This window comes from Hyla sarda, chromosome 7 (assembly GCF_029499605.1).
Source record: "Hyla sarda isolate aHylSar1 chromosome 7, aHylSar1.hap1, whole genome shotgun sequence".
NCBI lineage: Eukaryota > Metazoa > Chordata > Amphibia > Anura > Hylidae > Hyla > Hyla sarda.
In genome coordinates this window covers 62,435,685-62,507,773 of record NC_079195.1, presented here as the reverse complement: position 1 = coordinate 62,507,773, position 72,089 = coordinate 62,435,685, and the positions used below count along the sequence as shown (strand labels likewise).

Here is a 72,089-nt window from a genome sequence, read left to right as displayed (position 1 = left end):
AAGAATGATATACTATCATCGGTTTATGTTAAGTAAAACCATGGAACAGGATGAGTTCATAATAATAGTTAATGGCTTTGACATTAAAGGGGTACTCCGCCCCTAGACATCTTATCCCCAATCCAAAGGATAGGGGATAAGATGTCAGATCACCGGCGTCCCGCTGCTGGGGACCCCTGAGATCTCCGCTGTGGCACCGTGCTATCATTACTGCACAGAGCGAGTTCACTCTGTGCATAATGACGGGCAATACAGGGGCCGGAGCATTATGATGTCACGGCTCCGCCCCTCGTGACATCACGGCCCGCCCCCTTAATGCAAGTCTATGACAGGGGGTGTGACGACCGTCATGCCTCCTCCCATAGACTTGTATTGAGGGGGCGGGCCGTGATGTCACGAGGGGCGGAGCCGTGATGTCACAATGCTCCGGCCCCTGTATTGCCCGTCATTATGCACAGAGCGAACTCACTCTATGCAGTAATGATAACGAGGTACCGCAGCGGAGATCCCGGGGGTCCCCAGCAGCGTGACCCCAGCGATCTGACATCTTATCCCCTATCCTTTGGACAGGGGATAAGATGTCTAGCGGCGGAGTACCGCTTTAAATATTGGAATACGCACATAAAAGAAACTAGAATGAATCCTACATAACAATCCAGCGCTCGGAGATCAGGAGTCACATGACTTAGTCAGATGAACGACCAAGGGAACCATGTGAATGAATCACATGATCGGAGTGATCAGATGACCGATCACATGAACGCCCGAAACCCGGAAGTATTCAGTCCAGGGGAAGAATTAAAATGCACAGGATTGGAAGTTTAGAAGAGTGTTTAGCCAACTATTGGCTAGCATGTAGCGTTACGGATACCTGATTAACCACTCAATGATCGGATTTGAGATGGAAATAATTACCATTATGATGTGGCGAAGTATGATTGGTATAAGAGAGAAATGGGAGTTTCCCCCGCCTACAAACAAAAATATATTTAACCCCAGGGATATAGATAACAGTGTCATTAACACCTCGGCCCTTGATAAAGCTGGTTACGGCCAGCGAAATGTCGGGGGGGGTGTCAGTGTATGGTGTTTTAATTAGCAGTTCATGGATCAGAACAAATCATATAAATGTATAAGTTGGAACAACGAGTACAACTCCTGAGTGGAGGATAATAGTAGCATCCCGGTTGGGGGCTCTAAAACCATCTATACCATTGATAGGAATAGGAGCTTATACTCCATTAGAAACTGATCCATTGACTGTGTTTTTAATGCACATCATATTTTTTTTTTAATAATCATAGGGTTCCCTAGTTTGGGAAATTAGTCCCATGTGGGCACAAGCCTGAATGGGAAATTGTAATTTGAAAAGAAGGTTTAGTCATATAATGCACTGTGCTATATGAGTCCATGCAGAGGACAGGATGAGTTTTATCTTGGACTTGGAGTCTACTCTATACAGGAACCCTGTGGAGAAGGGATCAAAGTATCTGAGGGCTCCGGAGACGTCACACCCCATTGACTGTAAACAGCCCTCTATACAAAAACCACAGTGTACTGAGGAGGAAGACTTGTCATGCATCAGATAGATGAGCAACACAAAAGGTTACAGGTAGCTGTAAATATAAGGGAAAACCACAATATACAGCAGTACTTTGCAAACAGGGTGCCTCCAGCTGTTGCAAAACTACAGCTCCTAGCATGCCCAGACAGCCTTCGGCTGTCTGGGCATGCTAGGAGTTGTAGTTTTGCAAATAGGATGCATATAGGATTCTTCCTCCCCTTTGGAGGGGGGGGGGGGGGGTATTTACTTATAATGTGGGAGATATTCAAAAACTAGTGTAATTTCTGTCCAGCGATATTAATTACACTTTTTTTTCTCCTCAAAATTTCAAAGAAAAAAATTTTTTTTTTAAATAACATTTTACAATAATAATTATTTATTTTCAATAATTGATTAAATAACACCTTTTCCCCCCAAAAAAGAAAGAAAAAAAACAAAAACAAAAAAAAACTACAACCATGATTCCTACACTAGCAAAAAGCAGGTGTGAAATTTTTGATGTAAAATGAACTCACCCCTTTGAAAATATCATAAATTTACATAGCCACGCCCACTTTGCTAAACTGCTGTGACTGGTGTAAACCTTGGATAATTCTCATGTAAAACACTTTGAATATCTGATGTAATCTTTTTTATGCCAAAATTTTGGGGCGAAACGCAACATTTTTAATGTGAAGCGTTTTGAATATGACCCACAATGGCTGTGGTATGTGTTTTTTTTTTTTTTACACCTTTTTTTCATGGGTGGCTTTTTAACTCACTGCACCAAATTTACCAAAAGGCGCAAGTCGGGCTATAAATTTGGGGCAATTTCAGAAATGACTTTTAAACATGGCCATTTCCATATTGAAAAATGTTTAAAAATTTTTAAAAAATTACAAATTAAATAAGTTATATTTATTTAAGCAAATGAATATATTTTATATATCTATTTCAAATAACAAGATGATCTGCTTAGTCATTTCAACAAATTTTTGTAATGTGTGTTTTTTTATGCCACTTTTTTTTATGGTGGTGGTTTGCGCCATTGTAAAGGAGTTGTACCAAATTTTGCGGCTTTTTAAAAAAGTAGCATTTTCATAAATTCCTGTACACTGCAAAAATCTGACGTAAAACACGCCTACCACAGCAAAACACAGGAATGTGCGTATATGACAAGTCGCAAAAAACACGCTGCGCAAAAATACTGAGACAATTTTACCCAAGAAAACAAGGGTAAAATGCTTCATAAATACTCCCCATTGGCTTTGTCTATTATATTGTATAAGCTTTTTGTCTATTGTATAAGTGCTAATATTTACGTGTCTTGTTCACAGTACAGATTTTTGTAATATCTACAAATATGTAGAACATTTTTTGTTATATTTATAAACATGAAATATTGGCCCTTATTTACTAAGAGTGTTGTGTAGGTTTCTTTGTGGGTCTTAACCCCTTAACGACGCAGGACGTATATTTACGTCCTGCGCCGGCTCCCGCGATATGAAGCGGGATCGCGCCGCGATCCTGCATCATATCGCGTCGGTCCCGGTGCTCATCAACGGCCGGGACCCGCGGCTAATACCACACATCGCCGATCGCGGCGGTGTGCAGTATTAACCCTTTAGAAGCGGCGGTCAAAGCTGACTGCCGCTTCTAAAGTGAAACTGAAAGTGACCCGGCTGCTCAGTCGGGCTGTTCGGGACCGCCGCGGTGAAATCGTGGCGTCCCGAACAGCTGACCGGACACCGGGAGGGCCCTTACCTGCCTCCTCGGTGTCCGATCGACGAATGACTGCTCCGTGCCTGAGATCCAGGCAGGAGCAGTCAAGCGCCGATAATGTGTTAATACACGCCAGTGATCAGCATAGGAGATCAGTGTGTGCAGTGTTATAGGTCCCTATGGGAGCTATAACACTGCAAAAAAAAAAGTTAAAAAAAAGTGTTAATAAAGGTCATTTAACCCCTTCCCTAATAAAAGTTTGAATTACCCCCCCTTTTCCCATAAAAAAAATAAAACAGTGTAAAAAAAAAAAAATAAACATATATGGTATCGCCGCGTGCGTAAATGTCCGAACTATAAAAATATATCATTAATTAAACCGCACGGTCAATAGCGTACACGCAAAAAAATTCCAAAGTCCAAAAAAGCGTATTTTGGTCACTTTTTATGCCATTAAAAAAATGAATAAAAAGTGATCAAAAAGTCCGATCAAAACAAAAATCATACCGATAAAAACTTCAGATCACGGCGCAAAAAATTAGTCCTCATACCGCCCCGTACGTGGAAAAATAAAAAAGTTATAGGGGTCAGAAGATGACATTTTTAAACGTATACATTTTCCTGCATGTAGTTATGATTTTTTCCAGAAGTGCGACAAAATCAAACCTATATAAGCAGAGTATCATTTTAACCGTATGGACCTACAGAATAATGATAAGGTGTAATTTTTACCGAAATATGCACTGTGTAGAAACGGAAGCCCCCAAAATTTACAAAATGGCGTTTTTTCCGATTTTGTTGCGCAATGATTTTTTTTCCCGTTTCTCCGTGCATTTTTGGGTAAAATGACTAATGTCACTGCAAAGTAGAATTGGCGACGCAAAAAATAAGCCATAATATGGATTTTTAGGTGGAAAATTGAAAGGGTTATGATTTTTAAAAGGTAAGGAGGAAAAAACGAAAGTGCAACAACGGAAAAACTCTGAGTCCTTAAGGGGTTAATTCCCTACAATTTATTTTCCACGGTATTTACTAAGGTTTCCCTACATTTTCCACTTTCCCTACATTTTTCTTTTTTTTTTTTTACACCTGCTCTGATCTGTCTGGTTTCCCTCAGCTCAAATCCACCACATTTTATGTGGAAACCTTAGTAAATATGTCGTTTTTTTTGTGACAATGTCGGGAACAAGCCCCTTTTCAGAGACCACGCCCCTTTTCCAGACGGTCACACCTTTTTCGGGTTTTCTTAGCAAAATGAATTAAATTTTGCTTACCTGAAAATTTCAATTCCTGGAGTCCGTAGGCAGCACAGAATGGGTTAAGTTCGTCCTCCCGAACTTGTCAGAAGAGGTAATTAGCATAAAAAAATTAACAAATTAGCGTAATTAGCCCAATTAACAGACCCCTCCCTCTAGGTATAAATGGACAAACCCACAAACAGACCATAGAGTAGTTATAAAGCAATATTTAATTAGGGTGGGATCCCTGTGCTGCCTACGGACTCCAGGAATTGAAATTTTCAGGTAAGCTAAATTTAATTCATTCCTGGACGTCCTACGGCAGCACAGAATGGGATTTAAGTAGCAGAAAATAATAAAGGGAGGGCATTACTTCTTAAACGCTTCTTCCAACACTGCCTTGCCTAGGGCTGAGCTACTGGAGACGTCCAGACGGTAGTGTTGAATGAATGTGGTTGGCGTTGCCCACGTAGCCGCTCTACAGATCTCCTGAAGTGATACCTGAGAAGCTTCAGCCCAAGATGCCGAGGTTGCCCTGGTAGAATGGGCTTTTAGATCCCTTGGAGGCTCCAGGCCTTGCTTTTGGAAGGAAAAACTGATAGTCTTCTTAATCCAGTTGGAAATAGTGGATTTGGCTGCCTTGGAGCCTTTAGATTTGGCTCCGAACTGCACAAACAAATGTTCCGAGCACCTGAATGATGCTGTTCTAGCAATATATTCTAACACTGTACGTCTGACATCTAACTTGGAGATTTCTTGATGTTCAGCTAGAGCCGGTAGAATAATTTCCTGTTGAAGGTTATGCACAGAATGGACTTTCGGGATAAACCCGGGAAGAGTACGAAGTACTAAGGCATCCCCAAGATCTCTTAGATATGGCTCACGGCAAGAGAGTGCCTGAATCTCACTGACCCTGCGTGCTGAAGCGATAGCCACTAAAAAACAAGTTTTCCACGTGAGAAACTTTATATCAATGGATTGAATGGGTTCAAAGGGGTCTGATGTGAGGCACTTCAAGACTCTGGAAAGATCCCAAGACGGTATAGGCTTGCTGACTTTCGGGCAAATATTATTTACCCCTTTGAAGAATCTTTTGACCAACGGGTTTCCAGTAAATCTTCCTGCTAGAAAAAAATTTATAGCGGCAAATTGGACTTTCAGAGTGGACTGCTTGAGACCCTTACTGAGTCCGAGCTGAAGAAAGTTCAGAATATCAATAATTGACGGATTATCTCCAGGAAACTTGGACTTGAAGAGACTCCATACTCTGGAGTAACACTTTCTTGTACCTGTTTTGCTTGATTTGTCCAAAGTAGATAAGACCTCACTAGATAGCCCTTTGGACCTAAGCAGGTTCAATTCACCTCCCAAGCAGTCAGATGCAGGGAGTTGAGCTCCTGATGGCAAATCCCCTGCTGGGATAGAAGATCCCTTGTCTTGGGCAGATGCCAGAAACGATTGTGAGATACTTCCATGGCTAGGGAGAACCAAGCCCTCCTGGGCCAATAAGGGAGGATCAGGATCGCTTGAGGGTTCTCCTTTTTGACCTTCAGTAGGGTCCTCTGGATTAGAGCAGGAGGAGGAAACAGATACAGGAACCTCCCCTCCCAGGATAATGACAGACCGTCCAGATGATATGGGTGGTCCAGACAAGAGAGAGAGCAGAACTTCTGCAGCTTGGCATTCCTCCTTGTCGCGAATACATCTATCTCCGGGTACCGAACCGCTCTTCTAATTGGTTGAAGATCTCCATGCTCAATTCCCATTCGCCTGGATGAAGGGATCTCCGACTGAGAAGATCCGCTTTGACATTCAGGATACCTTGTAAGTGTACTGCCACAAGACTGTTGACGCTGCATTCCGCCCATCTGAAGATCCTGGCACACTCGGACATCAGGGATTGAGACCTGGTTCCCCCCTGTTTGTTCAGATAAAAAACTGTAGGCAGATTGTCTGACCTGACTAGGACATCCTGGTGAAGCAAAACAGGGGTGAAGTGAAGCAGTGCTAAACGCACTGCTCGCAGCTCCTTCATGTTTGAGGACAGCGAATCTTCTTCCTGGGACCAAAGGCCTTGGGTCCAGCGATTGCCAATGCAGGCTCCCCATCCACGAGCTGAAGCATCGGTCGTGATGACAATTTGTTGCGATGGTAGTAACGATTTTCCTTGAGAGAACCTGTTCCGCATGAGCCACCAACGAAGTTCCCTGCGGAGAATTGAAGGAATCGAGACACAGCTTTCCAAATCTGTCTTTGATCTGTTCCAGCATGAGAGAACCCTTGTCTGCAGACTGCGCATATGGGCCTTTGCCCAGGGGACCGCATCTATCGTTGATGTAAGGCTGCCCAGGACTCTCATTGCTTGACGAATAGATACCTTCTTGGATCTTATCAGGAATTTTATCTGATTCCTCAACTTCGTTTCCCTCTCCCGGGAAATGGAGATTTTCATCGCTAGGGAATCTACTATGAACCCTAAAAAAAGAATCTGCTGTGATGGAATCAACTGAGACTTTTCCAGGTTGACTAGGAAGCCATGATTTTGGAGAAAATTAATTATTTCCTTCATGTGATGGGACAAATCTAGGCTGGACCCAGCTCTCACCCACCAGTCGTCCAGGTACGGCACCACCGTGATTCCTTGGAGGCGTAATGCCGCCGAAAGAACCACCACTAGCTTCGTAAACACCCTCGGTGCTGAGCTCAGCCCGAAGGGAAGACACTTGAATTGTAGATGCCATGTTGTGTTGTCTACCATTAATGTGAATCTGAGAAATTTTCTGTATGCCGGATGGATGGGAACATGTAGATAGGCGTCTGACAAATCCAGAGTCGCCATGAAGTCTCCCTGGTTCACCAAAGGAAGTACTGATCTTATAGTTTCCATTTTGAAGTGTTTCTTGATCATGAACTTGTTAAGGTACGTGAGATCCACAACTAATCTCCACTTCCCGCTGGACTTCGGTACTGCGAAAATCCTTGAATAAATCCCGGTGAACCGCTCCTGATGTGGTACCCATTCCACTGCGTTCTTCTCCAGAAAACTCTTGACCAGAGAAATCACATTCTGGTCCTGCTTTGTGTTGAGAAGAAATCTCCCCGGAGGGGAGTAAAGAAGCTCCAGTTTGTAGCCTTTCTGAATCACTGAAAGAACCCACTTGTCCTGTGTCGTATGAGCCCACACTTGAAAAAAATTTTCTAACCTTCCTCCAACCTTGGGGGATGTTAAGGTGGCGTCATAAGGGCTTCCTTTTTTCTGGAGGTTTGCTCTTAGAGGCAGAGCTAGAGTTTGCGCCTCTCCTCTGCCTACCAAACCTAGGCCTATTATACTGGCCTGGCTGAAAATTCCTCCTTTGGAATTTGGGAGACCTCCGCCATTTTGGACGGCCTTTAGATGCATCCCTTTTGGATGTTCCTGGGAAGGCATCGTTGTCATCATTCATGTCTTTGAGGATACTCTTTAGGCTTGGCCCAAAGAGAGATTCTGGGGAAAAAGGTAAGGAGCAGAGGTTATTCTTGGCTGCTACGTCCCCCTTTCCCCATTGCTTGATCCAAAGGGCTCTCCTTATAGAGTTTGATTCAGCCATATTTTGGGCTGATAGACGCAGTGTGTCCAGTGGAGCATCGCACAGAAACTCTGCCGCAGACTTCATGACAGGAATTTTTCCTGATGATGTCGTCCCTAGGGACTCCATCCATAAGATCTCTGGATAATTGACTTATCCATATTCGGAGCGCTCTGGCCACCGGAACAGAGGACATCGCTACCTTGGATACTGCTGCAGCAGTAGAAAAAGCTTTTTTAGACAGAGACTCTGCTTTTCTATCCATAGGATTAGCTAGAACAGAAGATTCCTCGGAAGGAAAGTATGACTTCTTGACTAGCTTGGCTACAGGCAAATCCACCTTAGGAGGATTAAACCATGAGGAGGTAGCCTCGGATGACAGCTTGTATACCGCCCTAAAACGGGATCCAACATCTACTCTTTTCTCCGGCTTATCCCAGTTGGCCGTGAACCACTTGGTGATGGCAGGATGAGAGGGTAACACCCTGTCCTTGGAGACAGGAAAGTAATAAAGACTTTCCCTGGGAATTCTCCCCTCTGTGGAACGATCAGTCTCTAATACGTGTTTCACCGATTTTATTAGGGAATGCATGTCATCCTTGTGAAAGATATAGTAATCCTCCGGAGAGTCTTGTGACTCTACAGAGGACCTTGATTCAGATGCCTCAGAGTCTGCAGGAGAGACAGCTCTGTGTTGTATCTTACGCCTTTTTGCTGAGGGACTCTCTCCCGGTAGTATAGTGGATATCCGTTTTTTAAACCACTCAAAGAAGGAGGAAGCCTCATCTCCAAACCTATCATCTTCCACTGGTTGCTGTAGTGAACATCTGCCGCACACATCCCCTTCTGCATCATCTGCTAGAGGCTGGGAACATGATTCACATAGCCTGTGTTTTGCCTTGCTGGACCTTTTACCCCTAGGTGCCTCGTCCGACATCTGTAGACAAAAAGGGGGGTCAATAGTAAAGCAATTCTGAACTGTATGACCAGACCACAGCATAAACAACCAAGATAGTAGTGACAGTAATTAAACGGGAAGATACTTCACAGTAACCTAATAGATGCATATCCACAGTATGCTAACCAATCAACTACTATATATACATATTGGCAGTGTGGGAAACTTCACAGTAAACCATGCATACCCAGAAGCAAACAAAAAAACTTACTTTTAATCTCCAGAGCCCTGCTGCCCCAAGCACAGTGTCTACGGCAGCAGGGATGACAAGGAGCAAGTTTATAAGCCTCACATGGCGGGAAACGCAGGCGTCCCGCCCACTCCCCGTGACGCGCAGCTCATTTCCGGACTCCCGCGAATCGCGACTCACTGCACGCGGGAACGCCCCTTGGATCGCGGACCTCTAAGCGCTCCGGAGACCGGAGCTGCGTTGACTCGGAAGCAAACACGCCGAGCCCAGAGCACACCAGACCGGGCAGGCACCGCATGGTAAGCTAAGTACTTCACAGTACCTGCTAGGCTCAAAGTACACATCTTCATGCGAACGGGACTTCACAGTCACCTTAACATAGCGAGAAAAGCGGAGTGCTTCACAGCTTACCCGCATAATCCAGGCCAAAAACCTGTAAAAAAAGAAACAATAGTATATATAAATACAGGAGGGAAAAAAAAACCCTAATACCCCTTCTGAGATCAGAAGAAAAAAACTCTATGGTCTGTTTGTGGGTTTGTCCATTTATACCTAGAGGGAGGGGTCTGTTAATTGGGCTAATTACGCTAATTTGTTAATTTTTTTATGCTAATTACCTCTTCTGACAAGTTCGGGAGGACGAACTTAACCCATTCTGTGCTGCCGTAGGACGTCCAGGAATGGAGTGTTAGTCGGGGCTTTTTCTATTCTAGCTCAAATTCTGGCGCAAAATCTGTCGCAGACAGAATTTCTGGCACAATGCAACAGAATCTGGTGTAATGCGACAGAATCTGGCGCACAACCCCACAAAATATGTCGGGTTTGCAATAGTAAATGAGGGCCATTTTGTGGAATGTTTAAGATGAAACAATAATGGGGCCTTATTACCATGACACAGAAGGATTATAGCGGTAAATATAATGTAAAATAACAACAAGAAACAGACCATGCTTGTATATCTCACTTTTAATATACAGTGAAACCTCTTTGAGACGACCACCAAACATTGCATACATAAGTGCACAATAAGTGGTCTTTTATGGGGGTGGTTTTCTCAAACAATGTATGTGCAAAATGTATGCTTGACTGAAAATCTGTCAAACACAGAATTTGATCTGGATAATGGGGTGCTGGGGCGTAGCTATAGAGGTATCAGTCGCAGCGGGACCCTGGTGCCTAAGGGGGCCCAAAAGCACATCTTCCCCATAAGAGACCATTATTACGATTGGCATATGGGGCCCTGTTGCATATTTTGCATCAGGGCCCAGAAGCTACAAGCTACGCTTCTAATGCAGTGGTCTTCTCATAGAGGTGGCCTTTTCTGATGAGTTTCACTGTAAAGCTAAAAAAAAAGATAATAAGCACAAAGACAACTGAGGATCTGGAATCTGGTGTACAGAACTTCTTACTGCCATATACTTCTGGTTGTTACCCCTTGGAAAATATAAAAATCATGGTTCTGTGGAGTAGCACTTGGGAATTACTGCAAGAGGTTCAACTGCAAGGTTACAGTGTAAATGTGGAAGTGAACAATAAAAAACCCTTAGGCTATGTTCACATGATGGTTATTCCATACGGAATTCCGCTGTATGTTCACATTGAGTAATGTCACGATGCCGGCTGGCAGGTAGTGGACCCTCTGTGCCAGAGAGGGATTGGCGTGGACCGTGCTAGTGGACCGGTTCTAAGCCACTACTGGTTTTCACCAGAGCCCGCCGCAAAGCGGGATGGTCTTGCTGCGGCGGTAGTGACCAGGTCGTATCCACTAGCAACGGCTCACCTCTCTGGCTGCTGAAGATAGGCGCGGTACAAGGGAGTAGGCAGAAGCAAGGTCGGACGTAGCAGAAGGTCGGGGCAGGCAGCAAGGATCGTAGTCAGGGGCAACGGCAGAAGGTCTGGAAACACTGGCAAGGGACACACAAGGAACGCTTTCACTGGCACTAAGGCAACAAGATCCGGCAAGGGAGTGCAAGGGAAGTGAGGTAATATAGGGAGTGCACAGGTGATAACTCTAATTGGAACCACTGCGCCAATCAGCGGCGCAGTGGCCCTTTAAATCGCAGAGACCCGGCGCGCGCGCGCCCTAGGGAGCGGGGCCGCGCGCGCCGGGACAGAACAGACGGGGAGCGAGTCAGGTAGGAGAGCCGGGGTGCGCATCGCGAGCGGGCGCTACCCGCATCGCGAATCGCATCCCGGCTAGCAGCAGGATCGCAGCGCCCCGGGTCAGAGGACGTGACCGGGGCGCTGCAGCGGAGGAGGTGAAGCGAGCGCTCCGGGGAGGAGCGGGAACCCGGAGCGCTCGGCGTAACAGTACCCCCCCCCTTGGGTCTCCCCCTCTTCTTGGAGCCTGAGAACCTGAGGAGCAGACTTTTGTCAAGGATGTTGTCCTCAGGTTCCCAGGATCTCTCTTCAGGACCACAACCCTCCCAGTCTACTAAAAAAAAATTTTTTCCTCTGACCTTTTTGGCAGCCAAAATCTCCTTGACCGAGAAGACGTCCGAGGAGCCGGAAACAGGAGTGGGAGGAACAGATTTGGGAGAAAAACGGTTGAGGATGAGTGGTTTGAGAAGAGAGACGTGAAAGGCATTAGGGATACGAAGAGAAGGAGGAAGAAGAAGTTTATAAGAGACAGGATTAATTTGACACAGAATTTTGAAAGGACCAAGATAGCGTGGTCCCAACTTGTAGCTAGGGACACGGAAGCGGACATATTTAGCGGAGAGCCATACCTTGTCTCCAGGGGAAAAAACGGGGGGAGCTCTTCTTTTCTTATCCGCGAACCTCTTCATGCGTGAAGAAGCCTGTAAGAGAGAATTTTGGGTCTCTCTCCATATAATGGAAAGGTCACGAGAAATTTCATCCACAGCGGGCAGACCAGAGGGCAAGGGGGTAGGGAGGGGGGGAAGAGGGTGACGGCCGTACACCACGAAAAATGGGGATTTGGAGGAAGATTCAGAGACCCTGAAGTTATACGAGAATTCGGCCCATGGAAGGAGATCTGCCCAGTCATCCTGGCGGGAGGAAACAAAATGTCGCAAATAATCACCCAGGATCTGGTTAATTCTTTCTACTTGTCCATTGGACTGGGGATGATATGCAGAGGAAAAATTTAATTTAATCTTGAGTTGTTTACAGAGAGCTCTCCAGAATTTAGACACGAATTGGACCCCTCTATCCGAGACAATCTGCGTAGGCAACCCGTGAAGACGAAAAATGTGTACAAAAAATTGTTTAGCCAACTGAGGCGCAGAAGGAAGACCAGGAAGAGGAATGAAATGTGCCATTTTGGAGAATCGATCAACGACCACCCAAATAACGGTGTTGCCACGGGAAGGGGGTAAATCAGTAATAAAATCCATACCAATCAGAGACCAAGGCTGTTCGGGGACAGGCAGAGGATGAAGAAAACCAGCGGGCTTCTGGCGAGGAGTCTTATCCCGGGCACAGATAGTGCAGGCTCGCACAAAGTCCCCAACATCCGTCTCCAGAGTTGGCCACCAATAGAAGCGGGAGATGAGTTGCACAGATTTCTTGATGCCCGCATGACCTGCGAGATGGGAGGAGTGACCCCATTTGAGGATTCCGAGGCGTTGGCGTGGAGAAACAAAGGTCTTTCCTGGAGGAGTCTGTCTGATGGAGGCAGGAGAAGTGGAGATCAGGCAGTCAGGTGGAATGATGTGTTGCGGAGGGAGATCAACTTCTGAGGCATCCGAGGAACGAGAGAGAGCATCGGCTCTAATGTTCTTATCGGCAGGACGAAAGTGGATCTCAAAATTAAATCGGGCAAAGAACAGAGACCACCGGGCCTGGCGAGGATTCAGCCGTTGGGCCGACTGGAGGTAGGAGAGGTTCTTGTGGTCGGTGTAGATAATAACAGGAAATCTTGATCCCTCCAGCAGATGCCTCCATTCCTCAAGTGCTAATTTAATGGCTAGAAGTTCTCGATCCCCGATGGAGTAGTTCCTCTCCGCTGGAGAGAAGGTCCTAGAGAAAAAACCACAAGTGACAGCATGCCCGGAAGGATTTTTTTGTAGAAGAACAGCTCCAGCTCCTACTGAGGAGGCATCAACCTCCAATAGGAAGGGTTTGGAAGGGTCAGGTCTGGAGAGCACGGGAGCCGAAGAAAAGGCAGACTTGAGTTGTTTAAAGGAGTCTTCTGCTTGAGGAGGCCAGGACTTGGGATCAGCATTTTTCTTGGTTAAAGCCACGATAGGAGCCACAATGGTAGAAAAATGTGGAATAAATTGCCTGTAATAATTGGCGAACCCCAAAAAGCGTTGGATAGCACGGAGTCCGGAGGGGCGTGGCCAATTTAAGACGGCAGAGAGTTTGTCTGGATCCATCTGTAGTCCCTGGCCAGAGACCAAATATCCTAGAAAAGGAAGAGATTGGCATTCAAACAGACATTTCTCAATTTTGGCATAGAGTTGGTTGTCACGAAGTCTCTGAAGAACCATACGGACATGCCGGCGGTGTTCCTCTAGATTGGCAGAAAAAATTAGGATATCGTCCAGATATACCACAACACAGGAGTATAATAGATCACGAAAAATTTCATTGACAAAGTCTTGGAAGACGGCAGGGGCATTGCACAGTCCAAAGGGCATGACCAGATACTCAAAGTGTCCATCTCTGGTGTTAAATGCCGTTTTCCACTCGTCCCCCTCTCTGATGCGGATGAGGTTATAGGCGCCTCTTAAGTCCAATTTAGTGAAGATGTGGGCACCTTGGAGGCGATCAAAGAGTTCAGAGATGAGGGGTAAGGGGTAGCGGTTCTTAACCGTGATTTTATTAAGACCGCGGTAGTCAATGCAAGGACGTAGGGAGCCATCTTTTTTGGAGACAAAGAAAAATCCGGCTCCGGCAGGAGAGGAGGATTTACGGATAAAGCCCCTTTTTAGATTCTCCTGGACGTATTCGGACATGGCAAGAGTCTCTGGGGCAGAGAGAGGATAAATTCTGCCCCGGGGTGGAGTAGTACCCGGGAGGAGGTCGATAGGGCAATCATAAGGCCTGTGAGGAGGTAGAGTCTCAGCTTGTTTTTTGCAGAAAACATCCGCGAAGTCCATATAGGCCTTGGGGAGACCGGTTACTGGAGGAACCACAGAGTTACGGCAAGGGTTACTGGGAACCGGTTTTAGACAGTTCTTGGAACAAGAGGACCCCCAACTCTTGATCTCCCCAGTGGACCAATCCAGGGTTGGGGAATGAAGTTGAAGCCAGGGAAGTCCAAGGAGAATCTCCGAGGTGCAATTGGGGAGGACCAAAAGTTCAATCCTCTCATGATGAGATCCGATGCTCATAAGAAGGGGCTCCGTGCGGAAACGTATGGTACAGTCCAATCTTTCATTATTTACACAATTGATGTAGAGGGGTCTGGCGAGACTGGTCACTGGGATGTTGAACCTGTTGACGAGAGAGGCCAAAATAAAATTTCCTGCAGAACCAGAGTCCAAGAAGGCCACTGTAGAGAAGGAGAAGGCAGAAGCAGACATCCGCACAGGCACAGTAAGACGTGGAGAAGCAGAGTAGACATCAAGGACTGTCTCACCTTTGTGCGGAGTCAGCGTACGTCTTTCCAGGCGGGGAGGACGGATAGGACAATCCCTCAGGAAGTGTTCGGTACTAGCACAGTACAGGCAGAGGTTCTCCATACGGCGTCGTGTCCTCTCTTGAGGTGTCAGGCGAGACCGGTCGACCTGCATAGCCTCCACGGCGGGAGGCACAGGAACAGATTGCAGGGGACCAGAGGAGAGAGGAGCCGAGGAGACGAAACGCCTCGTGCGAACAGAGTCCATATCTTGGCGGAGTTCCTGACGCCTTTCAGAAAAACGCATGTCAATGCGAGTGGCTAGGTGAATAAGTTCATGTAGATTAGCAGGAATTTCTCGTGCGGCCAGAACATCTTTAATGTTGCTGGATAGGCCTTTTTTGAAGGTCGCGCAGAGGGCCTCATTATTCCAGGACAATTCTGAAGCAAGTGTACGGAATTGTACGGCATACTCGCCAACGGAAGAATTACCCTGGACCAGGTTCAACAGGGCAGTCTCAGCAGAAGAGGCTCGGGCAGGTTCCTCAAAGACACTTCGGATTTCCGAGAAGAAGGAGTGTACTGAGGCAGTGACGGGGTCATTGCGGTCCCAGAGCGGTGTGGCCCATGACAGGGCTTTTCCGGACAGAAGACTGACTACGAACGCCACCTTAGACCTTTCAGTGGGAAACAGGTCCGACATCATCTCCAGATGCAGGGAACATTGGGAAAGGAAGCCACGGCAAAACTTAGAGTCCCCATCAAACTTATCCGGCAAGGATAAGCGTATCCCAGGAGCGGCCACTCGCTGCGGAGGAGGTGCAGGAGCTGGCGGAGGAGATGACTGCTGAAGCTGTGGTAGCAACTGTTGTAGCATAACGGTCAGTTGAGACAGCTGTTGGCCTTGTTGCGCAATCTGTTGTGACTGCTGGGCGACCACCGTGGTGAGGTCAGCGACAACTGGCAGAGGAACTTCAGCGGGATCCATGGCCGGATCTACTGTCACGATGCCGGCTGGCAGGTAGTGGACCCTCTGTGCCAGAGAGGGATTGGCGTGGACCGTGCTAGTGGACCGGTTCTAAGCCACTACTGGTTTTCACCAGAGCCCGCCGCAAAGCGGGATGGTCTTGCTGCGGCGGTAGTGACCAGGTCGTATCCACTAGCAACGGCTCACCTCTCTGGCTGCTGAAGATAGGCGCGGTACAAGGGAGTAGGCAGAAGCAAGGTCGGACGTAGCAGAAGGTCGGGGCAGGCAGCAAGGATCGTAGTCAGGGGCAACGGCAGAAGGTCTGGAAACACTGGCAAGGGACACACAAGGAACGCTTTCACTGGCACTAAGGCAACAAGATCCGGCAAGGGAGTGCAAGGGAAGTGAGGTAATATAGGGAGTGCACAGGTGATAACTCTAATTGGAACCACTGCGCCAATCAGCGGCGCAGTGGCCCTTTAAATCGCAGAGACCCGGCGCGCGCGCGCCCTAGGGAGCGGGGCCGCGCGCGCCGGGACAGAACAGACGGGGAGCGAGTCAGGTAGGAGAGCCGGGGTGCGCATCGCGAGCGGGCGCTACCCGCATCGCGAATCGCATCCCGGCTAGCAGCAGGATCGCAGCGCCCCGGGTCAGAGGACGTGACCGGGGCGCTGCAGCGGAGGAGGTGAAGCGAGCGCTCCGGGGAGGAGCGGGAACCCGGAGCGCTCGGCGTAACAAGTAATTTGAACGGAATCTCTGCTCGCAGAATTCCGCGAACGGAGATTCCATCTTCCATCTGGTAGCTGCCGCCAAACTGTTTTGGCGGTAGGACCATGTGGCTCTGCACCATCACCCTTGACGGCTATGCAGTGCTCGCAGACTTCTGCGCAAAGATTGTACATGTTATTTCCCTGCGTGGATCAATTTCAACGGCGGAATTGTCCGCCGCTGAAATTCCACAGTATGAACGGGTCAGCGGAAGACCCATTCACACTAATGTTAAAGGGCTCACACCGCGAATTCTGATGAACAATTCAGCACACAGAATTCTGCGCTAATTACTCAGTGTGAATATACCCTTAGGATTCCCCATGCACATTCCACAGCAGCAGAGTACCATTGTTTTCAATGGGATTCTGCTACACAATGCACACAACAGAATCATCTGCCATGGGAATACCCATTTCGGAGTCCGCAGAAAGAATAGACAGAATTCTTTCTGCGGAGTCTGCACGGAAGTGTATTGTCGTCTATGAGATGGCGCATTTCCGAGCAGTCCTAGTGCTGGCATGTGCGGACAGTCCATCATCTGAACATAGCCTTGTGTTTTAAAAAGGCCTTGCTGTTTAGTTCCACCACAGATTAACCTGCAATACCAAAAAAGATTTATTCCTATAATGTTATGTCTATAATGTAAGAATTACATGAATTAAAAGTGATGGCCACCTCACCAGAGGTACACTTATTATCAGCATTTATACTACAATTGGTCACATTAGCATTATTGCCTTGCTGTACTGGAGCCCTGGGTTCAAATCTGATCAAGGGAAATATCTGCATAGAGTTTGTATGTTCTCCCCATGTTTGTATGGGTTTTCTCTGGATACTCCAGTTTCCTCCAACACTCCTAAACAAACGGATAGGTTAAAGCAGGGCTCAAGTCCTGCAGGAATGCATGGGAACTGAGTTCCTGCACTTTTTCCACAGCAGGAACACTGTTCCCATTAGCAGGACCCACACTTTGTTTTCCAGGACTTGACCCCTGGGTTAAAGGGTTAGTCCAGAGAACTGAACATGTCCCCTATCCACAAGATAAGTGTCTGATCGCAGAGAGTCCAACTGCTGGGACCCCCCACAATCTCTTGTAGGGGGCCCTGTCTGCTTACCAGTCATCAGTGTGCTCCAGCCCCACCATCCATGACGGCCTGCTCAGCCAATCATTTGCCGCAACAAATTCCTGCCCCAACTGGTGATTGGCTGAATGGGCTGTCAGTTGCGCTCATTCAGAAAGGTGGGAACTGGAGTGTGCTAAAGATAGGTAAGTAGACAGGGCCCCGTACAGGAGATTGCAGGGGATCCCAGTGCTCAACCCCCCCTCGATCAGACACTTAACCTATCCTGTGGTAGTGATGGGTTAAGATACCGGCTGTGCAGATTGTAAGGACACACACCTGTTTTGAGACAATTCTTCATTGGTCTCAATATGGAAGTCATGCTTTGGAACAGTGGTCTCTAAACTGCTGCCATCCAAATGTTGCAAAACTACAAATTGTAATTTTGCAACATCTGGAGGGCCATAATTTGGAGACCACTGCTTTTGAAGAACAATCAAAATGATGGGCATTGAGTGGTGTTATGAATGTATCCAAAAAGCTATTCCCTATTGGAAAAAATCAAATCCAAAAACACACATACATAGGTCACTTCCAGACACTTTACATTGACCAATCATTATTGCCTATGCTCATGCAAGGTTTGAAGTGTCCCTGTCATTTGGAAAACCATTTGACATGTCACAGTGACATGTCAAAAATTTTGATTGGTTGGGATTAGAGATGGACAAAGTCAAACTCGTTCCAAATTTCATGAAAAATTTGATTCTGATTCTGGACATGATGAATTTTAACTGCCGGACTCAAATGTTTTTGGATTTAGAAATTGCCCCCACAGTTATCTGACAGCAGCTTACCCCTCTTCTCTCTATAGATAACACAGGAAGGTTCAGCCTTGCCGAATGTTCATGTGCATGTGTGCATGGGGAGATCTGGAGAAGTGGCTGCGAGACAAACCAACGTCACCTCTCCTCAATGAAGACACATGCACTTTCAGCCAGTATGTGTGCATCCTTGTTATTAAAATTTGTACTCTTTATACTGCTTTACACCAGTTTAAATCGGTAGGCCTGTTGGCAATATGACCAACAGTTAAATGGATGGGCAGGCAAATAGCCCTGTGGAAAAGGTCCATCACTCAAGTATGAAAAGACTTGACAAATGAATCCATCTTTACTCAATAAATATTTAAAATCCAAGGACAATCATAAAATCCTTTGAAGCTTGTGAAGCTAGCCAACGCATTTCGGACATAATATCCGTGAAGAGAAATGAAAATATCGGCACTCACCAGTGTGGCTGCAGGGTCTTCTTTATTGAGACATACTCACATGCGGGGTACAGAAGAGAGGGGAGTGGGGGGACAAGTGGTGGCGACCGAGCTCTAGTTTCGCACACTTGGTGTGCTTCGTCCGGCCATGACCCATACTGCCTATGACTGCCTTATATACAAGTGAACCTAGTGCTTCACCTATCACGCACCTGAACATCTCTCATATGATCAGGTGACGTGGTAGGGGGGAGGTGTGTTAAAAGCAAAGATAGTTAGAAGCATGCTGAGAGCTCCGTTTTGTCGTTTAACCCTATGTTGCCTGTGGCATTAGTTTTAATGATCCATAGTGTCTCCACTCGTAATAATTTTGATTCTATTCGTTCATACTTATTACGTGACACTTTTTCTAAGCCTACAAAGTGTAGTACATCAGGGTTATTGTTATGGGCTTCTCTCACGTGGGCCTGCAGACGAGACGCTCCTGGCTTTCCAGCGCGTATGGTATAAAAATGTTCCCTAATACGCATCTGGAGCTGGCGTTTCGTCTGGCCTATGTAGAAGAAGCCACAAGGACATATTATAGCATAGACAACGTTTTTCGTGCGACAGGTAATTAACTCTTTAATAGTATAAAAGACTGCTCCTAGCCTTACGTGTTTAGTTTCCCAGCAATATCTGCATTGATTGCAGTTTTTACACTGGTAGGTACCTTTAGGTGTGATGTCACTAAGCCAGGTTTCTTTTTTCGCTGATGTATTGCTACTCTTAGATTTATTTCTCAATTTATCTCCTATGGTGAGGTTCTTTCGGTATGTTATACGCGGTTTGTTTTCTGCTCTTTTTTTCAAATCCTCATCGGCTTCCAATTGAAACCAGTTTCTACGTATAGCTCGCTCTATCACTGGATTCATAGGAGTGTTTTGGAATACAAAGGTGAATCTTTCTTTTAGATTTTCCGACTTATTAAGTGGATTTTTATTTTTAAGTAGATCTTCCCTATTAGTTATCTCTGCTTTATTTCTACCATAATTTATTACATCATTAGGATAGTTGCGTTTTTTTAACCTTGTTGCTAACTCATTAGCCTGTATTACATAAGTATCATTTTTACTGTTTTATTTCTTTTTAGGCGAATAAATTGCCCATATGGAATGTTCTTTTTTGTCATAAATCTGTGGGAGCTATTAAAATGTAGCAGTGTGTTTTTAGCTACTGTTTTCCTGTAATTTTCAGTAATTATACAGTTCCCTTCAATAAGGAGTTTTAGATCCAGAAACTCTAAAGTCTTGCCTCCATAGTTATTGGTGAAATGCATATTCGCGCTATTGTTATTCAAGTATGTTGTGAACTCATTAAGTAAAGCTTGCGTGCCGGTCCATATTAGGATGATATCGTCAACATAGCGATAATACATTTTTATGAAAGGGAGATATGCATTTCGGACATAGTTATTACTCATAGAGGTCTAAACTGACTTGTCGAGCATCTTGCAACAGGGCTGTAAATACATCTCCAGGAAAGGTAAAACATTGGCCAACATACTTTCCCCACCTTATTTACCCCTCCGGATACACAAGATACTTGTTTGTCTTATTTTGGCCAATCTTTATCGCGAACAACCTTGATGTAACTTGTGTCAGTATGTAGTAAAAATAAATAATATTGTCTCATGTATATGAACTGAGAATAAACAAATTTAGTACATTGCAAAACTTGTCTTACCTGCCAAAAGTAATATGTAGGGTTTTCTGTCTGAAAGCTTAAAGTGGTACTCTGCCCCTAGACATCTTATCCCCCATCCAAAGGATAGGGGATAAGATGTCTGATCGCTGGGGTCCCCTGTGATCTCCCTGTTGCACCCGGCATTCGTTTAGAGCGTCGGGTGCGTGTGATGTCACGGCCACACCCACTCATGACATCACAGCCATGCCCCCTCAATGCAAGTCTATGGGAGGGGGAGTGATGGCAGTCACGCCCCCTTCCATAGACTTGCATTGAGGGGGCATGGCTATGACATCACAAGCATGCCATGACATGATGTCACTAGCCTCCTCCCTGCATCGCCAGTCATCCGGCACGGATCGAAATTCGCTCCGTGCACCAGATGGCTGGGGTGCCGCTGCCGCCGCTGAGATCGGACATCTTATCCCTTATCCTTTGGATAAGGGATAAGATGTCTAGGGGCGGAGTGCCCCTTTAAGACCCTCATAGCTGAATGTGTCTGGGCCGCTAAAGCCATTGCCTCCTCAACTGTACGCTCTGTTTCTGGTGCGTCGAGGCATTTTAGTGAGTGTTATAATGGATCATTACAAACTATGCAAGTTACTCCCACAGAGCATGTTTCTAGGCTGCTCTGGGGAGGGGACCAGCAAAAGAGGCTGTTACCCAGGGGAACATTTTGGACCATTACTTTGGAAAATACACTGCTCAAAAATGCAGGGAACACTAAGATAATACATCCTAGATCTGAATTAATGAACTAATGAATGTGCTGACAGCCAAATCACACAAAAATTATCAATGGAAATCAAATTTATCAACCCATGGAGGTCTGGATATGGAGTCACACTCAAAATCAAAGTGGAAAACCGCACTACAGGCTGATCCAACTTTGATGTAATGTCCTTAAAACAAGTAAAAATGAGGCTCAGTAGTGTGTGTGGCCTCCACGTGCCCATATGACCTCCCTACAATGCCTGAGCATGCTCCTGGTGAGGTGGAGGATGGTCTCCTGAGGGATGTCCTCCCAGACCTGGACTAAAGCATCTGCCAAATCCTGGACAGTCTGTGGTGCAGGTGGATGGAGCGAGACATGATGTCCCAGATGTGCTCAATCAGATTCAGGTCTGGGGAATGGGCGGGTCAGTCCATAGCCTCAATGCCTTCCTCTTGCAAGAACTGCCGACACACTCCAGCCACATGAGGTCTAGCATTGTCTTGCATTAGGAGGAACCCAGGGCCAACCACACCAGCATATGGTCTCACAAGGGATATGAGGATCTCATCTCGGTACCTAATGGCAGTCAGGCTACCTCTGGCAAGCACGTGGAGGGCTGTGTGGCCCCCCAAAGAAATGCCACCCCACACCATTACTGACCCAACGCTAAACCAGTCATGCTGGAGGATGTTGCAGGCAGCAGAATGTTCTCCATGGCTCCAGACTCTGTCACATCTTTCACATGTGCTCAGTGTGAACCTGCTTTCATATGTGAAGAGCACAGGGCACCAGTGGCGAATTTGCCAATCTTGGTGTTCTCTGGCAAATGCCAATCGTCCTGCATGGTGTTGGGCTGTAAGCACATCCCCAACCTGTGGACGTCTGGCCCTCACACCACCCTCATGGAGTCTGTTTCTGACCGTTTGAGTGGAAACATGCACATTTGTGGCCTGCTGGAGGTCATTTTGCAGGGCTCTTGCAGTGCTCCTCTTGCTCCTCCTTGCACAAAGCGGTCCTGCTGCTGGGTTGTTGCCCTCCTACACATCTTCTGATGTACTGGCTTGTCTCCTGGTAGCGCTTCCATGTTCTGGACACTACGCTGACAGACACAGCAAACCTTCTTGCCACAGCTCGCATTGATGTGGCATCCTGCATGAGCTGCACTACCTGAACCACTTGTGTGTTGTAGACTCTGTCTCATGCTACCACTATAGTGAAAGCACCACCAGCATTCAAAAGTGACAAAACATCAGCCAGGAAGCATAGGAACTGAGAAGTGGTTTGTGGTCACCATCTGCAGAACCACTCCTTTATTGGGGTTGTCTTGCTAATTGCCTATAATTTCCACCTGTTCCATTTGCACAACAGCATGTGAAATTGATTGTCAATCAGTGTTCTTCCTGAGTGGACAGTGCGATTTCACAGAAGGGTGATTCACTTGTAGATACATTGTGTTGTTTAAGTGTTCCCTTTATTTTTTTGAGCAGTGTATATAGGATTCCACATGGAAAATGATATTAGGTTAGCATTCATTCTTTTTGATACCTGATAACTTCATAAAGGAACACCCCTTTAAGTCATTATTATTATTGATATTACTGTAATAAACTCTTAACACCATTCAACTGTGTAAAACATTAACCCCTTAAGGACACATGACGTTCTCATACGTCTCCATTTCCGAGTCCTTAAGGACACATGACGTATGAGAACGTCATGTGTTTTACCGGCCCCCCGCAACCATCTGGAGCGGAGCCGATGCCTGATGCCTGCTGAAATCATTCAGCAGGCATCGGAGCATATCGCCCAGGGGGGTCATGATGACCCCTCATGTCGGCGATGGCCGCAGATCGCTGGACAATTCAGTCCAGCGATCTGCGGCGGATTCCGGGTCAATCGGGTCTCCAGTGACCCGGTGACCCGGAATTATTGGCTGATCAGGGCCGTCAGAGACGGCCCCGAACAGCCAGAGCCAGCAGGGGGAGGTGGCACTGGTGCCACCTCACGATCGCCCTGATTCGTCGGCCGGATTACCGGCCGACCAATCAGGGCGCCTGCTGCGGGTGTCACTCCCGCAACCCACTCCGCCCCTCTTCCGGAGGACGTGAGCGGGTGCGGGACGTGCACCCCGGGTGCTGGGGACCCCGATCCCCGGCGCCCCTGTTGGGATCGGGGCCCCAGGAGCAGCGGCGGCGGCGGAGACGACGAGGGACTGACCTGTGCAGCGAGGATCGTTGGAGGTGAGTGACAGCCTCCTGCTGTTGCTTAGCAACAGCTCCCAGCATGCAAAAAGGGCATGCTGGGAGCTGTAGTTATGCAACAGCAGGAGGCAGACCACCACAACTCCCAGCATTCCCTTATGGGCATGCTGGGACTTGTAGTTTTGCAACAGCTGGAGGCACATTCTTTCTATGGAAAAGTGTACCTTCAGCTGTTGTGTAACTACAACTCCCAGCTTGCACAATCAGGTAAAGTGCATGCTGGGAGTTGTAGTGGTGCATCTGGTGGTTGCATAACTACAACTCCCAGCATGCCTGTTGGCTGTCGGTGACTGCTGAGAGTTGTAGTTTTGCAACAGCTGAAGGCACACTGAGTTAAGTAGCAAACCAGTGTGTCTCCAGCTGTTGCATTACTACAATCCCCAGCATCCCCAGCCAAAGTAGTATGCCTCCAGCTGTTGCATAACTACAAGACCCAGCATGCCCTTCCGCTGTCCGTACATGCTGGGGGTTGTAGCTTTTGCAACAGCTGAAGGCACACTGGTTGCAAAACACTGAGTTTGTTACCAAACTCGGTGTTTCACAACCAGTGTGCCTCCAGCTGTTGCAAAACTACAACTCCCAGCATGCACTGATAGACCGTACATGCTGGGAGTTGTAGTTTTGCAACAGCTGGATGTCCCGTCCCCCCCCCCCCCCCCCAATTTGAATGTACAGGGTACACTCACATGGGCGGAGGATTACAGTAAGTATCCGGCTGCAAGTTTGAGGTGCGGCAAAATTTCTGCCGCAGCTCAAACTGCCAGCGAGAAACTACTGTGAACCCCCGCCCATGCGACTGTACCCTAAAAACACTACACTACACTAACACAAAATAAAATAAAAAGTAAAAAACACTACATATACACATACCCCTACACAGCCCCCCTCCCCTCCCCAATAAAAATGAAAAACGTCTGGTACGCCACTGTTTCCAAAACGAAGCCTCCAGCTGTTGCAAAACAACTACTCCCAGTATTGCCAGATAACCGTTGACTGTCTAGGCATGCTGGGAGTTTTACAACAGCTGGAGGCCCCCTGTTTGGGAATCACTGGCGTAGAATACCCCTATGTCCACCCCTATGCAAGTCCCTAATTTAGGCCTCAAATGCGCATGGCGCTCTAACTTTGGAGCCCTGTCGTATTTCAAGGCAACAGTTTAGGGTCACATATGGGGTATCGCCGTACTCGGGAGAAATTGCCTAACATATTTTGGGGGGTATTTTCTGCTATTACCCTTTTTAAAAATGTAAAATTTTTGGGAAAACAAGCATTTTAGGTAAAAAATATATATATTTTCTTTACATATGCAAAAGTCGTGAAACACCTGTAGGATATTAAGGTTCAAACTACCCCTTGTTACGTTCCCCGAGGGGTCTAGTTTCCAAAATGGTATGCCATGTGGTTTTTTTTTTTGCTGTCCTGGCACCATAGGGGCTTCCTAAATGCGGCATGCCCCCAGAGCAAAATTCGCTTTCAAAAAGCCAAATGTGACTCCTTCTCTTCTGAGACCTGTAGTGCGCCAGCAGAGCACTTTTCACACCCATATGGGGTGTTTTCTGAATCGGGAGAAATTTGGCTTCAAATTTTGGGGGGTATTTTCTGCTATTATCCTTTTTAAAAATGTAAACATTTTGGGAAACCAAGCATTTTAGGTAAAAAAATATATATATTTTTTTTACATATGCAAAAGTCGTGAATCACCTGTAGGGTATTAAGGTTCACTTTACCCCTTGTTACGTTCCCTGAGGGGTCTAGTTTCCAAAATGGTATGCCATGTGTTTTTTTTTTGCTGTCCTGGCACCATAGGGGCTTCCTAAATGCGGCATGCCCCCCAAAAACCATTTGTCGCTCCTTCCCTTCTGAGCCCTCTACTGCGCCCGCCGAACAATTTACATAGACATATGAGGTATGTGCTTACTCGAGAGAAATTGGGTTTCAAATACAAGTAAAAATTTTCTCCTTTTTACCCCTTGCAAAAATTCTAAAATTGGGTCTACAAGAACATGCGAGTGTAAAAAATGAAGATTTTGAATTTTCTCCTTCACTTTGCTGCTATTCCTGTGAAATACCTAAAGGGTTAATACACTTACTGAATGTCATTTTGAATACTTTGGGGGTTGTAGTTTTTATAATGGGGTCTTTTATGGGGTATTTCTAATATGAAGACCCTTCAAATCCACTTCAAACCTGAACTGGTCCCTGAAAAATAGCGAGTTTGAAAATTTTGTGAAAAATCGGAAAATTGCTGCTGAACTTTGAAGCCCTCTGGTATCTTCCAAAAGTAAAAACTCATAAATTTTATGATGCAAACATAAAGAAGACATATTGTATATGTGAACCCAAAAAATATATATTTTGAATATCCATTTTCCTTACAAGCAGAGGGCTTCAAAGTTAGAAAAATGCAAAATTTTCATTTTTTTCATCAAATTTTGGGATTTTTCACCATGAAAGGATGCAAATTACCATAAAATTTTACCACTAAGTTAAAGTAGAATATGTCACGAAAAAACAATCTCGGAATCAGAATGATAACTAAAAGCATTCCAGAGTTATTAATGTTTAAAGTGACAGTGGTCAGAATGGCAAAAAACGCTCCGGTCCTTAAGGTGTAAAATGGCCTGGTCCTTAAGGGGTTAAAGCAGTACTTCGGTGGATAAAAAAAAAAATTTCAAATCAACTGGTGCCAGATTTGTAAATTTGTTCTATCAAAAAAAATGTAATCCTTCCAGTACTTATCAGCTGCTGTATACTACATAGGAAATAAAGTTGTTCTTTTCTGTCTGACCACAGTTCTCTCTGCTGACACCTCTGTCTATGTCAGGTACTGTCCAGAGCAGGAGAGATTTGCTATGTGGATTTGTTCCTGCTCTGGACAATTCCTGACATGGACAGAGGTGTCAGCAGAGAGAACTGTGGTCAGACAGAAAAGAACAACTTAATTTCCTTTGTAGTATACAGCATTTGATAAGTACTGGAAGGATTAGGATTTTTAATTAGAAGTCATTTACAAATCTGTTTATCCTCTTAAAGACACAGGGCGTACCATATCGGGCGCCATATCGGGCTACCACGATATAACGTCATATCGGGTCGGTCCCAGTGGCTAACGATAGCCGGGACCCATGGCTAATACCGGACATCACCGGTTGCAGTGATGCCCAGTATTAACCCTTTAGATCTAGCGATCAAAGTTGATCGCCGCGTCTAAAGTAAAAAAAAACATTCCCGGCAGCTCATTCGGGCTGATCGGGACCACCGCGGTGAAACCGCGGCGTCACAATCAGCTGTTAGGACACGAGGAGGGTCCCTACCTGCCTCCTGCGTGTCCAATTGCTGATTCACTGCTCCGTGCCTGAGATTCATGCAGCGCTATGGCATAGCATTGATCAGTGTCTGCAATCAGTGTAATGCATGTTATAGTCCTGTATGGGGGCTATAACATTGCAAAAAAAACATTGTAAAATAACAGTTAATAAATGTGATTTAACCCCTTCCCTAATAAAAGTTTGAATCACCCCCCCCCCCTTTTCCCATTTAAAAAACAACTATGTAAATAAATATAAATATAAACATATGTGGTATCTCTGCGTGCGTAAATGTCCGAACTATAAAAATATATTGTTAATGAAACCACATGGTCAATGGCGAACACGTAAAAAAAATTCCAAAGCCCAAAATAGCATATTTTTGATCACTTTTTATACCATAAAAAAAGCGAAAAAATTAGCCCGGTATGCGGAAAAATAAAAAGTTATAGGGGTCAGAATAGAATTTTTTTTAACCTATTAATTTTCCTGCATGTAGTTATAATTTTTTTCACAAGTAAAACAAAATCATACTTATATAAGTTGGGTATCATTTTAATCATATGGACCTACAGATAAAGACAAGCTGTCATTGTTACCGAAAAATGCACTGTGTAGAAACGGTAGCCCCCAAAAGTTACAAAATGGTGTTTTTTTTTTTGTTTGTTTTTTTTCAATTTTGTCCCACAAAAGTTTTTTTGGGGTTTCGCCATAAATTTTTGGGTAAAATCACTGATGTCATTACAAAGAAGAATTGATGGCGAAAAAAACAAGTCATCTAATGGGACTGTGGTTGCAAAATTGAAGGATTATGATTTTTAAAAGGTAAGGAGGAAAATGAAAGTGCAAAAAACGGAAGGAGTCCTTAAAGGGGTACTCCGGTGCAAAACATCTTATCCCCTATCAAAAGGACAAGGGGATAAGATGTTAGATCGCGTGGGTCTCGCCGCTGGGGACCCCCATGATCTCCGGGCCGGCAGCAGTGGGGTCTGGAACACGCAGGGCCGGCCTTTGGGGTGTGCGAGCTGTGCGGCCGCACAGGGCGCCATGGCAACAGGGGCGCCCGGCGGCCGACACAGCATGCTTTTTTTTTTTTTTTAACTGGCTTGTCAGTGAGTGACTGTGACTGTCACTCACTGACCGCTGGGGGGGGGGGGGGGGGGGGCTGTGTACGTCCTCGCTCTCCCCTGCTGTGTCTGCTTGTGTAATGCAGAGCTGCGTCCTCCATGGTGTGATGTGAGATTTCCGAACCTAAGGGGCGTGGCTTAATTATATCCTGGAGACGTGCGACCACCAATCCTCGGCAAGGTAAGTGAACTTACGGGCGGGGGGTTGTGGAGGTGATGAGAGGTGCAGGGGGGGGGGGTGATAAGAGGTGCAGGGGGGTGTTATGGGGGTGATAAGAGGTGCAGGGGGGTGTTATGGGGGTGATGAGAGGTGCAGGGGGGGTTATGGGGGGTGATGAGAGGTGCGGGGGGGTTATGGGGGTGATGAGAGGTGCAGGGGGGTTATGGGGGGTGATGAGTGATGCGGGGGGGGTTATGGGGGTGATGAGAGGTGCAGGGGGGTTATGGGGGTGATGAGAGGTGCAGGGGGGTTATGGGGGTGATGAGAGGTGCAGGGGGGTTATGGGGTTGATGAGAGGTGCACGGGGGGTTATGGGGGTGATGAGGAGAGGGGGGGTTATGGAGGTGATGAGGTGCAGGGGGTAATGAAAGGTGCAGGGGGGTTATGGGGGTGATGAGAGGTGCAGGGGGGTTATGGAGGGGATGAGAGGTGCAGGGGGGTTATGGGGTTGATGAGGAGAGGGGAGGTTAAAGTAGTGATGAGGAGGGGTTTGGCGGGGGTTTTGGGGGTGATGAGGACACAGAGGATAAGAGGGGGTGTATATGTATATATGATGTTTATGCATGTATGGCAGAATTATATTCAGGGTACAGTGTGTGGCAGAATTATATTCAGGGGGTACAGAGTGTGGCAGGATTATATTCAGGGTACAGTGTATAGCAGGATTATATTTAGTGGGTAAAGTGTGTGGCAGCATTATATTCAGGTTAGTGTGTAGCAGGATTATATTCAGGTTACAGTCTGTAGCAGGATTATATTTAGTGGGTACAGTGTATAGCAGTATTATATTCTGGGTACAGTGTGTGGCAGTATTATATTCTGGGTACAGTGTGTGGAAGGATTATATTCAGGGTACAATGTATGGCAGTATTATATTCAGGGTACAGTGTATGGCAGTATTATATTCTGGGTACAGTGTATAGCAGTATTATATTCTGGGTACAGTGTGTGGCAGTATTATATTCAGGGTACAGTGTGGGGCAGGATTAAATTTAGGGTGCAGTATTATATTCAGGGTACAGTGTGGGGCAGTATTATATTCAGGGTACAGTGTGTGGCAGTATTATATTTAGTGGGTACAGTGTATGGCAGTAGTATATTCAGGGTACAGTGTGGGGCAGTATTATATTCAGGGTACTGTGTGTGGCAGGATTATATTTAGTGGGTTCAGTGTATAGCAGTATTATATTCAGGGTACAGTGTGTGGCAGTATTATATTCTAGGTTAGCTTGCACAGGGTGCCTGAACACCTAAGGCCGGCCCTGGGAACACAGGAGCATGAAGCTCCCTTGTTTGTGATGTCACGCCACACCCCCTCCATTCATGTCTAGTATGTAGCCGTTTTGCCTCCTCCCATAGACCTGAATGGAGGGGGCGCGGCGGCTGTAGTCACCAGTCATCCGGCACAGAGCAGAGTTTGTTTCGTGCACGGATGACCGGGCTGCCAGCTGGAGGATCCCCGCGATCTTACATCTTATCCCCTATCCTTTTGATAGGGGATAAGATGTTTTGCACTGGAGTACCCCTTTAAAGGGGTTCTCCGCCCTAGACATCTTATCCCCTGTCCAAAGGATAGGGGATAAGATGTCTGATCATGTGGGTCCGCTGCTGGGGACCCCCGCAAACTCTCCTGCAGCCCCCCCGAGTCATCACTGCATGGAGCTAAGTTTGCTCCGTGCGTGATGACTCACGATACAGGGGTCGGAATATCGTGATGTCACAGCTCCGCCCCCTCATGACATCACACCCCACCCCCTCAATGCAAGTCTATAACATAGGATGTGAGGTCTATGCAGGGCTGTACCACACGTGTGTTCTAGTGTTCAGGTGAAACTTACAATGATTATATGCTATGAAACACATTAAAGGGGTATTCCAGGAGAAAACTTTTTTTTTTTTTTTTTTTTATGTCAACTGGCTCCAGAAAGTTGAACAGATTTGTAAATGACTTCTATTAAAAAATCTTAATCCTTTCAATAATTATCAGCTGCTGAAGTTGAGCTGTTGTTTTCTGTCTGGCAACAGTGCTCTCTGCTGACATCTCTGCTTGTCTCGGGAACTGCACAGAGTAGAAGAGGTTTGCTATGGGGATTTGCTTCTAAACTGGGCGGTTCCCGAGACACGTGTCATCAGAGAGCACTTAGAAAAGAACAACTCAACTTCAGCAGCTCATAAGTACTGAAAGGATTAAGATTTTTTAATAGAAGTTATTTACAAATCTATTTAACTTTCTGGAGCCAGTTGAGATATATATATATATATATATATATATATATATATATATATATATATATATATATATATACGTTTTTTTCCTGGATAACCCCTTTAATTTGCTACCGCAGTCCATGTGAATATAGTTTCATGATTGTCGATTGCTGCATTGAATAAAGGTGGATTCATTTTATTGTCTTTTCTTACTGGAGAGCTGGATCTTTCCACAGAGATTTCCCAGTTCATTCAATGTGACTCATTGTATATCTCCTGCAGACATGAGCGAACTTACAGTAAATTCGATTCGTCATGAACTTCTCAGCTCGGCGGTTGCTGACTTTTCCTGCATAAATTAGTTCAGCTTTCCGGTGCTCCGGTGGGCTGGAAAAGGTGGATACAGTCCTAGGAAAGAGTCTCCTAGGACTGTATCCACCTTTTCCAGCCCACGGGAGCACCGGAAAGCTGAACTAATTTATGCAGGAAAAGTCATCAACTGCCGAGCCGAGAAGTTCGTGACGTATCAAATTTACTGTAAGTTCGCTCATCTCTAATCTCCTGCAGAGCGATCTGGGCACCTGCCTCCTTTTACTGATAAACCATGTGATAAAAGAAGGGTAAGTTATATTTTCTCCTATTTTTTTAGTCTAAAACTGCAAATATAATGGCCCAAATTTATCAAACTGTGTGAGAGAAAAAATATAGGGGGAGATTTATCAAAACCTGTGCAGAGGAAAAGTTGTCCAGTTGCCCATAGCAACCAATCAGATTGCTTCTTTCATTTTTCACAGGCCTTCATGAAAATGAAAGAAGCAAGCTGATTGGTTGCTATGGGCAACCGGGCATCTTTTCCTCTGCACAGGTTTTGATAAATCTCCCACATAGTGATTTTCCCACAGCAACCAATCACAGCTCAGCTTTCACTTTACCAGAGCTCATAAGCTGAGCTGTTATTGGCTCTATTTTTTTCTCTCACAGAGTTTGATAACTCTGGGCCTTGTATTTGATAAATGCTTAAATATCTGAACATTACAGTGGTCCCTCAACTTACAATGGCCTCAACATACAATTTTTTCAACATACAATGGTCTTTTCTGGATCATTGCAACTTGAAACCAGACTCAACAAACAATGCCACAGACAGTCCAGATCTGTGAAACGTGTCACTGGCTGGAAGAACCGACCAATCAGAATGGACATTCACTGGCAAAACACCTGTATTCCTAAAGTGCATTCACTGAATTCCTGTCTGGTAGCGCCCCCTACTGTAAAGGGAGGTACTACATGTTCTGTACTTCTCTTAACCTATGCCAGGGTTAGCTGCTGCTTTGGACACCAGGTGAGGGCGGCTCCATGATACTTTTTTAGGACATTGCGTGTACTGTACAGGACCCCAAAGAAGCTCCTGTCCTCTACATAGACCAGTGTTTTCCAACGAGGGTGCCTCCAGCTGTTGCAAAACTACAACTCCCAGCATGCCCGGACAGCTTTTGGCTGTCCGGGCATGCTGGGAGTTGTAGTTTTGCAATAACTGGAGGCTCCCTGTTTGGGAAACACTGACATAGACAGTGATTACAGCTCCCAGCAGATCTTTCTTACTTTTATATGTATGGACTTGCTTTATCTGTGTTAGTTATCTAATTATTTTTCTTTAATCCTCCCTTTTTCCTATTTTTGGATGAAATTTTGGTGGCTTCAGAACCAATTACGAGGTTTCTATAGAGTTATGGGCTCAATATACAATGGTTTCAACATACAATGGTCGTCCTGGAACCAATTAACCCCTTAACCCCTTAAGGGTTTTTCCGATTTTGCACTTTCATTTTTTCCTCCTTACCTTTTAAAAATCATAACCCTTTCAATTTTCCACCTAAAAATCCATATTATGGCTTATTTTTTGCGTCGCCAATTCTACTTTGCAGTGACATTAGTCATTTTACCCAAAAATGCACGGCGAAATGGAAAAAAAAATCATTGTGCGACAAAATCGGAAAAAAAAGCCATTTTGTAACTTTTGGGGGCTTCCGTTTCTACTCAGTGCATAATTCGGTAAAAATGACACCTTAGCATTATTCTGTAGGTCCATACGGTTAAAATGATACCCTACTCATATAGGTTTGATTTTGTCGCACTTCTGGAAAAAATCATAACTACATGTAGGAAAATTTATACGTTCCCGCTTCATAGCGCGGGAGACGGCGCAGGACGTAAATATACGTCCTGCGTCGTTAAGGGGTTAAGGGCCAGGCCCATTTTGGCCTTAACCCCTTAAGGACACATGACGTACTGGAACGTCATGTGTCCACTCCCGATCTATAACGCGGGGCCAGGGCGTGGCCCCGCGTCATAGCGGTTCGGGCCCGGCCTCTAACAACGGCCGGGACCCGTGGCTAATAGCGCGCGGCATTGATCGCTGTGCCGCGCGCTATTAACCCTTTAGACGCGGCGTTCAAAGTTGAACGCCGCGTCTAAAGTGAAACCGAAAGCATGCCGGCTAGCTCAGTGGGCTGTTCGGGATAGCCGCGGTGAAATCGCGGCATCCCGAACAGCTGACAGGACAGCGGGAGGGCCCCTACCTGCCTCCTCGCTGTCCGATCGCCGAATGACAGCTCAGTGCCTGAGATCCAGGCATGAGCAGTCATGCGGCAGAATCATCGATCACTGGTTTCTTATGAGAAACCAGTGATCAATGTAAAAGATCAGTGTGTGCAGTGTTATAGGTCCCTATGGGACCTATAACACTGCAAAAAAAAAGTGCAAAAAAAAGTGAATAAACATCATTTAACCCCTTCCCTATTAAAAGTTTGAATCACCCCCCTTTTCCGATAAAAGAAAAAACACAGTGTAAATAAAAATAAACATAAATGGTATCGCCGCGTGCGGAAATGTCCGAATTATAAAAATATATCGTTAATTAAACCGCACGGTCAATGGCGTGCGCGCAAAAAAATTCCAAAGTCCAAAATAGTGCATTTTTGGTCACTTTTTATATCATGAAAAAATGAATAAAAAGCGATCAATAAGTCCTATCAATGCAAAAATGGTACCGTTAAAAACTTCAGATCACGGCGCAAAAAATGAGCCCTCATACCGCCCCATACACGGAAAAATAAAAAAGTTATAGGGGTCAGAAGATGACAATTTTAAACGTATAAATTTTTCTGCATGAAGTTATGATTTTTTCCAGAAGTGCAACAAATTCAAACCTGTATAAGTAGGGTATCATTTTAATCATATGGACCTACAGAATAAAGGTAAGGTGTCATTTTTACCGAAAAATGTACTACGTAGAAACGGAAGCCCCCAAAAGTTACAAAATGGCGTTTTTTTTTTCAATTTTGTCTCACAATGATTTTTTTTCCCGTTTCACCGTAGATTTTTGGGCACAATGACTGACGTCATTACAAAGTAGAATTTGTGGTGCAAAAAATAAGCCATCATATGGATTTTTAGGTGCAAAATTGAAAGAGTTATGATTTTTTAAAGGCAAGGAGCAGAAAATGAAAATGCAAAAACGGAAAAAAACCCGGTCCTTAAGGGGTTAAGGACCAGACCAATTTTATTTTTGCATTTATGTTTTTTCCTCCTCGCCTTCTAAAAATCATAACTCTCTTATATTTCCATCCACAGACCCATATGAGGGCTTATTTTTTGCGGCACCAATTGTACTTTGTAATTACATCATTTATTTTACCATAAAATGTATGGCGCAGCAAATTTTTTAAGGTTTTGTTTTCACGCTGTACAATTTAAAGTAAAAATGACATGTTTTCTTTATTCTGTGGGTCAATACGATTAAGATGATACCCTTTTTATATGCTTTTCTATAATTGTACCGCTTGAAAAAAATCTGAAACCATTTAAAAAAAATTAGTATGTTTGAAATTGCCCTATTTTGACCACCTATAACTTTCAAATTTTTCTGTATATCGGGCGATATGAGGGCTCATTTTTTGCGCCATGATCTGTAGTTTTTATCAGTACCACTTTTGCTTAGGTTTTACTTTTTATAAATTTTTTATTATTTTTTGGGGAAATAAAATGTTACAAAAAAGCAGCAATTTTGGAATTTTTTATTTTTTTACGTTTTCACCTTACGGGATAATTAACAATATATCTTAATAGTTCAGACTTTTACGCATGTGGAGATACCAAATATGTGTATTCATTATTTTTTTTATGCTTTTTTGAGGGTAAAATGGGAAAAACGGACGTTTTACTTTTTTATTGGGGGAGGGGATTTTTCAAATTTTTTTTACTTTTTTTTATTTTACAGTCTTTAACTTTTTTTTTTTTACACTTTTTATATCCCCATAGGGGACTATTCATAGCAATCAGTTGATTGCTAATACTGTTCAGTGCTATGTATAGGACAGAGCATTGATCAGTATCATCGGTCATCTTCTGCTCTGGTCTGCTCGATCTCAGACCAGCGCTGAAGACCCTGGGAGACGGCCGGAGCCAGGTGAGAGGACCTCCGGCCGCCATGCTGGATGATCGGATCCCCGCTGCAGCGATGCGGGCGATCCGATCATCCATTCAAAGTACCGGACTGCTGCAGATGCCGTGATCTGTATTGATCACGGCATCTGAGGGGTTAATGGCGGGCATCCGTGCGATTGCGGGTGTCCGCCATTACCGGCGGGTCCCTGGCTCGCGATCATGGTGGCGCGTAAATGTATGTCATGTACCACGTCACCATGACGTATATTTACGTCCATTGTCGTTCAGGGGTTAATATTGTAACTTGAGGGACTACTGTATATAATTTGCATTACATTAAATATACATACTCAATGCAAATAATTGGCAATTGGTGACACGATCCAAGCAAGCGATTTCTATCCGTCTCTGCATGCTGTTTGTAGCTTTTGGTTTGTCACGTGACCAGTAGTTCAAACACTATGATCTTTTATAATGTAGTCTTTTGATAATATAAAGGTAGCAGTTAAGTCAAGGAGGGCACTACTTAACCGGTAACCATACAGGATTGCACAGGACATCAGAGATCTATGACACACCCAATAAACTAAAAAGGGATTTGTGCTATTGATCAAAGGGTCTGTTAATGGGAAACTCTCACCTCATCCTGTTTGACTTCTCATTGTCTTCCATGCTGGCTGAGTAAAGACAATGGGGCCCAGCAGTTAAGTGGGTCATTTAGAATAGCACCTAATTATCTGCAGAGAATGGAGCGGCCATTTAAATATGACTGATAAGGAAATTGATCACTGCTTGTAGTTCTGCTTTCTTCTTCTTGAAGTGCTAAACCATTTACGCTTCAGGTCTTCTACTGGCTCCGATACTAACAGGCAATGACGTCTCCAGTTAAAATTTATTTTTGGCTAGAGGTGCAACCTATCCATCAACTGGTGGAATCAAGAAACCAAAGGTACTTTTAAGCAATGTACCCTTTCTTGCCATGTATAACATGATTAAACAGTGATAGAGAGCATTTGATCCTCAATTTGATCATGACCAAAGACAATGAGTCAAGACAAGCTAAGACTACACAAGGCTACACACTTGATAACCATGCCTTGAGCCAACTAGTCTCATGAGTTGAAAGTAATTTAATTCCAGGTATCTTTCTTTGAGGACATACCTACAATTTAGCATTAAATTGGCCAATTTATTACAATGGGTTTGGTGCCCCTCTTCATGAGCCCCATACTGAGCCATGGAAAAGACCAGATGAGAATATTTTATGGAGTTTGGTAATGTTTCTTTAGGGTATTTTGAGTTCAAAGAAAAACAAAGTATGCAACAACTGAAATGTTCTTATGGGAAGTAAAAGATGATCTAGATACACCAGAATGTCAGGTTGTGCTACAATGAATCACCAGTTATGTATGATGCCTTCAATCATCTGGTTGCGCAGTTTACCATGATGTGACAAGGTTTCATTCATTATTTACCTTTATAGGAGTGAAAAAGGCCATAGACAATACAATGTTTCCCATCAGTGCAAGTGTCTTTTGCTATTAGATTCCTTATTGGGAAAATAAGAACTTATTTGACCCATGGAGGAGATTTCCATCAGCCAAAATTTACTGAGAATTAAATTAGATGATGGTCAACCTTCTTAATACCCAAAAACATATTAAAGAAATTGCAGACAAACCTGTGGATTTAGCATGAATGGTCCGTTACCTTATGTGTATGGGGCCTCCCGACTCTCCCCAAAAAAGAAGGATCAAGCATGTTGTAATTTCAAACCCCATGTCCTTGTTAGTCTCCCTAGACATAACCTTCCAGGAGATGCATCTAGTAGTAATTTACTTTCATTTCCCCAATAATAATAATGGAAATCATATGCACGCTTGACTGAAGCGAACCAAGAGGAATAGTGTTTGGATGACAGCTATTGAAGGTGTATAGGGGCCTTTACTGATTGAAGTTGTTATGCATATAAGTCTATACATATGAGGGGGGATCATTGGCTGAAGGTATTGAACTCAATTGAGCACTGTTATCCTTAAGTGTTTCTCAGAAACTGAAAATAGTCCTACATCATACATAAAGAAATTGGTTGATCATTTATCTATCAGTGACAAGTTGGCTGACCAGAGCTGCCTGGCATGGCTTACTTGCCCTCTACCCCATTCACAATAAATTATTGCTGAACAATTATGTGGAAATGGTAACTTGGGGACAAGATGTATGGGCATTTTAAGGTCTATAGGTACCTTAACTATAAACTTTTTACTCCTAAAATACAATAGGTTTTGAGGAACTACATGCCCCAACATGCAATGACAAACTGCCTTGTTGTCTCCTGTGTGTTGAGTTAAAGTCTCTCTGAAGGTTGTGAAGACACAGCAGGTCATTGGCTCCAACATTGTTTCATTCACAATTGCAAATGCTGAAGTCATTACCTGAATTGATAAGGTGGCAGAGTGCTGATAGAGTAACTGTACTTTGTGGTCCGGTGTTCTCTTGTCTCCAAGACAAATCCTTTGCTGAGACTCAAACACGTCCCCATGTCTGCCCCCCTGTATACAGCAAAGTAGCAAACAGCCTGAGATGTAAATGCTATCTGTCTTTAGGACTGTTTGCCATCTAATTGGCCATCAAAGGGAGAGATAATATGGGGCAATAAGATCTAATGTCTTAGATGTGTGAGATGGGACTAGATTAGCAAGTAACACTTTGGTTTGCAAATGTGCTAATCGTTGGCTCCACTCCGTCTGCTGAGTCTTTTCCACAATCTGATGTGAATCCCAATGGCATCTCCTGTGAGGACAGCGGCAGCACATCCTGATGTGCAATGGATGTTGGACTCACCTGTGAACATAAGCTAACACCACTAACGTTTTCCTTATTTGGGGCAAATTATAAAAAAAAGAAATGTAAGCATAATAAAGGTTTTGCCAGTGAGCCCATCCATATGGGTGTAACACTAAGAATTCTCTACAAAAGATAAATGGACATTTTTATTAGATGGTTCCAGTAATATTTTAATAGAAAAGAATTCTACTCAAATCTATTCTCCATAAAAGGTTTTCCCCTCATCTCTATTTACACTAAAGATAGTCATACATTTCTAACATATACATATATGTTGATGGTGGACTGTCCTCCGATTTCTCCCATTTGGGAAAAGAAAAGTTGGACGTTTTGGAATTTAACCTGTCCGATGCTTTCTCTCAACAAGAAGCGACTTAACTGCGAAACGTATGTTGGGTACGTATGTGGGGAGTTTGTGATACTACACACAACACATTAGTATGACTGTTCTCTGGTACTATTCTTTGTTATTCTTGTCTGATTGACCCTTTTGCTAAATATGTTTTTCCTTTTCCTACTCTAGTTAGGTCAATTGACTTTGTTCTTTGCATACTCTATTTGCCAGTGCCTCTATAGGTGTCTCCCCTACATATTTTTCCTCTAAGTGTATCTTATGCATTGTTCCTTCTGTATAAATTTTTTTATTATGTTTTTAACATTTGGTTCATGCTATGTTGTTGGTGCTCTCTCTTTATTTGGGGGGCTCAACAAAAAATAGGACCAGAGGTGAATGGACACCACTTATTACCCCCCCCCCCCCATTTATTGAATAACATTATGAACTAGTCTTAAAATATACCTTTCAGCTTAAAGAGGTTATCCAGCCAAATAAAATTGATAGCTGAATCTTAGGATTGGCCATCAATAGTAGATTAGTGAGGGGATGACTTCTAGCGCCCCCGACAAACAGCAGTTTAGGGTGCAGGGACACTGATTTGAGAGCTACAGCCTCTTAAATGTTTATAAGCACTTGCATAGTGGCAGTGCCACTTTCTGAAATGTAGGGCCAGATCATATCTACGAAGGTGCCCAGTCCTCCTAGTACCAGTTTATAGCACCATACTGTGGTGTCCCGGTACCGTATTACATACAGTACCTTGGTAGGGGTCCCCAAAGTCAGAGTTCCTAGGAACCGTGGGGTCCTCAGATCTAGTCTTTCCCTGGTCACCCCTTAGATAGTGAATATATTGTTAAGGTAAATGTGTATAAATGTATATAGAAAGTGTACTTACCTTGCGCTAGCGTCGCAGGACCTGTGGGTCACGTGACGAGGCTTTAGTCTCTATGGTTGGTGAAAAGGACCTTTGGAGGTTCATAGGCCATGTGATACCCACAATGCTTTGTGAGGCTGATTGACAGATGGCGTGGACCAATCCTAAAACGGCCAGCCCCTGCCCAAATAAGGGAGCTGCGGCCATTATTCTCCCTCTTGGGTTGCTTTCACTGAATGAGGTAGGACCTCCGCAACTTTCAACGACAATTACTAGGACAATTACATAGCCTTGCGGCCTCGGCTGAATTACAAGTGAGTTCTTCTAAATTCTCCGCAATTATTGGCAAGGACCCTGGACCTAAGCATTACCCTATATCCAACGGATCTGCGCATACTAAATTCCAACAAGTTAAAGAACTTACTAAAAGTCCCAACCAACGGTCAATCTCAGCTAAGCTATTCATAGACTCTGTTACAAAGACTGTTCTTATGTTCGCATGTTACAGAAAATCTTCAGTAAAGTTTATGCAAGTTTTCAGCGAAGCTCTGGTTGTGGACAATACTTTATTCTGCAAACACCCATCGTCCTTGGGAAGGGTGGCGATAGGCCAAGTCATGCAGCATTTAACCCTCACCCTGGCATCACGACTGACAAGGGCTAATAACACCCTTTATAACCTGCACAGCAACATCCCGATCACCATTCTCACCCACAAGGCGACCACCACAATACCATATCACCTACAACAGGCCAGGACATTACTTGCAGGAGAGGCATATTGGCCTAAAGACCAGTTCCTCTATCTTGTTTGCTAATATTACAGTATGTATGGGGGCCATACATGGGTTCATTCTGTCCATAAGGAATGGAGGATGAGGCTGACCGCAAAAATATGGATTGCTCACTCATGCTCTTGGGTACACAATGTTAAATTGTGAGCAGGGGTTTCAATAAAGGGGTACTCCAATGTTCCAGCATTCTGAAGATTTTGTTCAGAACTCTCAGAGCTGGAGGCCGTGATCGTGATATAATGGCCACGCCCCCTCATGATGTCACACCACAGCCCCTCCATTCATAGACATGAATGTAGGGGGCGTGGTGTGATGTCGCGAGGGGGCATGGCCGTGACGCCATGACCACTGCCGCAGGAACCCAGCATTTTTTTTAGAACGCCGGGTGCTGCAAGAGATTTCTGGGGGCCCCAGCAGTGGGACCCCCCTGTGATCAGACATTTTATCTCCTATCCTTTGGATAGGGAATAAGATGTCTAGCAGCAGAGTACCCCTTTAAAGTACACCTATCATTTTAGGTGACTTTTCAGGATAAGCTGCCCTGTGTGTGAACATGAGGAGCAGCACTATTTCTGGTCATTATATAACTTGTATATGATGTTTTTGGCAGAAGATTTGCTCTACAGGCTTCATCTCTAATTTGAAGTTCTCCCAGAGTTGTTGGGTGGACCACCCTACACCCTCCTCCATAGACTTGTATTGCTTATCTTGCAGACACAGGACAAAGCTAAGCTGATTTTCAGAAAAGATTTGAGCAGCATCAGGTGAGGAGAGGGAGAGTAAAAAAGCTTGATAACAGCAGAAAGAAGCATTTTTCTCTGATAAGATATATTACGGAGGTTCTTATATTCGCTTATACTATTGATCTATTATGCCCAGATTGTTCAAATGACAGTGCCTATTAAACTAGACTATTATTTGGGGTCAGTATAATCAGGCTGTGCATTGGAAATGGCCTTAATAAATCACAAAAAGTAAAAAGGTTTCATTGGCCTTAAAGGGGTTCTCCGGTGCTTACACATCTTATCCCCTATCCAAAGGATAGGGGATAAGATGCCTGATCGTGGGAGTCCTGCCGCTGGGGACCCCTGTGATCTTGCATGCGGCACCCCGTTTGTAATCAGTCCCCGGAGCGTGTTCGCTCCGGGTCTGATTACCGACGACCACAAGGCGGCCAAGGACAGCTATTACGCCCCCCGCTTGCATTGAGGGGTGGAGCGTGACGTCACACGGGGGCGGAGGCGGGACATCACACGCCGCTGGCCTTGTGGTCGTCGGTAATCAGACCCGGAGCGAACACGCTCCGGGGACTGATTACAAATGGGGTGCCGCGTGCAAGATAGCGTGGGTCCCCAGCAGCGGGACTCCCACGATCAGGCATCTTATCCCCTATCCTTTGGATAGGGGATAAGATTTCTAAGCACCGGAGAACCCCTTTAACTTTGATATAGCATGAAAGATTGCAAGCTGTTCCCACATTCCATGACCAAGATAAAAGATAAAAATATTTAGGTAATTTTCTCAGCGCTTTTTGAGCTGTTACAGAAAAGACTCTTTCATAATTCCGAAAAAATCTGGAAGGCAGCTGGAAACAATTATATCCTGGAGTAATTTTCCGTCTATAATCTACATATTTATATTTCCGTTTACAGCTATTTAAAAGGTCACCAGAAATATATATATGTATAATTGGCCTTGGTAAACACAACAAAATCTGTATGGAACACCAGCTGGTGGCAAATGGCAAATGTTGAGCCTAATGTAGAACATGTATATCATAGATATGGTTCATAATACAGATATAGACCATACACCACACACCTTCTGTATGCAAACACTAACAAAACACTCAGACGGTGACATGTACTCAAATTCAAGACATTAAAGGGGTACTCCGCCAAGTCATCAGCTCTCCGGAGCTAGGTTTGCTCTGTGGCTGATGACAAATGATACAGGGACTGGCGGTTCGTGATGTCATGGCTCTGCCCCCTCGTTACATCACGCCCGCCCCCTTAATGCAAGTCCATGAGAGGGGGTGTGTCTGTTACCCCTCCCCCTCCCATAGATATGCATTAAGCGGGCAAGGCGTGACGTCATGAGGGGGCGGGGCCATGACATCATGAATTGTCGGCCCCTGTCATCAGGGGAGCTGATGACTCGGGGGGCTGCAGGAAATATCATGGGGATCCCCAGCGGCGGGACCCCTGCGATCAGACATCTTATCCCCTATCCTTGGATAGGGTATAAGGTGTCTAGGGGCGGAGTACCCCTTTTAAGTATTTTTTTGTTTTACAGCTGCAATAAAACTTCACATAACTAAATTAAATCCAATCTATCCGCAGCCTGCATAATTTCTTCATTACAGGATAACTCAAAAGTATAGTTACCATGTAGAGTACTTACATTTTGTAATATCCAGGATCAAAATCTTACCACTGGGTGCAACTTTAAGGTTGGGTCAACACGGGAGAATCCGCGGATTCAGAAAATTTACAACCGGAGATTTTGAGTGTGGCCAGAGAGAATGACTCACTCGGCGCTAGGACCGCACGGACATTGCCGTCCCCATGGACACCAATGTCTGCGGTGCGGATTCCACCAGAACATTCTGATTCTGTATTCTCTGACGGGAATTCTACCCAGAAAATTCTGCAGTGTGAATGGGTTAACGGGAAACCCATTCACCTACATGTTACCTTCAAGCAGCGGAATTTTGGTCAGAGTAGGCATAAGCTGGCCATACCCGTAAGATAATGGCAGGTAGAGATGAGCAAATCGAATCTGACAAACCCGAATTTGTTACGAATTTCAGGAAAAATTTGATTCTGATCGAATACGAACTTCGCCGCGATTCGATCGCACAAATCGCTTTATTAAACTCCATTTTCCTGCGTTCTAGGCTGTTTTAGACCTAAGATGGCGGCTCCACATGTCAGTACATGGGGCAAGGCACCATGGGAGGGCGGGAAGCTGGCGCGAGAATCAAGGTAGGCGGGCTGACCCTGAATCACATGTCAGATGCAGCCTATCAGTGTTCACTGACCCCTGTGATGTTACAGCCCTATATAATCGGCGGCCATCTTCCCTCTGGTCATTTCTTCTATGCACGAGATAGGGAAAGGAAGTGACTGCACGTCTGTGTGCTGATCGCATACAACAGCGTTATACAGCATCCGACCGCTACGAGTAGCGGTGACATCAGCATTAGGGAAAGATACAGGGCACAGTGTTTCTGCTGTTCTGACCGAGAACGATTCTAGCAAAACCTCGAATTCTTGTTACTCCATATAGCAGGCAGAGAGGTGCTGCATAGCAGTCACCTGCGTCATTGATCTCACAGCTGTTTTACCTGTATGGAGCATCTAATCTCCTCTTTTTTCAACCCAATTGAGTTTTTTCTGTTGCTCCACAAATCTGATTCGCACAATTGTTCAATTTAGGGTTTAATCCCTGTAAAAAAAAAAAATTCTGTGGTGCTGCCCAGTTGGGTCCTGCTGCTGTTCAGAAATAAGTCATATTAGTGTGGACTTTAGTGCCTTTTTACCATTTTTCACCTGTTAATCTGTCTCAGTGTTATACCACACGTTATACATCTGCCGGTGTATGAAAGAAAAAAAAAGTTTTTCCTGCGTAGAAATACGCTTAACAGTGGCCTTATCATTGCAAAGGGCCTACATACAAGCAAATAGCGTACCATATACCACCTTTTTTTCTGTCTCTGTGCTAAATTCAGTGTTATACCACACGTTATACACCTGCCGGTGTATTAAAGAAAAAAAAAGTTTTTCCTGCGTAGAAATACGCTTAACAGTGGCCTTATAATTGCAAAGGGCCTACATACAAGCAAATAGCGTACCATATACTACCTTTTTTTCTGTCTCTGTGCTAAATTCAGTGTTATACCACACGTTATACACCTGCCGGTGTATTAAAGAAAAAAAAAAAATTCTGCATATAAATACGCTTAACAGTGCCCTCATCATTGCAAAGGGTGTATATACAACTAAATAGTGTACTATATACTACCTTTTTTTTTGTCTCTGTGCTAAATTCAGTGCTATACCACACAGTATGCAAAAAGTTTTTTCTGCGTATAAATACGCTTAACAGTGCGCTCATCATTGCAAAGGGCATACATACAACCAAGTAGTGTACTATTTAGTACCTGTATTTCTGTCTCTGTGCTAAATTCAGTGCTATTCCACACATTAGTATAAACCGGCTGGTGTATTAAACAAAAAAAAGGTTTTTTTCTGCGTAGAAATACGCATACCAGTGCGCTTACATACCAGTGTGCATACATACAACAAAGGAGTGTACTATTTAGTAACTGTTATTCTGTCTAGGGCCTACATACTGTGAAAGGACAGCCGTAAGTAATCGCCTGCTGCTGTTCTAGACAAATACCGTTTAAAGAGTAGTGTGGCGTATTGTAATACCCTCATAAACGCACTAAGTATGTCAGGCAGGGAAGTGCCAGGACGTGCACAGAGAAGGGGCAGAGGCCTACATACGTCAGGCAGAGTTGGCAGCAGACTTGGGGCGAGTGGCAGCAGGAGTCGCAGTAATAGGCCTGAGCTCCCGTTAACACCCAGCGGTCGTGTCGTCGACTCATCTCTTCTCGTCAATTGGTTTGCACACTCATCCCCATCATCACAAGCGACATGTGACAACCCCAGTCAAGAGTCGGTGGGTTCCTCAGACACAACCCTCAGTTGGCATGGCCCGGGAGCAGTCCCCGTAATCCCATTGCCTTTGTCCTATGCTGTTCCCTCTCCCAAAGAAGTATCTCATGCTTTGGGTTCAGCTCCACTATTTAGTGAGGACGATGTAATAGAGGACAGTCAGCATCTAATGGGCAGCCAAGAATGTGAGGAGACATGCGTCCCTTGCTCCGCAAGGCGACCAAGTAGTGATGCGGAGAGTGACGTGGAGGCGGTGTTGCAATTGTTCAGGGTCCTGAAGCAGACACTGTTGTGGAACCTGAGGAGGACATCAGTGACGTGCACACATCTTTTGATGATGATGAAGCCGATCGCAATTGGGAGCCGGGTGCAGAAGCCGGGGCTTCATCATCATCAGGAGAAGAGATTTGCTCTTTGTCTATGAGGCAGCAAGGCGGTAGCACGGTTGGCAATCAGCGTGGTGGTGGCAGTAGTGGAAATTCAGGAGCCAAACGTACCAGGGGGAGACCACCTGCTTCGCGGCAACACATGATTCGCCACCATAAAGCGGCCTGGGATAACTGTGGCTCCGTTGTAGTGGTCCAGCCTGCCGCATCACCCAGTGGCCATCCGCTCCCTCCGTCATCCAGCCAAGGCTCCACCACCTCAGCCGAAGGGAGCATTGTGTCAAACCCTCCTTCTGGCGCTCCTGCTTCTTCCGCTTTTAGTCAGCCATTCCGCCAACAATCGATAGGCGAAGCCATGTCCAAGAGACAACAGTATGCGCCCACTCATCCAATGGCGCAGAAGTTGAATGTGCTCCTGTCCAAGTTGCTGGTGTTGCAGTCCCTCCCTTTCCAACTGGTGGAATTGATGGCTTGTGCCGAGCCGCGGTGGAGAGTCCCAAGTCGTCATTTCTTTGCGAAGAAGGCAGTACCAGCCCTGCATAAGTTTGTACAAGAGAAGGTGGGCCAGTCCTTGAGCCTGTCGGTGTGTTCAAAAGTGCACGGCAGTGCCGACGTGTGGAGCTGTAACTACTGGCAGGGACAATACATGTCTTTTACGGCCCACTGGGTAAATGTTGTTCCTGCACAGCCACAACAGCAATTTGGACAGGTCACACCGCTTCCTCCTCCACGCTCTCGCTCCCAGGCAATTGGTCCTTTTACAGTGTGCGCCTCCTCCTCCTCCCCCGTGTCCTCGGCCTCCACTGCACGTCCAAATCTCGGTGGCCCTTCATCGTACCATGTGTGTAGGGCACAGCGGTGTCAAGCCGTCCTTCACATGGTTTGCCTTGGCGAACGGAGTCACACAGGGGAGGAACTGCTAAAGTTCATTAAGGAAGTAATCCGAGTATGGCTTACTCCACGAAATATGGAAATGGGAACCATGGTGGCCGACAATGGGAAGAACATCGTGGCCGCGCTGCGACAAGGAAGTGTGAACCATTCGCCCTGCATGGCACACGTGTTGAATCTGGTTGTCAAGAAGTTCATCAAGTCTTCACCCCATTTGCAAGACATCCGACAATGGCAAGGAAACTGTGCATGCACTTCAGCCACTCGTACACCGCCAAGCACACTTTGCTTGAGCTGCAGGGTCAGAACGGTATCCCACAACATAGTCTCATTTGTGACGTTGCCACACATTGGAATTCCACCCTCCATATGTTGGACAGACTATACGAACAAAGAAAAGCCATCACCGATTTTTTGATGATCCAAGCAGATAGGAGTACTCCCCTGTGTAACGTCAATGTGAACGAGTGGCAGCTCATACGTGACACCTGCTGTTTGCTGAGGCCCTTTGAGGAAGCCACATTTTTTGTTAGTCGCTTGAATTACGCCATGAACGACGTAATTCCACTCCTACATTTACTCCAAAAAATTATTGAAAACATGGCTGGTCACGGCAATGGAGACGTTGCGCCTACATCAGAAGGCTACATGAGTCCTGTGGGGGATGAACTGGAGGAGGAGGAGGATGATGAGGGGCAGAGCGGAGCACAGTTTATGGTGGATGAGATGGCCGGTGTTTCTAGTCATTGGAGAGGAGGAGCAGGAGCAGCCAGAGGAGCTGGAGGGTTATTACGAGGGAGGCGAGACAGAGGACCCAGACACACCGTGGCAGTATGCAGTGGAGATGGAGGCAGGTAGTCCCAGCGAGTCACTGTCACAAATGGCACCATGCATGCTGAGTTGCTTGCGTAGTGACCCCCGAATTGTCAAAATTTGTCAGTGCGATGACTTCTGGATCTCCACCTTATTAGACCCTTGCTACCGGCCCAGAATGGGGGCCTTTTTTACACCCACTGAGAGGGAGGACAAACTGACCTACTACAGAGAGCTTCTACGTAGTCGGTTGGCCAATGCCTATCGGCCACATGGTCGTTCCACTCGCAGGTCTGACTCGGGGGGCCCTCTGCGCTCACCTTCCACTGCCACGGCTGCTGGGGAGGGGAGGGGTGGCAGGAACAGTACCGGCTCAATCAGCAGCAGCCTGAGTCTACAGTCACTGATGAGTAGCTTCCTTCAGCCGCATAGTGAAGCTACTCATCAGCAGCAGGTGGACATGGAACAGGACCTGAACCAGCAGGTGGTGGCATACCTCGACATGACCATGCCAACAACCGTTTAAGATCCGCTGGACTTCTGGGCAGCCAAACTCGATTTATGGCCGCAACTAGCAGAGTTTGCCGTGGAAAAGCTGTCCTGCCCGGCCAGTAGTGTGCCATCAGAGTGGGTGTTTAGTGCGGCCGGGGCCATAGTCACCCCAAGGCGAACTCGTCTGTCCACTAAAAATGTGGAGAGACTGACGTTTGTCAAGATGAATCAGGGATGGATCAGCCAGGATTTCCAGCCACCAATGACAGATGGGTCTGAGTAGATTGACCATGCTGCTACACCAAAATTTTCTCTATTATGGTTGGTTATGAAACCCTCTGGGGCAGACCTGGGCATTGTACGGCCCGCTTGCCACATACGGCCCTTTGATTGGCTCTGACCGGCCCGCGCTGACTGGGGGACAACTATGCTGCCTAATCTGGGGGACAACTATGCTCCTAATCTGGGGGACAACTATGCTCCTAATCTGGGGGACATCTATGCTGCCTAATCTGGGGGACAAGTATGCTCCTAATCTGGGGGACATCTATGCTGCCTAATCTGGGGGACAACTATGCTCCTAATCTGGGGGACAACTATGCTCCCAATCTGGGGGACATCTATGCTGCCTAATCTGGGGGACAAGTATGCTCCTAATCTGGGGGACATCTATGCTGCCTAATCTGGGGGACAACTATGCTCCTAATCTGGAGGAAATCTATGCTGCCTAATCTGGGGGACAAGTATGCTCCTAATCTGGGGGACATCTATGCTGCCTAATCTGGGGGACATCTATGCTGCCTAATCTGGGGGACATCTATGCTGCCTAATCTGGGGGACATCTATGCTGCCTAATCTGGGGGACAACTATGCTCCTAATCTGGAGGACATCTATGCTGCCTAATCTGGGGGACATCTATGCTGCCTAATCTGGGGGACAACTATGCTCCTAATCTGGGGGACATCTATGCTGCCTAATCTGGGGGACAATTATGCTCCTAATCTGGGGGATATCTATGCTGCCTAATCTGGGGGACATCTATGCTCCTAATCTGGGGGACATTTATGCTGCCTAATCTGGGGGGCAATTATGCTCCTAATCTGGGGGACATCTATGCTGCCTAATCTGGGGGACATCTATGCTGCCTAATCTGGGGGACAACTATGCTCCTAATATGGGGGAAACTTATGCTTCTGGCCTTGGGCCTATAATTTTTTGAAGTTTAGCAGTAGCTAAATACATGCTTAATGCAAATGTAAACATTGATCTTTAAATGTAAGGGGTTATGAAACCCTCTTGGGTACTGCGAATGACTGCTCCAGACTCATTCTGTGTCCTTCACAAAATACTTGCCTCACTGGTGCCTCAGGCCTTGGGCCTATAATTTTTTGAAGTTTAGAAGTAGCTAAATACATGCTTAATGCAAATGTAAACATTGATCTTTAAATGTAAGGGGTTATGAAACCCTCTTGTGTACTGCGAATGACTGCTACGGACTCATTCTGTGTCTTTCACAAACTACTTGCCTTCCTGGTGCCTCTGGCCTTGGGCTTTAAATTTTTGGATGTTTAGCAGTAGCTAAATACATGCTTAATGCAAATTTCAACAATGATCGTTAAATTCTCGGTGCTCTACCAGGGCCTTCTCCTACCCCGCCTGGGCCGATCCGAGGACCTCACTAACCAATCCAATCGGTTGTAGCGACGGGCGGTGTGTACAAAGGGCAGGGACTTAATCAACGCGAGCTTATGACCCTTACTTACTGGTAATTCCTCGTTTTTAAGGGTAAATAATTGCAATCCCAGATCCCTATCATGAACTGGTTTCAGGGTGTAACACACACCTGTCTTTGAAAAAAAGAGACACGCTAATAACGCCTGTTATTGCTTGATGTCGCAATTGATCGGGCAAGGTAAGGGGTTATTAAAGCCTATTGGGTACTGCTGAGGCCTACTCCTGACTGTTCCTGGTGCAATGTATGGGGTAATTAAACACTCTTGGGTAGTGTTATTGTTAAATTTACTGATAATTTTATCAGTATTAAAATTTTATTTTGCAGAATGCTAATCGTTTCACAACGGAATGCTTGGTGCGTGTGATTTTTTAATGAAAATTTAAAAAAAAATACGGAGAGGGATTAACTCTGCTTAATCATTTTTGGCGAAAAAAATCCTTTGGTGATCTGATCTTTTTGAAACAGATGCGCTTACACACATATGTAATAATTTTTTTAACCAAATTTCAAACATTGTGTGGTTTATTAATTTTGAGAAGAATGTCTTTGGGTGGTCCACCATCCTGCATTATAGAGTCTTCTGAACTGTTGTATATGTGCTTGTTTTTACACAAAGGTATTTCGTCAGGCAATTTAAAAAAAATGTTGCTGTTTTTTGGGGTGGATTGTGAAGCCCGGGTGACGAGTGTGTAGTGTGTACTCGTGCATCAGTCAACTCCAGTCTGTGTCCGTTAGGCAATATATGGGTTACTGAAGCAGCAGAGGTGGGGCCTTTGATCTTTGAATTTCAATTTTTTTAAACAATTTCACAAATTGTGTGGTTTATTATTTTTGAGAAGAAAGTTTTTGGGTGGTCCACCGTCCTGCATTATAGAGTCTTCTGAACTGTTGTATATGCGCTTGTTTTTACACAAAGGTATTTTGTCAGACAATTTAAAAAAATGTTGCTGTTTTTTGGGGTGGATTGTGAAGCCCGGGTGTGTACTCGTGCATCAGCCAACTCCAGGCTGTGTCTTTCAGGCAATATATGGGTTACTGATGCAGCAGAGGTGGGGCCTGGGTCTAGGAATTTAAATTAAAAAAAAAAATTAAAATTAAAATTGTGTGGTTCATTATTTTTGAGAAGAAAGTCTTTGGGTGGTCCACCGTCCTGCCTTATGGAGTCTTCTGAAATGTTGGATATGCGCTTGTTCTTACACAAAGGTATACATTATTTTTTTTTTATTATACAATTTTGTTGATTTTGCGGCGGATTGTGAAGCCCTGTGTGTACTGGTGCATCAGCCAACTCCAGGCTGTGTCCTTCAGGCAATAAATGGTTCCTGATGCCGCAGAGGTGGGGCCTGGGTCTGGGAATTAAAAATTTTTGGATAGCGGGGGCTACCTATGAGAAATCTTTGTCAAACATTTCTCATTTTGTGTTGTTTTTTTGGGGGGGATTGTGAAACTCTGGTGTGTAGTGTACTTGTGCAACTGCCAACTCCACGCTGTGCCATTCAGCCACTATATGGTGTCCTCATGCTGCCAACACCTCCACGCTGTGCCATTCAGCCACTATATGGTGTCCTCATGCTGCCAACACCTCCACGCTGTGCCATTCACCCACTATATGGTGTCCTCATGCTGCCAACACCTCCACGCTGTGCCATTCACCCACTATATGGTGTCCTCATGCTGCCAACACCTCCACGCTGTGCCATTCAGCCACTATATGGTGTCCTCATGCTGCCAACACCTCCACGCTGTGCCATTCACCCACTATATGGTGTCCTCATGCTGCAAACACCTCCACGCTGTGCCATTCACCCACTATATGGTGTCCTCATGCTGCCAACACCTCCACGCTGTGTCATTCTGCCACTATATGGTGTCCTCATGCTGCCAACACCTCCACACTGTGCCATTCAGTCACTATATGGTCTCCTGACACTGATGCCACCACCAGGCTCTGTTATTGTGCTGCTGTGCGGCAGTGATTCTAAAAGCGATGCTGGTAATCTGCATGTTATTCTGAATAACAGTATTATTTCACTACCCCAGCACACTCCATATGCGTTTTAGGACACAGCAAAGTGTTCTATACCCCTATAGAGGCTGTATGTAGGCTAGGAATAGCCTTTTTTAATATCGATTCGCCGCGAACAAAGTCGGATCGAAACAAACTTTTTCGGAAAATTCGGCGAATCGGCTGAATCAAATTATTGAAAAGTTCGCTCATCTCTAATGGCAGGTCAAAATTGGTGATTTTGGTCAACCATTGTCTTTAAATTATACATGAACACTTGTTCATGATGGTCAGTGTTTCTCAACCAGTGTACCTCCAGCTGTTGCAAAACTACAACTCCCAGCATGATGGGGGTTGTAGTTTTACAACAGTTGGAGGCACACTGTTTGGAAAACACTGATGATGGCGGATGGCACACTTATGTCTACTTAAAATGTGATCGGCCATGCAGATTTTAAATTTTAATTTTTTTTTTTGCCAAAAACAACAAAAAAATCATTTTGACTCAGATCCCAACAGAATTTCCATTTGGTTTCTGCCTCATATTCTGCTTGGATCAATTCTCCATTAGGCCGGGTTCGCACTACAGGATTTCCAAACAGAATAACTTCTGAATTTTGGTCGGAAATTCCGCTGAGAGTAAAATGCAGGTAAATGGGTTTTCTGTTAACTTTTCTTGGTGGAAAATTCTGATCAAAAAATTCCACCAGAGCATTGAACCTGCTCAATGTTCTGGCAGAATCCGCACCAAAGACATTGCCGTCTACCAGGACAATCCATGCGGTCCTAGTGCTGACTCATTCAATCGGCGCTGGCCACATTTGGAATCTCCGGACAGAATTCTTCCGGACGCGGTTTCTGTAGTGCGAACTGGCCTAAGGGGATTTTAGTACGTACCTGGCAGACAGTAATGGACATGCTTAGGAAGGATCTGCGCTTGTCTTGGGGCTAAATGGCTATGTTGTGAGACTACCATATCACTGTGGCTAGCTTTTTGTGAACTGGTATTTCCTGTATGACTTTTCTTTTTTTGACTACAAATCCCATAATTCCATTTTCCTCCCTACCACACATCAGCCACCTCACCCATTGAAAAATAAATGAGCTGCATCCATTCAAAAGACCTGTGGTTTTCAATCACGGTGCCTACAGCTGTTGCATTAGTTGCAGATTGATCTCTCTCCCACCAAGTGATTCCTCCACCTATTGAAGCAGACAGGCTCCCTGTCATCAGCTGACTAGTGAGTCAGGTCTCGGCCGCATTGCAACCTGGGAAAAATCTTAGACAACAGTCATTTTGTATGCTGATAAAAATAGTGGGGTGAAAATCACAGAAGAAATGTGAGAAAACCGTCACACACAGGTACAGACACTATATTATGAACTACACTAACTTTACAGCCCCTGTAGCATAGTCAAATAAAAAAAAATCCTGGAATACCCCTTTAATGTCAACGGAAGGTCCTGATTTTTTCTGTTTCATGAATGGACACCGGAATGTTTGAAGTAGAAAATAATCCCCTGTCAGGACCTTCCATTAACATCAAGGGAGCTTTGATTCTACAAGGATTCCAAGCAGAATTTGATGCAGAATCCATGTAGAAATTCTGCTGGGATCTGCCACAAATGATCTAGTGTGCACTGGTTTCCTCATGGAAAAGTAAAGGAAATTCAGCAAATAAATTCCACAAGGCCGAGTTCGCACCACTGAATTTCCATCAGAGATCCTGAGGGCGGCCAGTGGTCAGCGCTAGGACCATACAGACTGCATTTCCATTCCCACTGACACACACTTAAATTTTTTAAGTGGATATGCCAACAGAATGTTCAGGGCAATGCAGTCCACGCGATCCTAGTGCCGCCCTCGGAATCTCGAGCAGAAATTCCGGATGAAGATTCTGTGGTGTGAACCTGGCCTTAGAGTATGTTTACACTATGGAAATCCAGCAAGAAATTTCCTTGCTGGATTTCTACAGTGCATCCACGTCGTCGTTGAGATTAATATTCTCAATATTCTCCATAGTGTGGAAAAGGTCTTAAAATGCACCCCGTTAGCATAATGTACCTCCAGTTTCATTTAATATTTCTACAGATTTGTTTTCATGCAATTTCTAATAAGCCAATATTTTGTAACGCAGAATGCAATATTAATTTTTGAATTTCCTTTCTGTCTGACCACAGTGCTCTCTGCTGACACCTCTGGCCATGTCATGAACTGTTCAGAGCAGGAGTGGTTTGCTATGAGGATTTTCTCCTACTCTGGAGAGTTCCTGACATGGACAGAGGTGTCAGCAGAGAGCACTGTGGTCAGACAGAATTGAAATTCAAAAAGAACAGAATTTACTCTTTAGTATACAGCAGCTGATAAGTACTGGAAGGGTTAAGATTTTTAAATATAATTAATTTACAAATCTGTTTAACTTTCTGGCACCAGTTGATTTAAAAAAACAAAATGTTTTCCAGTCGAGTACCCCTTTAAAGCTCTAGCCTGATGGATCCCATTCTAAGTCAATGAGTTCTAAGGTCTCAGATGCTAATGTAAACAAAGCCTCATTCACACAAGGACATTTCACACTTACACACAAAAAGGCTAGTAAAAAACAAACAAACAAATAAATGCCACCCATTATCATTGAAATGACAGAACAACAGAAAACTGTGTAAATTTAAATAGTTTATTATGTCATTTATCAAAAATATTAATTTAGAATTTCATTATTAGATTAAAGCCATAAAAATATAAAACAGTTATCATTAAATACTTTCTCTATTCAATATGAATAATGTTTTACATAAAAGTTTTCTTCCTTTACAATGAAATATTACATATCCATCAACCGGCTAAGAAGATTCAGTGCAAATATTTATCCTTCCTTTACAAAAGGAAAGTAAATGGGAGCTTCTTTCTTAAAAGTCCTAGCTCAGTCCTGAAACTGCAATCGTTTGATATGTTAATATCTCACAAACTGCTGCTCCTCATGGTGGACAATAGGGGGCATAAATGGCTGTTGAGGCAGGTACATCACTTGAACTGAGGATTGGCTGAAACTATCATAAGCAGCAGGTGGGCTGGGGTAGTTGTAGGCCATGGGGTCCACCAGGGGGTTCTGAACATGGTTGTATTGGTAGGATGTCATGGGCTGAGTTGAATAGCCGTACATATTGTAGAACTGAGCTGGATGAAATTGCATTTGTCTTCCCTCCTGTATTTCCCGCTTGTGTTTCATCCTTCTGTTCTGGAACCAAGTTTTAATCTGGAAGAAATAAAAGAAAACAAGGTTACTATCATATTCTACCATAAACCTTTTGAAGTTTTCCAAAGCAAGAGAAGAAAGGGAGCTTTGCCAAAATGTAACCATACTATAGGTGGTATAGAAGCTTGGATCATAACTGAGACGCCGAGGACTTTTTCACACATAATACAAATAAAACATATAAGACAACTAGAAGTGTTCGTACCTGGACTTCAGAAAGATGGAGCTTGGCAGCAAGTTTCCGTCTCTCGGAGGCCCCCAAGTATCTGTGTTTTTGGAAGGTGTTCTCCAAGGTGGTTATCTGCTCAGTGGTAAAGGCTGTTCTCAGTCTTCGGCCTACTTTACCCTCTTCATCGGATATGTCACTAGACTCCTCGGCTCCGCCACTTACTGGGGTTGTGGAGCAAGACCGACTGGTTTCACTGTCATAGCCAGATTCAGTGCTAGAGATGCAGCCTATTGTAATAAAGAAATGAAATAGAATGAATTCATTTAACTCATTAACAGAAGAAAAAGCACAAAAGATCGATTCAACTAGAAAGACAATAGAGAGAACTTATAATCGGTGGCTAGACTATTACTTTACTAACAGACTATGTCTACATGAGATATAACAAAATATACTAAAGCTTATACTACACATATATAGTAACAGGTAAAAAGTACTAGTAGTTTATAGTATGTGTTCATGAACTTACCAGAATGGACAAAGTCCTCATGGAAGCTTGTTTCTTCTCCTTGATGTTCGTATGACTTTTGGCCGGATGAAGGAAGATCTGGTGAGATGTTGGAATCCGGGCTGGTGCTGACAAAATTCTCTGATGTATTGTACTGTCCACAGTATACTGGGCTACAGGATGCTTCCATATGGCTCTGAGATACTCTTTGGTTATCCAGTGTGCAAGATGGAACCTCATAACCATTGGAAGGAGTAGGCTGCTCACTGGCCCATAGGTAGGATGATGCATGGTTATTCCCTGGATATGCCAATCTCTGGGTTCCTGGATATGGAGCCACATGGGCAATTCTCGAAACTGATCGCATTACCGGATTCCAGGTATCGAATGTAGTTTGCTGATCCCTTAAGTTGGAGTTCCTGTTGTCCTCTTTGCAGCTGCTTTGAGAAAGCCATTCCACTGAAGCAAAAGACTTGGCCATCTCCTCTGTGGGTCCTTGTGCTCTGCAAGCTGAGATCTTCAAATGACTGCAGAGCGGAACAGGCTCAGCCCTTTTATACCCCACCCTAGAGAAAGGCACTACTTTGTGTAAACAGACATCAAAGCGGAGATCAGTACCACATAATTGTCATCAATTACCTGAAAGAAAAGAGATTGTGTCCCTGTATTCACACATAGTGCACCACACTGGGACCTGGCTCCGCTATGTCTGGCTTCAGTTGGCTCTCCCAGTAGTCCCCCATTTACATTAAATGTTACATCCTTCCCTGCATGCTATTTGACCTGCCTATATTCCTCACATAAGGTGAGGTAAGCATTTATCTCCATTGCCCATAACCCATCTATAATAACATCCAATGTATAGGAAAAAAAAAATTAAAATAAAATAAAACATTACAATAAAATAAAAATAAAAATTAGAACAAAATAAAAATAAAAACTTTGAATAAAATAAAAATAGCAAATAAAAAATTACAGTAAAATAAAAAAAAATACAAAACATCAAAATCTGTTAATCTGTTTAGTCTTTTATGACACAAAACTAGCTTATGCAATATCCAAATATTAATAATTACCATATCATCTCTTTACTTTTAACTAAAAAATTGCTTTTACATTTAGAATGGCACAACTTAGCATTACGGCTTTTATTGAATCTTTTTTATATTTATATAAATATTCACTATTTTACATTAATTATTTTAGTGAAGGTAGGATTCAACAATATTATGAATGAAAAAAGAAGAATTAAACATGATGAAGTAATATTTTATTAGACTGCATCATATAAAAGTATAGTAGCAAACATAGAGTTAAAAAAAATTGCGTAGCAATTTTTATTTACAAATAATCGATGATAAATATTATCGTTACATACTTTGATACATATGTAAACATCTATATATATATATATATATATATAGCAATAAGGAACTAATGTAGTGTTTTCCAACCAGGTTGCCTCCAGCTGTTGCAAAACTACAACTTCCAGCATGCTGGCTTTGGGACAAACTTGCTACTTTTTTCTTTTTTTATTGCACTTTTTGTAAATCAGTAACAACTGCATAGAGAAAACCCAAAAGTGTGTACCTAAGTAATTTTAGAAAAAAAGTTAATAGTTGTAAAAAGTCACAAAAATTTTGCACAAAAACACCACTTGTGTCAATTTATGTGACAAACAGAGCAAAAAGACGACTAAAAAGCTTCATAAATCTCCCCTAAATTGTTTAAAAATGGGTAAATAACATTTCTAGTGTATTGGAGCTTTAGGAAACAGACTGCAAGATGGTGCCGAGCAGAAATACTGTTACTCCATAGAGATTGCTGATATGAATACATTAATGCCATTATCTGAATGAGATATTCAAGAATGCAAATCTGGATTGGGTCGTCTCCGGCCAGCTGTCAGACTCCTAACCTTCCTATTAGGTATCGCTGTGGTGGCTGGATTGTGTGGCAATTCACACTCACATAGCAAATCACACTTGAACTATTGGTCCCACTATCTATTAAAGATCAGTTTCCCAAATTTAAGGAGACATTAGAGAAAATCACAACCACTTTAGAGGAGACTCTTTGAAATGTATTTTCAGTGATCTTTATCTGCAGCCACTGCCCGACTGGGCTTAGACACACCATCAAAAACCATCATTAAACTGTCAATAGATGGTCAGTCAGATGGCTCACCAATACTGTCTGAGGGATCTGCCCGTCCTCTCAACCCTACAGAACACAGACAGAACTGCAGAGGTTTGATCCTTTCCTTTCTGTAAAAATGGAGGGGCCATATAATGACTTATCTTGTTGAGTGACATCAAGTGTTTATGATTCCCAAAAAAGGTCAGATTGCTTTTCTATATGGTCCGCACTACAAATTGGGTGAAAAAAAAATCGAGCAGTATATGGTGATTTTGAAGCTTACTGTCATTCGTAAAAATGTTTGACATCATCCAGACATATCCAATGTTTAGACCACAATGGGTCTCATTCCTGAGACCTGTTGCGATTATGAGTTATAACCAAGTGAAGTGTGCTACAGCGTGACTCCCTGTCCGCCTTGTCCGACTCATTTACTCCATTATACTCCATGGTGAATGAGTCGGGTTTGACTGGCATCTGGGGAGTGAAGCACACTGCTGCAGACTTCATTGGTATTTAATGCATCATCAGGACTATACTCGATACAATGTTATTGTTTGACATCAAAGTAATGCACTGGCTGCAGCAATGTTCCTCTGCGGCCTGTGATACGCTGAGAGCAGCATGACTCACCGACCCGCAGGAAGCGGAAGAAGACAAGGACCAGAGAATGGGACACCGATATCGGAGCAACGGGGGAACAAAGGCAGGTGAGTTATAGTTTGTTTTGTTTCATTTTGCAGCCCGGGCATGGAGGGTTAATTAAAAAAAAAGCACCATAGTACTTGTTTAATCTCTCTTTTCTGCTATGGAGAAGATCTCCAAAGACCATGTGGAAACCTCTTCGAAACAACAACCTGAGATATGACTTGCTTGGTTCACCAAAAATACAAACAAATTACATTTATTATACAGTACTTTAAGAGTCCAGTCCATTAAGCTTCAACTAATGATACAGAAATGTTGCATGAAGGTAGAAAGAAATCGTCGGCCACTCACCAGCTCTTTTATTTTCATCTTTATTAGACGTACAGAGGAAGCACTGAGCGGGTGCAAAACAACGGCTGCTGTCACCTTCTTGTACCCCCCGTTGTGTCCCTCCCTGACATGTACTGTCTATTTATGTGAGTATGTACATCTAATAAAGAAGAAAATAGAAGAGCTGGTGAGTGGCCGACGATTTCTTTCTATCTTCATGCAACATTCCTTGTACCTTGAGTTGTGTCAGAGCACCACCTAACTTCCCATCTAGAGCTTCCAGTTATCCCCTGATATACCGTTGTGATAATACAGATAGAGCAGTGCCGACCATCTTTACTGGTTCACATCATTAATGATACAGAAAGTAGATGATTTTATTACATAAAGATGTGATGAGCTGACAAAAGAGAAGATCGCTGGAACGTTTACACCGGTCAATGAGCAGGAATAACATTTTTAGGAAGTTTGTTCATGTGATCATCGGCAATTGTGAAAAGGCTTAGGCTAGGTTCACACTATGGAATTTCTGCTTACAATTCCGCTTTGAAATTGCAGGCAGAAATTCTGCTTACTAAAATGTACAGCATAGTGAATGGGTTTTTGTTCACAAATTCACAATTCTGAATTTGTGAATCGGAATTTGTGAATAGAAAATCCGCTTGAAAATTTTCGCCTGAAGAATGGCGTTGATCATTCTTTAGGTGGAAATACCCGCGGAACACATTGCAATCTATTGGAGACTGCAGAGTCTGCACGGTCCTAGCACTGACTGATTCAGTCGGCGCTGACTGTACTCGGAATCTCAGGGTGGAAATTTTCTGCCCTGAGATTTCATTGTGTGAACCTAGCCTTAAAGTGTGCAGTATAGTATTGGTCCCTACAACAGTGTCTGTGTGGGCACCATGGAAAGGACACTGCCGTTATTTATAAACTGATAACATGTCAGAGATTCTTAAGGATCCAATAAAGAAACCAATACTCCTTCTGGCCCAACAGAACACCCTGGGATGGACTAAATGTCATAACTATATCACTATGTATCCAACACGTTTACCAATAAATATTTAAGGCTCCAGAAGAAAATCCCTTTGGATGTTTGTCTTTTCTTCTACTTTCTGCTTTGTAGAATTTAGGGATTTTTTGACCAACTCCTTGTTGGCCAGGTTTACCGATGCAAGGCTCAACATTTAGTTGCATCCTAAGGCCACTTTACATGGCGGAATTTCTGAGTGGAATTCTGCTAAAAAAGACATGACTTATTTAGTGGAGTTCCACTCAGAGTCCGATTAATATTAATATGACTCTGAATATGAGCGAAATCTGTGTTTTGAAAACCCAGAAATTCTGCCCCTTAGCTCCTTTCATCCGGCATGTTGCCATCATAAAGTATAAGTAATCCACAGTTTATACTTGGTAGAACAAGGTCACCTTATGGCACCAACCTGAACTACTGGTTCTATAATCTATTTTGGATCAGCTTCCCCATACTGAATAGATATGAAGGCATCACAGACACTTCATCGGAGACTCTTTGAAGTTTATTCATAGTGACTCCAATCTGTGGTCTCCAGACCATTGTGTTTGGGTCTCATAGAAACACAGAATGTATCGGCAGATAAGAACCATTCAGCCCATCTAGTCTGCCAAATATTCTGAATACTACTGATAGTCCCTGGGCCTTTCTTATGTATAGGATAGCATTATGCCTATCCCTATCTTATATAAAGTGTATAGCCTTATACCTATCTCTATCTTATATGAAGGAAGACTTATAGCTATCCCTATCTTATATGAAGGATAGCCTTATACCTATCTCTATCTTATATGAAGGATAGCCTCATACCTATCTCTATCTTATATGAAGTATAGCCTTATGCCTATCCCTATCTTATATGAAGGATAGCCTTATGCCTATCCCTATCTTATATGAAGTATAGCCTTATACCTGTCCCTATCTTATAGGAAGGATAGCCTTATACCTATCTCTATCTTATATGAAGTATAGCCTTATACCTATCTCTATCTTATATGAAGTATAGCCTTAAACCTATCCCTATCTTATATGAAGTATAGCCTTATACCTATCCCTATCTTATATGAAGGATAGCCTTATGCCTGTCCCTATCTTATATGAAGTATAGCCTTATGCCTGTCCCTATCTTATAGGAAGGATAGCCTTATACCTATCTCCATCTTATATGAAGTATAGCCTTATACCTATCCCAATCTTATATGAAGTATAGCCTTATGCCTATCTCTATCTTATATGAAGTATAGCCTTATACCTATCTCTATCTTATATGAAGGATAGCCTTATACCTATTTCTATCTTATATGAAGTATAGCTTTATACCTATCCCTATCTTATATGAAGACTTATACCTATCTCTATCTTATATGAAGGATAACCTTATGCCTATCCCTATCTTATATGAAGGATAGCCTTATGCCTATCCCTATCTTATATGAAGGATAGCCTTATGCCTATCCCTATCTTATATGAAGGATAGCCTTATGTCTATCTCTATCTTATATGAAGTATAGCCTTATACCTATCTCTATCTTAGATGAAGGATAGCCTTATGTCTATCTCTATCTTATATGAAGGATAGTCTTATGCCTATCCCTATCTCATATGAAGGATAGCCTTATGTCTATCTCTATCTTATATGAAGTATAGCCTTATACCTATCTCTATCTTATATGAAGGATAGCCTTATTCTTATCCCATGCATGTTTAAACTCCTTCACTGTATTTGCAGCGACCACTTCTGCAGGAAGGCTATTCCATGCATCCACTACTCTCTCAGTAAAGTAATACTTCCTGATATTACTGTAGAAACCTTTGCCCCTCTAATATAAATCTATGTCCTCTTGTGGTAGTTTTTCTAATTCTTTGAAATCTCCTCTTTTCCTTTACCGTGTTGATTCCCTTTATGTATAGAAAAGTTTCCCGTCTTTCTTCCTCGCCATCTTGTATCTTCCATCTACATCCCTAAAAACGACTCTCTGAAGGCCCACAGTTGATATGTGTTATATAGTCGCAGCACTTTCTATTTGCTGGTGACAGGTGTTTATTCTGTGTTCCCCTTGTCACATACAGTGGCTTATGCTAATGTCCCTATAATAGACCAACCTCTCTCCGCAGGAGGCTGGAGCCAGCAGTTTTTACCATAGCAAGGGGGGAGAGACACTAACAACTTCCTATTCTAAACGTTTACATCAAAGACATTAGATTGGAATTGCCAAAGTGTTTAGCACCTTAAATCCAAACAGCAAATCAAAGGGAAAGCGTCTCATGGTGGCTTCTGTGCAGGAGACAGAGGGGTGTGCTGGTGTGCGGGGCCTGGCACAGTGTAGCCATGTAAATTATGGAGCCATCAATACTTGCCATAGCAGCTAATAATGACCCTGCTCATTGCAAGACAGTGAGTATATATCAGAGACCATAAAACTATTCCATGTGTCATCCCAAGGCCCCAGCTATTCCATTAACCTTGATTTAATTGCCGCCATAGACGCTGAAGAGGAAAAAAAAATACATTCTCTGAGCTTTATCTGTACAAGGAAGCAGAGATTATTGTAATTTACGTTGATTTCAATTAAAAGCTTCTCTGGAGGGTGATGCTACATTTTCTAGATTTCCCCCCCCTAATTTACAGAAAATAATAACTTGGTTCCATGTGACTAATAACATCAATAGTGATAACTATTCTTAATTCCCTAAATTGATGCATATACCGTATTTTTCGCCGTATAAGACGCACTTTTTCTTCCCCAAAACTGGGGGGAAAAAGTCGGTGCGTCTTATACGGCGAATACACCCCTATCGCGGCGGTCCCTGCGGCCATCAACGGCCGGGACCCACGGCTAATACAGGACATCACCGATCGCGGTGATGCCCTGTATTAACCCTTCAGACGCGGCGATCAAAGCTGGTCCCGAACAGCCCGACTGAATAGCCGGGTTAGTGCTTACAGGACACCGGGGGTGACCTTACCTGCCTCCTCTGTGTCTTCTCCATTCAGGGATCCCCTGTATGCCGGCGCTCTCCTTCCTCGTCATCACGTCGTCGCGTACATGCGTAACGACGTATTGGCGGCGACGGAGAGCGAGGATACCCGGCCGTCAGCAGAGACGTTCCAGAGCGACGGGGACACAGCGACAGCGATGGAGCGACATCCAGGGCAGCGGTGACTGGTCCGGAGCGGCGGGGACACGTGAGTATTACCTCCTATGCAGTGGTCTTCAATCTGCGGACCTCCCGATGTTGCAAAACTACAACTCCCAGCATGCCTGGACAGCCAACGGCTGTCCGGGCATGCTGGGAGTTGTAGTTTTGCAACATCTGGAGGTCCGCAGGTTGAAAACCACTATTGGGTTCAAAATTTTTATTTTTTTAGTTTTTGCCCCTAAAAATTGGGTGCGTCTTATACGCCGGTGAGTCCTATAGGACGAAAAATACGGTACTTTGGCTGTTTGGGCTTGCTGGGAGTTGTAGTTTTGCAACAGCTGGAGACAATGGGGGGTATTTATCAATTTTGCCTGTTGACCGTTTCTTTTTACCCTTTTTTTTTTTTCACTTTGGTTTTCGCGGACATGCGCCAAATTTATCATTTCATGCAAGTTGTTAGTAATTTTGGCTCAAATGTTGAAATCTGCTGTTCACAGCGCCTTTTACACAGAACTTACCACCACAGAGGACGCGTATTTTACCCTGTAGAGCAGCCATTTCGGAGTCCCTCCTGCAGTATATCAGCAAGCGACATGAGTTATTTTCTTTTGTGGGGTTTATAGTCACCGTATGAAATGGATTTTATTTTCAACTTGAGCAGTTTTTTTTATTTTTTTGTTACTTTAGTGCAGTGGTCTTCAACCTGCGGACCTCCAGATGTTGCAAAACTACAATTCCCAGCATGCCCGGACAGCCGTTGGGAGTTGTAGTTTTGCAACATCTGGAGGTCCCCAGGTTGGAGACCACTGCTTTAGCGCTTACCTTTCCTGAACCTGTGTGGCCATGTCCAATGCTGGCTCAACGGAGGGTGAAGGTCCCTCAGAGACAACTATGTCGCAGGATAGTATTGAGCAGCCCTGGAGGCGTCGCTGCTTTCACCCAAAAAATTTTTTATGTATTTTGACGCCTTTACATTTTCTGACATTGCTAAGTGTGTTTTCCATGTGCAAAATTTCTTGGCGGTGATTTGCGCCAAAAAAAACCCCTAAAGGCGCAAAATTGCGCCAAAGATCGATAGGCGCAAATACTGAATTACTGACTAAAGTTAAAATCACACACAGGACCGTGTGATTTTGAGAAAGTTGGAAAAATGACAGTGGAGAAGATGCGCCAGACACTGCGCCAAAGTATTGCGCCAAAGTTACATAAAAAAAAACACATAAATCCTTTCATAAATACCCCCCTAGATGTATGGAAAACACTGGGATAGAGAATGAATAGCCAAAGGGTATCTGGGCATGCTAGGTGTTGTAGTTTTGCAACAGCTGGAGACACACTGTTTGTTAAACACTGCAATAGAGAATGAATAGTAAAAGGGTATCTGGGCATGCTGGGAGTTGTAGTTTTGAAACAACTGGAGATGCACTGTTTGTAAATCAGTGGAATATCTCTACCCCAACAGTACAGACTAGCACTTACCGTCTGTTGTCTATAGTCCCATTATAACCCATTGTCTGCTATACATTTGCAAATCCTTAAAGTCTTGCATCTATATTTAGAGACAGTTCCCAGACACAATCCTGGTGGAATTATATGGCTATGTTCACACATGCAAAATGTACTACACATTGAATTGAACAGAGACTCCTCTGCAGAAATTCTGCTTTCCGGATTCTGCAAAAACATTGAACATGTCTTAAAATTTAGTAAAATTCCAGGGGGAATCCTGTAAAACTCAATGGCGCTTTGAATTTTTGTAGAATTCTGTGTTTTGAGTGCTTGGAAATTCTGACAAAATTGTGCCCAAATACTGCAAAAATTCTGCAGCAAGCTTTGCAGCAAGGAATTTGAGCGGAATAGAAGAATTTCTGCCACGTGAACAGAACTGCAATAAAATATGACAAGAGGCACTCACCGCATCTTGTGTTTGACAAAGTTTATTTTGTTTCGGGCAGTTTAAAATACGGCATGACAGGGTTGGGACGCTATGAAGCAGATCATGCCGTATTTTAATCTGCCCTAAACAAAATAAACTCAGTTGAACACAAGATGCGGTGAGTGCCTCTCATCATACATGGCATCCTAACCCTGTCATGCCATATTCTAAAATGCCCAAAAGGAATAAACTCTGTCAAACACAAGATGCGGTGAGTGGCTCTTGTCATACATGGCATCCTAACCCAGTAATGCTGTATTTTAAACTGCCTGAAAGAAATGAATTCCATTGAACACAAGATTCGGTGAGTGCCTCTCGTTATACTTTGGTACAGTATTTCTGATTTCTCGTTTCGTTGGAGATTGAGCACCCCGCTGTGACCGTTCTTGCCGTATGCTATTGCTTGTGAGCTACTGAATGTGAATACCAGTAGAAAAAGTGGGATTAGGTTTGCCCCGACTTCTGTGTTAAAATTATTTAAGATATTAGGCAGCACCGAGGATGACACAAAAGTTGTAGCTGTCGCGTTTTCTTCGAGAGCCGGTTGTATTGAGCGCAGCCTTAATAGAAGGCTGTGATCTGGTATTATAGAAGAGGAGGGGAGAGCTTTGCAGTTTAGTTGCCGCTTTGACTTGGATCATTTAGCTAAAGTTTCTTTACTAATCGCTTGATAATATGCTACATTGAAGGACAAAGGGACTTGCTAATTGGCGCTCCATTTACCAGAAGTCTTCCTTTGAAAGAGAAGCCGTGCGTACAATCCGAGATAATCTGCTGTAGTTAATGAGTTATTTAACATCTCAACAGGATACTGATGAGATGTGAAACCGCGGCCTCTGATCTCTGTTTAGTATTCAATTAGAGGGGCTTTGAAGGGGCCGCACCTTCGGTGACTGACAGCCTGATGTTCACCCTGCAACACATCCATCCTTTGTCTTCACCAGCAACATGAAAGGAGAAAGAATCTCCACATTGTAGCCATAGCTCTGATCTGGACACTTGTCTGGAAAGGGGCATAGACGAATGGGATATTTATCATGATATTTCCCAATGGGATATTGTCTGTACCATGGAAAATATCATACGTGGTCCCTCAAGTTAAAATATTAATCGGTTCCAGGACGACAAATTGTATGTTGAGACTATGGCCCAGATTTATCAAACTGTGATTTCCCCAGATGAACCAATCACAGCTCAGCTCTCACTTTCCCAGAGCTTGTTAGCTGAGCTGTGATTGGTTGCTGTGGAAGATTCACTCTATTTTTTCTCTCACACAGTTTGATAAATCTGGGCCCATAACTCTATGGAATCCTGGTAATTGGTTCTGAAGTCCCCAAAATGTCATCCTAAAATAGGAAAAAGTGAGGATTAAAGAAAAATAAGCAGATAATACAGAAAACAAGTCCTTCCTAATAAAATTAAGAAAGATCTGCTGGAAGCTGTAATTCTTCAGGGTCCTTTACAGTACACACAGTGCCCAAAAAAGGAAAATGTACTCGCCCCACCTGGTTGTCCAAAAGGAGCAGCTAACCCTGGCACAGGTGGAGAGTAGTTCAGAACATGTAGTACCTCCCTGTACTGCAGGGAGCGCTACCTGACAGCCAGTCAGTGCATACACTTCAGTAATACAGGTGTTTTGATTGGTCGGTTCTTCCAGCCATTGACACGTTTCGCAGATCTGGACTGTCCATAGATTGTATGTTGAGTCTGGTTACTAAATTACAATGACCCAGAAAAGACCATTGAATGTTGAGAATATTGTGTGTTGAGGCCATTGTAAGTTGAGGGATCATCTATTACGTCTATTGACCTGCGTGTATTTTCTGAAACGTTACTTTAGCTATTTTACAATAATATTTTCTTTATATTGAGATTGCTAACTTACGCACGACTAATAACAGTGAGGAAATGAATGAATCACCAAGGGGGAGATTTATCATAGAATTTATTTATTTTTTATTTTTTTGCTTACTACGTGCACACAAAATGTTGCATGTGCGCCTAAGCACTTTTTGTGTGACTTTTCTGGGTATGCAAAAAGCATACCAAACAGCTTTACCTAAGCAGCTTTCCGTTTCCTCTTTGCAGTGGTCGCAAATTTATGAAGTGCAAATGTCAGTAGGCACGCAAGAATAAAAAAAATGTCTTACACCCCCTGAAAAAGTCACAAACCTAAGCAAGGTTAGACCTGGGAAGAGATTTATCAAAAACTGTGCAGAGGAAGAGTGGTGCAGTTGTCCATAGCAATCAGATTGCTTCTTGACTAGGGAATCTGCTACATCCGCTAGGACCCCCCCAAGGAATACAGACACATATGTTACAATGTAAACATGTACAATAGTGCATAACAGTGCAATACAGCCCTATCTAACAGGTAAGGGGACTTAAAGGCATCCTGACTCATACAGGGCTGCTACTTTCCCTCGGCCATAGCTCACCAAACCCAAGGACACCTCTTTCGGAGCCCCCACCCATTTGTAATCTCAACAGCTGAGGTATACCACAACTGACTGGGGCACCTCCCAAGCCCCACCACACCATTCTGTCCAAACCTCCAGCTAAAATTCTTCTCCAAGTACCCCCCCCCCCCATTTTCTGCCGATGCGACAAGAGCACCCAACTACCTAACTCCAAACCCCGTACAACAGGGCGGGCAGGCAACTTTCTCGTCGGTTTTCCTCACAGGGCTGACCCCCCTCTTGCTAGCACCCCTTCTACCGTTAACCCTTACTCTCTACCTCACACTGTTAACCCCACTTACTGCCACTTCTGAGCTGCCCCCTGTCATGGGCCCCCCCTCCTCTCCCATTTTGTCCATTCCGGGGGGCTTTCTTTCATGTTTTACAGGCCTTTTCAAAAATAAAAGAAGCTTTTGAATTTTGAAACAGCTGGAGACACCAAAGTTAGGAAGCACTGGTCTAATGTGCATGGAGGCCTCCCAAGGGTAAAACCTACAGAGGAGAAAAAGAGAGAGGAGAGAGGACAGCGCCTCGTGTATTATCCCAGACACCAGAGTCCCAATAGGGACAGAGGGAGCAAGGTCTCTTTAAAAAAAACGCTCACCAAATAGAAGATGAAGTAGGCATATCACCCCTTTTAGTGAAGATGAGGCGAACAGCAAAGCCCAGATCCAAACGGAGAGGATCAAATCTTCTCCCATATAGATAAGAAGAGGAAGTGGAAAAAACAGAACCTTTTGGTGGGCGCTAGAGATGAGCGAACTTACAGTAAATTCGATTTGTCACGAACTTCTCGGCTCGGCAGTTGATGACTTTTCCTGCATAAATTAGTTCAGCTTTCAGGTGCTTCCGTGGGCTGGAAAAGGTGGATACAGTCCTAGGAGACTCTTTCCTAGGACTGTATCCACCTTTTCCAACACACTGGAGCACCTGAAAGCTGAACTAATTTAGCAGGATAAGCCATCAACTGCCGAGCCGAGAAGTTTGTGATGAATCGAATTTACTGTAAGTTCGCTCATCTCTAGTGGGCGCTGATCGCAGAGTCCAAAGATGTTAAACACAATGGTGTCAGGAAAAAGTGCCAGGAGGCACTATGTTTATTAACAAGGTTTCAATAACGCGTTTCGGAGGATAACCTTCTTCAGATTGGCATCAGGGTAAAGGCAGAGAAGGATTGAGCATGCTGGATTCAGAACACATGGACGTTCAGCTGCCAGCTATTGAGTGTATGGCCACCTTTAGGCTTCACACTTTCACTCCTTAGAATTTCCGTGCGGAATTCTGCATGGAGATTGCGCAGCAGCAGAGGCCCATTGTATTCAACAGGATTCTGCTGCTCTGTGCACAAGGTGGAATTTTCGTGCCAGATGTTTTTGGCACGGAAAGCCCGATTTCCGTGTCCACAGGAAGAATGAACCTGTTCATTCTTTCTGTGGATTCCGCACGGAATGCATAGCTGTCTATAAGGTCATGCAGTCCCAACGCCAATATTTCTGTGCCGACATTCCATGGTGTGTACATAGCCTTAAGATGCCATATTATCTGCGACAGTATGCTGTTCCTCACTATATCAGATCCCTTGTTCTCACAGGACGTGGACATAGATGACGGCAGAAAGGAGAATAAGCTATCAGGCTGCTTTGTCATTCGTTCCCATTAAGGAACAATGTTGAAGGTGACTGCGCTATTGTTCCATAATGATCGAGTACTTCGCTGGCCTCTTTTTCCACTTACCTGTGATCAATGGCAAAAAGAAGTCACAAATAATGGAATAGGGGGGAAATGGTTAATGGGAGTAGGATCCTGCAACCAACCCTACAGCAGCACAATGTCTCACCTCACCTTGTTGTCACACTCCCCGCTGTGCTAGCGGAGCCGTCCGCAGTCTCAGCCTGTCTTCTCTAGGGAGGAAGTTCGAAAAAGATGGCAAAGGGTTAACTACATGCCACATGTGCTCCTCATACACATTGCAATGGGATAAAGTATCTCTTGGGGTATGGCCTTCTTTATGGTGTAAAGTCCCAGAAATATATACACCATGGGGGGAGATTCATCGAAAACTGTCCAGAGGAAACGTTGCTTGAGTTGCCCCTAGCAACCAAATAGTTTCTTTCATTTTTTTAAAAAGGTCTCTTAAAAATGAAAGAAGTGATCTGATTGGTTGCTATGGGTAACTCAGCAACTTTTCCTCTGGACAGGTTTAGATAAATCTCCCCCCAAGACTATGAGGTGATAACACGTTAATTGCATTTTTGCCCAATATTTTCTCAGTAAGGGGAGACTTTATTATCATCCCCTGCACCAGGGCATAATGCAAAAATTGTACAAAATGTTTGAAATCCTTATGTTCTCAGGGAAGATAAGGCGGTCCCAGAAGTGTTTGGCCGCAACTTAGTTCTCTCTTTCAAATTGGAACACATGCATGCTCAGCCAAGCCAAGGGTGCACGTGTATGAAGGGGGCTCAGGAGAGATGCCTGGTAAATGAACATGTAGGTGATAGATATATGGCCAGTCTAAAAGTAGCTTGTTCAGCCGACGGCTATTTCTTCAAGTGGAGTATTTACATGTACGGAACAAAGTGTGTGTGGGGGGGTAGGAGAGAAATAAAGGATGGCAAAGTTAAAATGAAACATGCCTGATCCTTCTTCTGCCCTATTGTTTACCAGATGCATCCTGGGAGTTGTAGTTTTGCAACAGCTGGAGATACACTATTTGGAAAACACTGTTTTACTCCAAGATCATCTGTCACAAGATAATTGGGAGCCCCCCCCCAAAAAAACTATAGATAAACTGACTGGCCACACCAAAATCTGAAGGGTAGGGGATAAGTGTCTGATTGCAGGGGGTCCGACTGCTGGGACCCACCGCCATCTCCCATACGGGGACCAGGCATTACCGACGACAGGCCCCTCCATACAGCTCTATGGGAGAGGCGGGGTTGAATGCTGCATCTCCACCTCTCCCATAGAGATACATGAAGGGGGCATGTCGGTCGCAGCATCATCCTGCACAGAAAAGCTGCGGCAGAGCCGAGGCCCCGTACAGGAGGTCCCAGCGTTCAGACCCCCCTGAGATCAGACACTTATCCCGTATCCTGCGGATAGAGGATAATTATTCTATGGCTGCAGATCTCCTTTAAAGGGGTACTCCACTGCCCCAGCGTTCAGGACATTTTGTTACGGACGCTGGGTGCGGGCTACGGGGGTTGTGATGTCATGGCCACGCCCCCTCAATGCAAGTCTATATGGAGGGGGCGTGGCAGTGGAGTACCCCTTTAAACTCAATGGATAGTAGAGATAAATTGCATTTTTCCATCCGATCACTATTGTTTCCCAATGGTAGAAGACAGATCTGTAATGTGGCAGATTTCTTATAGACATTTCTATGACTGTTCCATACATCTGAATGGGGGTTGCAGAAATCCACGCACATACTAACGAAATAACTTCATAAACATCTGCCACGGATTACGGCTGCAAAAAAAAAAATGAACATGGTTTCTGCAGATTCCGCTTGGAAATGCATTGCCATCTATGTCCTAGAGCCATTGGGACATGAACATTTGTGGAATGTCCCCCCATGTTTTCTGGGCGAACATTCTGCAAAATTTCCACCATGTGAATATAAAACATTCTTTCCTGAAAGATCATTCATTGATAAGAGTTTTCCTGACTAAATGATCTGTTGTTCAACTACTGGCCAAACATTTCAAACTTAGTTGACTTCTTTGTAGGCGAAGATGATTCGACTGAAGTGTACTTGTCGTTACATAGAAAGTTTTTATATAATATAGATAATACCATTATTTGTATATTTGTAATAAACATTGGTTAAAAAATGTATATATTTTTGTCCCTGTAGCTATTGCTATTGCCTGAGGAGACCAAATACAGGAAGTGAGGGTGGACAAGCAGGGCTCCGTGCACCGAGGACAAGCAGGGCTCCGTGCACCGAGGACAAGCGCAGGGCTCCGTGCACCGAGGACAAGCAGGGCTCCGAGCACCGAGGACAAGCAGGGCTCCGAGCACCGAGGACAAGCAGGGCTCCGTGCACCGAGGACAAGCAGGGCTCCGTGCACCGAGGACAAGCAGGGCTCCGTGCACCGGGGACAAGCAGGGCTCCGTGCACTGAGGACAAGCAGGGCTCCGTGCACCGAGGGCATGCAGGGCTCTGTGACACTCTCTTGGCTCACAAAGCAGGATGATTGACATATTAGGAGCCTGCACAGAGCCCTGCTTGTTCTTCCCTCACTTCCTGTATTTGGTATCCTCACAAAGACACACATGCAATAGCTGCAGGGACATAATTTTTTTAACCAATGTATATTACAAATATACATATAATTGTATTATCTACATTATATCAAAAGTTTTTGTTAACCCCTTAAGGACGCAGGACATAAATGTACGTCCTTGTGAGCTGGTACTTAACGCACCAGGACGTACATTTACGTCCTAAGCATAACCGCGGGCATCAGAGCGATGCCCGGATCATTCGCAGCAGGTCCCGGCTGCTGATCGCAGCCAGGGACCCGCTGGTAATGGTGGACATCCCCGATCCCTTGAATGTCCGCCATTAACCCCTCAGATGCCGTGATCAATACAGATCACGGCATCTGCAGCATCGCAGTCACTAAAATAGATAATCGGATTGTCAGCAGCGCTGCCGCGGCGATCCGATCATTCAGCACGGCAGACGGAGGTCCCCTCACCTGGCTCCGCTGCCTTCCCGGAGTCTTCCACTCTGATCTGCCTTCCCACAGACCAGAGCAGAAGATGACCGATAACCCTGATCAGTGCTATGTCCTATACATAGCACTGAACAGTATTAGCAATCGAATGATTGCTATAAATAGTCCCCTATGGAGACTATTAAAGTGTAAAAATAAAAGTAACAAAAGTAAAAAAAATAAAGTAAAAATTTGTGAAAAACCCCCTCTCCAATAAAAACGTAAATTGTCCCATTTTCCCTATTTCACCCCAAAAAATGTAAAAAAAAAATATTTTATATACATATTTGGTATTGCCGCGTGCGTAAATATCTGAACTATTAAAATAAAATGTTAATGATACTGTACGGTGAACGGCGTAAACGTTAAAAAAAAAGTCCAAAATAGCTGCTTTTTTACAACATTTTATTCCCAAAATAATTAATAAAAAATGGATTAAAAGTTTTATATAAGCAAATATGGTATCAATAAAAAGAACAGATCACGGTGCAAAAAATGAGCCCTCATACCGCCGCTTATATGGAAAAATGAAAAAGTTATAGGTCTTCAAAATAGGGGGATTTTAAACGTACTAATTTGGTTAAAAAGCTTGCGATTTTTTTTAAGCACAAAAGTAATAGAAAAGTATGTTATCATGGGTATCATTTTAGTCGTATTGACCCAAAGAATAAAGAACACATGTCATTTTTACCGTGAAAACGAAACCTTCCAAAATTAGCAAAATTGCGGTTTTCTTTTTAATTTTCCCACACAAATAGTATTTTTTTGGTTGCGCCATACATTTTATGATATAATGAGTTATGTCATTACAACGGACAACTGGTCGCGCAAAAAACAAGCCCTCATACTAGTCTGTGGATGAAAATATAAAAGAGTTATGATTTTTTGAAGGCGAGGAAAAAAATGAAAACGTAAAAATAAAATTGTCTGCGTCCTTAAGGCCCAAATGGGCTGAGTCCTTAAGGGGTTAAAGACAGGTATAATTTAAAGCGATCATTCTTTGCTAAATTTCACCAGGTGAATGATTGTTTTGGTTGAAGCTGTCCATTTTCA

General features: G+C 44.2%; 1 protein-coding gene across 1 annotated transcript; it reads right to left on the bottom strand.

Moving 5' to 3' along the window:
• Positions 1–53,489: 53,489 nt before the first annotated feature.
• LOC130283130 (homeobox protein vent1-like) lies at positions 53,490–55,098 on the bottom strand. The gene is made up of 3 exons (XM_056532320.1): positions 54,639–55,098; positions 54,146–54,396; positions 53,490–53,940 (listed from the first exon to the last, which is right to left on the bottom strand). Exons 1-3 carry the CDS (start codon positions 55,096–55,098, stop codon positions 53,638–53,640), a joined length of 1,014 nt encoding a protein of 337 aa, XP_056388295.1. The 3' UTR covers positions 53,490–53,637.
• Between the last annotated feature and the right edge of the window lie 16,991 nt (positions 55,099–72,089).

Bases quoted from the DNA above. Each gene is read 5' to 3' on its own strand.
- LOC130283130 (XM_056532320.1), bottom strand. From the start codon at position 55,098: ATGGCCAAGTCTTTTGCTTCAGTGGAATGGCTTTCTCAAAGCAGCTGC. The intron at 54,397-54,638 runs GTAAGTTCATGA...TTATTACAATAG, and splicing joins TGAGGACTTTGTCCATTCTG to GCTGCATCTCTAGCACTGAA. The intron at 53,941-54,145 runs GTACGAACACTT...TATTTCTTCCAG, and splicing joins TCCATCTTTCTGAAGTCCAG to ATTAAAACTTGGTTCCAGAA.